The sequence below is a fragment of the Myotis myotis genome, unplaced genomic scaffold, assembly GCF_014108235.1.
Source record: "Myotis myotis isolate mMyoMyo1 unplaced genomic scaffold, mMyoMyo1.p scaffold_m19_p_3, whole genome shotgun sequence".
In the NCBI taxonomy this organism is placed as follows: domain Eukaryota; kingdom Metazoa; phylum Chordata; class Mammalia; order Chiroptera; family Vespertilionidae; genus Myotis; species Myotis myotis.
In genome coordinates this window covers 11,876,221-11,948,309 of record NW_023416335.1, presented here as the reverse complement: position 1 = coordinate 11,948,309, position 72,089 = coordinate 11,876,221, and positions in this window count along the sequence as shown.

Sequence of the window (72,089 nt, the reverse complement as noted above, 5' to 3'; positions counted from 1 at the left end):
TGGAGAAATTTGTTTGCTTCTATCACATATAATATTACTTAAATGCAAATATTTTACTGACTGGCATAATTGATGCATATGCTCTTGCTGTGCTATACTAAGAAAATATTTACAAAGGAGTTCTGAGGGCACAATTTGCAATTAAAATCACAGAGCAACTACATTATTACTTACTAGAAAGGCTTGCAAATGGGTGGAAATTTACTGTATGTTATTAATGTTTTCGTGTGTGAGAACAATTCCTGCCAGCTAAGCTGTATAAAGGCTATTCAAATGGACTATGAAGGCTTTTTGGTACAGCCCATCTTTGAGGACAAAGTTGTTTTTTAAAAAAATAATTGTTTCTAACGAAGTGCTACTTTTTAATATTGTACGTTAGCAGAGCCGTTTGCTAAGCTGTTGACAGCCCTTCTTGAAGGAAATCTATTACAAAGAAATTGGAGGTCAGAGAAATTAAGTAAATTGTCCAACATCACGTTACTGTAAAGTGGGGAATCTGATATTAAACTATCATGTTTGTCTGATTTTGAAGCAAGGTCTCTGAATGATATTGGCAGGTTTCAAACTGTGCTTCACCTTACCACCACTAGGGGTCTCTGTGAGCCCCACAGGGAACCAAACCGGAGCTGTTTCACCCTTCCTTGTGTGGTAATACATTCTTCAGGTATAGATTCCTCTGGAGGGAAGGGTCAGAGCCTGTACAAATTTGAAAATGGCCCCCGACACTGCATTTACTTGTTTTGGGAGATGGAGAAAGTAAATATGTTCCCAAATGCTTTTCAGTTACTGGAAAACGGGACAGCAGAATTACGGTCACCAAAGAAGGAACGGGAAGAGTCCTCCCTCAACCTTAAAGACTTTCGTTGCCATCTTTACACAAAATTTCCTTGTCTGTTTTGTCATTAAAGATCTTTAGATAAATTTTCCAGCAAATTTTTCCACCTAGAAAGCTGACTCTTAATACCCCAGTATAAAATAATGTCCTATGAAATTAAGAACATTTTTAAACCAACTGCATTTAGCACCTTCTATGCTTCCAGATTATTTTTAACTTCTGTCAGGTGGTGGGTGTGTAAAAAATTAGTCTGTGAAAATTACATGTCCATAAATACCATAAAAGAAAATAATTTAGCAGTTTCTGCATTTTTAAATCAAAAAAGATGATTGCTTGAATAAGTACCTACTTTCATATTCTTCATATGGAAATACTCAATAAGTTACTGTAATTTTGTCAAATATACCTTTTATGGAAAGAAATGAGGATCTGCTTTTTGATAGATTTGGTGTTTTTACTAATAACTCAGGTTAACTGAATATGGACAAGAAGATTTAGAGACAGATTCTTTACTTGTGGTCTTTATTCATGAGAATAAAAATAACCAAAGAAAGAGCAACAAATTGGTGGTTTGGCAAATTTTTAGAATATGAATCATTGTAGCACTATAGAAAAAGAAATATTTTTTAATATTTAAGTAGATGACATTTATATGTGGGGAAGGAATTTTATTGTGCATAATAGAATTGGATATTAAAATAGCAAAACTGGGAAGAACATTATAATTATCTATTATCTTTCATTTTAATTTGGTGTAGATAATACCCCAAAACAAGTTCTTTGCATCAAGTATCACATCTCAGTTGGAAGAAATCCTAGAGAACATCTCAGGTCATCTCTTCATCACACCATGTGACTACATACCTTGGCATTCTCTCCCTGCATTTCCTTTGTTATTAAATAAACTTCAAACTAGCATGTCATAGTGGAAAGGAAGTTAAAACAGAACATAAGATAATTCAGGTGTATAGGGAGTCATACTTATCATAATCAAGCTGTAATAACTGACTTAACATGTTCAAGCCTAAGCTTAAGTGGGGGTACTATGTCATTTAGCTAAATGCTGTCACGTTTTAGAACTTTTTTCTATTCTCTAAAAAATGATAGAACACTATAATTTTGCCCCTAGGCCTGTCAATGCATCCAAATTCTGATTTGAAGACTTTAAAAATAACAAATGAATTGAGTTGAGTAGGTTTGAAATAATGTTCATTTCATTAGAGTGCGCCTAGCAACCTGTATGTAGGATATTAGCAACAGAAATTATGCTTAGATTAATGTCTTAGATTTATTCTTTTCACATGCTTTCACATATATTATTTTCATCAGCTTACCTGTTAGATATTTCTACTTATTGCTTACGTCCATTTAGCAAGATTGTATTCAACATCATTTGCATGAGTCAACCTACATAAAGTGTTATATTAAACTCCCCCAAATTTTAAGAAAATTATCTTTCCTTCTATAACTTTATGCCTGATGAAATCAGGATGTGCAAATAAATACCTAACATAATTTGAAAATAAATATAATTTTCATTGAGCCTAAGAGGAGGAAAAAAAGTTCTTATTAGTAACATATCACTCATAAGATGCGAATGCGCACATGACAGATATCAGATGTTCTACTTGTCAAGTTACCTGTTTTCCTGATTTCTCTTTTATTTCATAATAAAAAGGAAAATGTTTGTTCTTCGTGGGTAGCGTTTCAAAGACAATCGAATAATCTCCAGCTCCTTGTCTGGAGCTCTTCAAAATGCTATTTCGACGGTGCTCTCAGCATATAGCACTGGCTCAGTTTTTATTTCATGTATTTATTAATTCAACAACAACTGATTGCATGGCATGTACAAATAAGCATTAAGATACAACCCTTACCCTTGATACACTCACCATTGATCTGTCAGGAGGAAAAATAAATTATTTCTCTACTGGCCACAAGTAGAACAAACACAGTTCTTACTGCTTCTTGCATGGATGTCATAATTCATATCAATGGAAAAATAAAGCTCTATGTTTCTACCTTTCACTTAGATGGGCATGGGAGTGGTCAAGGAAAACCTGAAATTCAGAGCCTTACTGCTGCTAAAAAGTCTGAAATGATTGTTTCCTCCCCCACCCCTTTTATTAAGGAGATCACATTAGTAAAACTGAACCCTTAGCCAGGTAAGTGATAGGAGCAACTTTGTATGAAATGAAAGGGCAAGAGTTTCGTTTCAATCATTGGCAGATGAGATGGTTCAATCTTCCATAATGAGAGAAACTAGAAAACCAGGACAAACTGAAACACAGCAGACAGGAGAGAAGAGAACCCAGAGAAGTTAACCCGGCATTTAGGGCAACATTTCCTCTAGAGATGTTTCTACTGAATCAGAAGCAGATACTGAGACTGGGAAACTGACCATAGGTTTCAAAAGACCCACGGAATACAAGGAGGAAAAATGTGTTTAGAGCCACGAGAAAGAACTGGTTTGATAAACACAAGGTGGACGTGTAAGGAAGGCTGATCTGGAATTCCGTAAGCAAAAACGAAAAGCCAGCTCGAATCACCTCAAGTACTGATTGGATTAAGATTAGCTCATACTACAGCTGTGCCTCATTGAAGCAAACATCATTGTTCCCTAGAGAAAGAGGAGATCACCCGGGCCTTCCAATTAGCTCTCGGTTTTTTCCTACTCCATGTTCAGTACCCATCAAAAACACCAGGCATAGAAGAAAATAAGGCCACGTTAGTGAAAACCAACAGGAGCAACATGACATATAAACACAACCACAGGAGATACAGAAGAAAGAAGATATCACTTAATATGCCAAAGGGATTAAAATATGAGAGTAAGCATTTGACAGAACACTGAAAAAACTGTGGAGCTATAAACAGGAGCTGGTGCAAACTCAAAACTGAAAAGTATAAACACAAATTAAAAAGTCAGGGGTGGGTTTAATAGATTACACAACTGAAGAGAGATTTCCTTAACTGGAAACTTGATAAGATCAAAATATCCAGAGTGGAACAGAGAGCTAGAATACAAAATATAGAAAATACTTTGGAGTCATATGTTAATATGGATAAATAAAAAAGGTTGAGGAATTTGGGCATAATGCAAGTTTTCAGGGACTGATAATGCTTTAATTTTTTTACTTAAGTGGTGGCCACACGTGTTCATTTCATGGTAATTCATTGAGCTGTACTTTAAAGCAGTGGTTCTCAACCTGTGGGTCGAGACCCCTTTGGGGGTTGAACGACCCTTTCACAGGGGTCGCCTAAATACATCCTGCATATCAGACATTTACATTACGATTCATAACAGTAGCAAAATTACAGTTATGAAGTAGCAACGAAAATAATTTTACGGCTGGGGGTCACCACAACATGAGGAACCGTATTAAAGGGTCGCGGCGTTAGGAAGGTTGAGAACCACTGCGTTGATGCTTTGTGCACTTTTCTACATGTATATTGTACTTTCGCGTTTTGAAATGATTGGGCATTGCAAAAAAATTTCAAAAAAAGGGGGGAGGAAATGCTTGTAGGATTTAGACTGAAGGTGTGGGGACCTGATAAATGAGGAGGAGAGACCAGAGGAGGAAACATATGTGAGGAGCAGGGACCGCCTCCTGCCAGGACAGAAAGGCTGGAGGAAATGTTCACAGGAATAAATTCCATTGAGCAGGAACTGCCAAAGGAGTGTTTAAAAGAGCAACAATGAACCTTCACTTCAGAGCAGATGGGGTGACTTCTAAGTTAGCAGTAAAATCTGCTGCGTGGAATTGCTTTCTAACCACGATTTTGTGAAAATCAAGGTGAGTACAGCCTTGGTCACCTGCCTCCATTCAGAGCAGAGAACGCAGAGCAGGAGGTGACACAGGCCACAGATCGAGAACTCGGCATTACCAGGAAGCCAGAGTAAAATGGGGCTGGGAAAAACAATGTCATGAGTGTTATGCCCAGAATTCAAGATCCCCAAGAAACCATGCCAGGGAGTCAGTCCGATGCAAAAGCAGAAGGTCCTTTATTGAGTTAGCTAACCCGACCCGGGCCTCCAGTCGCCGCAGCAACCGGAAACCGAGTGCCACCCGTGAGAATAGTGAGGGGAGGGGAGCTGGCTGTGGGCCTTGCCGATTGGCCAGGCGCAAGTCGGGTCTTGTTAAATCCTGGGCGTGGCCAGCAGGGGCCTGGGCTCGGGAAGAAGGCACTTTTCTGAGCACATGGCCTCTGCCCCATCAATGAGACTCCTCATTGTTGTCGCAAAAATGCTGGGCTTTCAACTCTGTGTGTAAGGAGGAATCAGGATTCTTTTCATTTAAATATGAAAGTGAAAATGATCTAAATAAAGCTAAAGGGCCTAGCAATAGTCATGCACATAACATTTAATCACACACAGAGGAAAACTTTCCAGCATTTAAATTCAAATATTTTGAGTGACTAGTGAGTGATAAAGATAAACAAAAAGAGGTAAGCTAGAGTAAAACACTTGCTATTTAAAGTTGAGATATGTATGTCAGTTTGGTTAAGTATAATGAATAAAGGAAAACAATCAGAATGTAAGAATTCCATAAGAAAAAGGTCAAGTTTGAATGGCCTTAAAAAAGTCACCAGTGTCTGAAAAACAATTACAGATTTCCAGGTGAAATAGAGATTCAAAAATTTGGAAACAAAGATATATTATATACCTTCAAGCCCTTGTGAAATAGCTTGTGACAATTATGAAGTATTGTTCAGGGTTTTTATAAATTGTAGTAAATTATTTAGAAGATATATAAATAATTTATTAGTTATTTCTGTTAGGTCAGAGAGAGCCCAGGATCGGATACATGCAGACATGTGTTGAGACAATGGACTTCCCCTGGAATTTCTCACAGATCAACGTGCCAGACACAGATACTGGCTTCTTCTCCCTTAATCCACATACCCCCACACAGATACTGACTTCTTTCTGAATACCCCCGCCCATCCCCTATGGCAGAGAATTCCTTAGTTGAATGCCCTGATGATCCCTGTGGCAGAGAATTCCTCAGCTCAGGGCGCCCCCCTCCAGCCCCCCCCCCCCACCAAACCGCAGTATAAAAAAAGCGCCCCCCTCCCTGTTGGCGTGAATCCACGTGCCCTGTCCTTGGGGGTACATGGGTCTCCCGGGGACGCAGAATAAACTTTCCTTCCTTCCTTCCTTTTCTGACCAACTCTCTTTATTTCCTTCACCGCCTCCTGAGCCACCTAACCTAACAATTTCTAACATACAGTTAAAAATAACTAATAAATGAATCTATACATCTTTATATTTTTTATTGTGGTAAATATATGTAACAAATTTACCATGTTGACCATTTTAAGTGTATAGTTCAATAGTGTTAAATATATACACATTGTTGTGCAGCAAATATTCAGAATTTTTCTTCTTGAAAACCCCCCACAAGATTATACAATATTGAACAATAAATCCCATTCCCCTCTCGAACCAGCATTATACTTTCTGTATCTGTGAATTTGACTACACTAGAAACCCCATATAAGTGAGGTTATATGATACATGTGTTTGTGTGACTGGCTTTTTAAACTTAGTATAATGTCCTCAAGGTTCATCCACGTTGTAGCATGTGTCAGAATTCCTTTCCTTTTTAAGGATGAATAATATTCTGTTGTATCAGTGAATACGTGGGTTGCTTTCACCCTTTGCATATTGTAAACAAGGCTGCAATGAGCATAGTTGTGCAAATATCCCTTTGAGACTCTGTTTTTAATTCTTTTGGGTATGTAAGGCCGCTGAAAACCCCCCCCCCCCTTCCCCCTGGACCAGCTTTTTCAGTAAGCTCTGGTTAATGTAAAGATTAAAGAGAACTTCCCCCTCCTGACCTTTCCCGTAAAGCTCTGGCGCCCTGATCTGGTCATAGCATAGTTATCTTATCACTCCTCGGGATCGGCCTGCGCATACCAGACCACCCTGGCCCCTTAGGAAATGAGTCAACTAATAACAAAGACCTGTCCCTGTAAAAGATGAGTTATGAGTTAACTGGTAACCCAGTTCCCTGTTTTCCGGCCACCTGCGTGTGGTTTTTGCCTTTATAAACCCGTGTTCTGCAATTGCTCGGGGCTCCAGTCAGCAGCACTTCCTTTGTGTTGTTGCCTGCCTGCCTGAGAGCCCCTGCGCTGCGCTTGTAATAAAAATCCTCTTGCTCTTGCATCAAGCCTCGGTCTCTGCGTTTGACTTGGGGTCGTCGCCTCCTCTGCTGGACTCTCCGGGGGTCTTAGGGCCCAACATTTGGGGGCTCGTCCGGGATTAGGCGACCCCCTTCAAGCGCTGGGATCGGTCTTGGAGGTAAGCAGACTCCGGAGTCATTCAGTGTTTGTCTTGTCCTTTGTTCGTTCTTAGTTTCGGTTTTTCAGGAAGACAGGGTGTCGGCTCCGTAAGGAGTCGGCTCCTCTGGTCGTAGGGGCTTCGGCCAGAAAAACTGTCACCCTGGGGGACGCCCCAGGATCGGGCGGTGACCAAGAGGTCTTGGTCACTTCAGGTTCTGGCTGTCCGGCAACGGGCACTCGCGTGTCCGGCCGGACTAGCATTAGGGAGGGATATCATCCCTCAGCGGCCGTTCTGTATCTGGGTAAATTCTTGTGGATCCGGTGTCTTGTCGCGTCATTGTTTGTTCTTTGTTTTTGTCTTTTACTCCTCTTCTCCCATCCAGGTAACATGGGCCACGGAAGCAGCACCCCTCTTTCTCTTACAGTAGCACACTGGACGGACGTCCGGAGTCGGGGACTCAATCTTTCCGTCAGTGTTAAGAAGGGTCCTTGGCAGACTTTCTGTTCATCCGACTGGCCAGCCCTAGGCGTGGGATGGCCAGCGGACGGGACTTTTGACCTGTCTATTATTTTTGCAGTAAAGAATAAGGTGTTCCAATCAGGCCCGGCGGGCCATCCAGACCAGCAGCCGTATATTGTCGTCTGGCAGGACCTGGTCCAGAACCCTCCCTCTTGGCTGAAACCCTGGCTGCCATCCGGAACCTCCCGGGTTCTCGTGGCCCAGGCCCCTCCCGCCGCAGATCAGACGAAACGTCCCCTGGCAGATTCTCAAACCGATCTTCTCCTCTTGGACTCTCCACCCCCTTACCCCTCTCCTCTCCAGCCAGAGCCGCCGGGGAGACCGGAGCCTTCAGCACCTCCTCCCGCCCCTCCAACAGAGGGACCGGCCCAGGGAACCCGGAGTCAGAGGAGACATCCCGCGTCTCCAGATTCGACCGTAGCCTGCCCTCTCCGACCATACGGGCCTCCACCCCCCCGCGGAGACGATAATGAAACGGCTCCGCTCCAGCCACTCCAATACTGGCCCTTCTCCTCGGCAGACCTCTATAACTGGAAAACTAACCACCCTCCCTTTTCAGAGGATCCCCAGCGTCTAACGGGGCTGGTTGAGTCCCTTATGTTCTCTCACCAGCCCACTTGGGACGATTGTCAACAGCTTCTTCAGACTCTCTTTACTACAGAGGAAAGGGAGCGGATCCTCTTGGAGGCCCGGAAGAACGCCCCTGGCCCCGACGGCCGGCCGACTCTACTCCCTCATTTGGTGGATGCGGCCTTTCCTCTGGCCAGGCCGGACTGGGACTTCAACACGGCAGAAGGTAGGGAGCACCTGAAGGTCTACCGCCAGACACTAGTGGCCGGCCTCAGAGGGGCAGCTCGGCGCCCCACGAATTTGGCTAAGGTAAGAGAGGTCATACAGGGGCCCACTGAACCGCCTTCTGTTTTTCTCGAGCGATTAATGGAGGCGTTCAGACGGTACACCCCGTTTGACCCCACCTCGGAGGGGCAGAGGGCCTCAGTAGCTATGGCTTTCATAGGGCAGTCAGCATTAGATATTAAGAAAAAGCTGCAGAGACTTGAGGGATTGCAGGACTTTACCCTCCAAGATTTAGTTAAGGAAGCAGAGAAAGTGTACCATAAGAGGGAGACCGAGGAGGAAAAGGAGCAGCGGAAGGAGAGAGAGAGAGAGGAGAAGGAGGAGAAAAAGGAAAAAAGGGAAGAGCAGAGACTAACCCGTATCTTGGCCGCAGCAATAGAAGGGAGTAAGCCACAGGAGAGAGGAAAAGGAAGACAGGCAGGGGCCCTGGGCAACAGGCCACCGTTAAGGAAGAATCAATGTGCTTATTGCAAGGAAGAAGGACATTGGAAGCGGGAGTGCCCAAAGAGACTAGCAAAGAAGGCGCTGGCACTCCAGGAAGATAGTGATTGAAGAAGTCGGGGCTCGGATCCCCTCCCCGAGCCTAGGGTAACTCTTAAGGTGGAGGGGAAGCCTGTTAACTTTCTGGTAGACACAGGGGCCCAATATTCAGTTCTTAAGAAACCACTAGGACCAGTCTCCCAGAAGACCTCCTGGGTGATAGGGGCAACGGGAAATGAGCAATATTCCTGGACCACCACCCGGACAGTTGATCTAGGCACGGGAAGAGTGACTCATTCCTTCTTAGTAATACCCGAGTGTCCAGCCCCCCTTCTGGGAAGAGACTTGCTAACTAAAATGGGGGCTCAGATCACTTTCACCCCACGGGGGCCGACCCTGACCCAACATGGAGAGCCAATTACTCTCTTGACACTCCAGCTCGAAGACGAGCATCGGCTGTTTGAGAGTAATGTCCGAAAGGACGAGAGGATAGCGGGATGGTTACAGCAATACCCCAAAGCTTGGGCTGAAACCGCGGGGATGGGCTTAGCTACCGAACGGCCCCCCGTGATAGTAGAGCTTAAGTCCACTGCAACCCCGATTGCAGTATGACAGTACCCCATGGCAAAAGAAGCCTGGAGGGGGATCAAGGTTCATGTCCAACGCCTCCTACGCCTTGGAGTCCTCGTTAAGTGCCACTCCCCGTGGAACACCCCACTCCTCCCGGTAAAAAAGCCCGGAACTGATGACTACCGACCGGTGCAGGATTTAAGAGAAGTCAACAAGAGGGTACAGGATATTCATCCCACGGTCCCCAATCCTTACAATCTCTTAAGCTCTATCCCTCCGTCCCATGTGTGGTATTCAGTCCTAGACTTAAAAGATGCCTTCTTCTGCTTAAGACTGCATCCTGCCAGCCAGAATATTTTCGCCTTCGAGTGGAGAGACCCAGATTCGGGAATAACGGGGCAGCTGACTTGGACCCGACTTCCGCAAGGATTCAAAAATTCCCCCACTATCTTCGATGAGGCTCTTCATCAAGACCTGGCTGCTTTCCGTGCTGACCACCCGCAAGTCACCCTTCTCCAGTACGTGGATGACCTTCTCCTCGCCGGAGCTACTAAGGAGGACTGTGAAACAGGTACCGGGGCCTTGCTTTTAGAGCTCTCCCGCCTAGGATACCGGGTCTCGGCCAAGAAGGCCCAGATATGTCAGCGGAGAGTGACCTATTTAGGATACGCACTAGAAGGGGGAAAGAGGTGGCTCACTGAAGCCCGAAAAAGCACAGTCACCCAGATTCCCAGACCGCAGACCCCCCGGCAGGTACGCGAGTTCCTGGGAACAGCTGGATTCTGCCGCCTCTGGATTCCAGGTTTTGCAACCCTAGCGGAGCCCCTATACCCGCTGACAAAACAAGGGAACCCCTTCGAGTGGGGGGAGACTCATCAGAAAGCCTTTGACGACATTAAAAAGGCTCTTCTCTCGGCGCCGGCATTGGCCTTACCAGATGTGGCCAAGCCCTTCACTCTGTTCATAGATGAAAGAAAGGGAGTAGCCAGGGGGGTCCTAACTCAAACCTTAGGCCCCTGGAAGAGGCCGGTAGCCTATTTATCCAAGAGACTAGACCCAGTGGCTAGGGGGTGGCCAGGCTGTCTAAGAGCAATTGCAGCTACTGCCCTGCTTGTAAGAGATGCGGACAAACTTACCTTGGGGCAGAAACTAACTGTGGTGGCCCCACACACTCTCGAGAGTGTTATCCGGCAGCCACCGGACCGGTGGCTATCCAACGCCCGGATGACTCACTACCAGAGTCTCCTGCTAAGTGAAGATCGAATCCGCTTCGGGGCTCCGGTAGCTCTCAACCCAGCAACCTTACTACCGGAAGTAAATCCTGAGAGCAAAGAAGTCCTACACTCATGCCGTGACATTCTGGCAGAGGAAACAGGGCCGAGGAGAGACCTCAAAGATTCCCCCTTGCCAGAGCCTCAACTCACCTGGTACACGGATGGAAGCAGCTACCTCTATGAAGGTAAGAGGGTGGCGGGAGCGGCTGTGGTCAGCAAGGACCGGACTATCTGGGCTAGTAGCTTGCCCGAAGGGACTTCGGCCCAGAAGGCTGAATTAATTGCTCTGACACAGGCTCTCAGGCTGGCAGAGAACAGCCGGGCTAATATTTATACTGACAGTCGTTATGCTTTTGCCACTGCTCATGTGCACGGGGCTATATACCGTCAGAGAGGTCTCCTCACCTCAGCAGGAAGGGAAATTAAAAATAAAAAGGAAATCCTCGACCTCCTAGAAGCCATTCATGCCCCCCAGGAGGTAGCTATCATCCATTGTCCCGGCCACCAGAAAGGGACCTCGGAAACAGCTATAGGAAACAGGAAAGCGGATGCCGAGGCAAGGCAGGCCGCTCTAGGGCCCCGGCTACTCGCCCTCGCTGTTGGCCCCGCAGCACCACAGCCAGAGACCCTCCACTACACCCTAGAGGAGGAAAAAGACCTGCTTAAAAGGCCAGAAAAATACCATAAGGACAAACTAGGAGTGTGGAGAACTGCAGGGGAAAAAATGGTAGTACCAAGGGCGGCAGCCACTGCCTACCTCCAACAACTGCATCGCCTTACCCACCTGGGGGCCAAACACCTCAGCTCCACCAGCCGGGCAACGGGACACTATGTCAAAGGACTCGATCGCCTTTCAGAAGAAGTAGTTAAGCAATGCAAGGCGTGTCAGCTGGTAAATGTACATTCATCCCAGGTCGGGACCGGACACAGACTCAGGGGAGACCGGCCCGGGAGTTACTGGGAGGTGGATTTTACAGAAGTGAAGCCCGCCCGATACGGTTATAAATATCTTTTAGTTTTCATAGATACCTTCTCAGGTTGGGTAGAAGCCTTCCCTACCAAAAGAGAAACTGCAACTGTGGTCGCCAAGAAGATCTTAGAAGACATCTTTCCACGGTTTGGAATTCCTAAGGTAATTGGATCAGACAACGGTCCAGCTTTTGTTGCCCAGGTAAGTCAGGGAATGGCCAAGATACTAGGGGCGGATTGGAAATTGCATTGTGCTTACAGGCCCCAGAGTTCAGGTCAGGTAGAAAGAATGAATAGAACATTAAAAGAGGCTATGACTAAATTGTCCTTAGAGACTGGCGTGGCAGACTGGACGGTCCTCCTTCCCTTTGCCCTTTTCCGCGCGCGAAACACCCCAGGCCCCTTGGGGGTGACACCGTTCGAGGTTTTGTTTGGGGCCCCTCCGCCCCTAGCCGCTGACCCTTGGTCCGTGCCCACAGACACTCACACCCCTCCATCCCTGCTTGCCAGGCTGAAGGCCCTCGAGACTGTCCAGAAGGAGGTGTGGACTCCCCTGGCCGCCCTCTACCAACCAGGAGAACTGCAAGTCCCCCACCAGTTCCAGGTCGGAGACTTTGTGTACATCAGACGCCATCGGGCCGCTAATCTCGAGCCGAGGTGGAAGGGACCCCACCTGGTATTGCTGACAACCCCAACAGCGGTCAAGGTAGACGGTGTAGCTGCTTGGATCCACGCCTCCCACGTCAAGCGGGCACCCCCATCAGACGACACCGATCATGGATGGACTGTGGAGAAGACAGACAACCCTCTCAAGCTACGGATTTGCCGCCGCCCTCTTCCTGCTGAGCCTGCCGCTGATAAGTAGCAACCCCCATGCCCCAAAGAGACTAACTTGGAGGGTAATGTCCCCCCACACCGGACAGACGGCCTGGTCGGTCACCAATATAGCACCTAAAGGGACATGGTGGCCAGACTTAACGCCAGACCTCTGCGCTATGGCAGCAGGATACAGACTATGGGACCTCCCTGAGAGAACAGTAGAAGAGACTAAAGCAGGTATAGAGACCCGAGCTTACATAGGAAAAGGACGAGATTTGCAATTTGGAGTTCACTGTAGTTATCTGGGGGCCCGTGAGCGTCTTACGATGACCCAATTCTATGTATGCCCCAAAGACAGGCAGGGACATAGAAAGAATTGTGGATCTGAACGAGAGTATTTCTGTGCAGAATGGGGATGTGAGACAACTGGTACTGGATATTGGATCAGAGGGCCCCCCAAGTGGGACCTCATCCAGGTTCGGAGAAATGAGAGCCAAACCTCCGGACATAGGGGTTGGGTTAACGCCCTGAATATCTCCTTCACCTCAGCTGGGCGGTCATACGACCTAAACAAGTGGCGCTGGGGAGTGACATGGGGGATCCGGCTGTATAAGGACCAACATGATGATGGCCTCCTTTTTAAGATAAGATTAGATGTACAGGATTACAGGCCACCAGTTGCAGTAGGACCCAACACCGTCTTGTCCAGCCGGCAGCTCCCCACGAAAGAAAGGCCTCTTGCCACCACCACCGTGGCAGGAACTAGCCCAGCCTCCAGGGAGGAACAGGCCAACCCCATAGAACTAGAGACAAACTCAGGTCAGAGGCTATTAGGCTTGGTAGAGGGGGCCTTTAGTTCTTTAAACATGTCCAAGTCTAACCTAACTGAGTCTTGCTGGCTCTGCCTAACTACAGGGCCCCCCTACTATGAGGGCATAGCCTTCCAGGGAAACTATACCAACACCACCAGCCATGACCACTGTTCGTGGGGACAGCAGGGGAAGTTGACCCTTACTGAGGTCTCAGGGCAAGGCACATGTATAGGACAAGTGCCAAAGGACCGCCAGCATCTCTGCAAGGAGAACCTGGCATATCCCTCCTCTGCAAGCTATTACTTAGTGCCCCCAACAGGGGGATGGTGGGCCTGTAGTACGGGACTTACTCCATGTTTAGCAGCCCAGGCCTTTAACCGTTCTCAAGATTATTGTATCCTTGTCCAACTAGTCCCCAGGATCATGTATTATCAAGCTAATGCATTTGAAAAAGAATTTGACTCCTATTCTCCTTCCCATCGGGATAAACGGGAACTTGTTTCACTGACCTTGGCTGCTCTCCTAGGTCTAGGGGTCGCGGCAGGAGTAGGAACAGGGACAACAGCCCTCATTAAAGGCCCCACCTATACTGAGGAGCTCAGAGCTGCTATAGATGAAGACCTCAAACATATAGAGCACTCCATAACTAAACTTGAGGAGTCTCTAACCTCTTTGTCTGAAGTAGTCCTACAAAATAGGAGAGGACTAGATCTCCTATTCTTAAAGGAGGGAGGGCTGTGTGCAGCTCTCAGGGAACAATGCTGTTTCTACGCTGATCATTCAGGGGTGATAAAGGATTCCATGTCAAAACTTAGGGAGAGATTAGAAACTCGCAAAAGAGAGCGAGAGGCCAAGCAAGGCTGGTTTGAAAGTTGGTTTAACAGCTCACCGTGGTTCACAACCCTGATATCCTCTCTCGTGGGACCCCTGATCATTTTACTCCTCCTTTTGACATTCGGGCCATGCATAGTAAACCGCTTAATCGCCTTCATCCAGGACCGGATTAGTGCAGTTCAGGTAATGGTCCTCCAACAGCGGTATCAGCCTGTACCCTCAAACATTAGCCTGTAGTTCCATGATTGGAACTTCCCACAAAAAAAGGGGGGAATGTAAGGCCGCTGAAAACCCCCCCCCCCTTCCCCCTGGACCAGCTTTTTCAGTAAGCTCTGGTTAATGTAAAGATTAAAGAGAACTTCCCCCTCCTGACCTTTCCCGTAAAGCTCTGGCGCCCTGATCTGGTCATAGCATAGTTATCTTATCACTCCTCGGGATCGGCCTGCGCATACCAGACCACCCTGGCCCCTTAGGAAATGAGTCAACTAATAACAAAGACCTGTCCCTGTAAAAGATGAGTTATGAGTTAACTGGTAACCCAGTTCCCTGTTTTCCGGCCACCTGCGTGTGGTTTTTGCCTTTATAAACCCGTGTTCTGCAATTGCTCGGGGCTCCAGTCAGCAGCACTTCCTTTGTGTTGTTGCCTGCCTGCCTGAGAGCCCCTGCGCTGCGCTTGTAATAAAAATCCTCTTGCTCTTGCATCAAGCCTCGGTCTCTGCGTTTGACTTGGGGTCGTCGCCTCCTCTGCTGGACTCTCCGGGGGTCTTAGGGCCCAACAGGTATAACCCAGAAGTGGAATTGCTGAGCTACATGGGAATTCTATTTTTTTAAGCATTACCATACTGTTTTCCACAGCAGCTGTGTCATGTTACATTTCCAACAGCAGTGCAAAGGGCTTCAGTTTTTCTACATTCTCATCAACATTTGTTCTTTATGCTCCTCTAACTTGTTCATTTCAAATGACTGAATTCAAGTTTGCTGATTCTGTCATCTGTCTGTTTAAGTTTGTGGTTGAACCTTCCAGTGAATTTTTCAATTCAGTTATTGTATTTTTCCAGCTCTAGAATTTTTGTTTGGTTGAGTTTGTTTTGATTTTTTTTTTAATAACTTCTATTCCTTGGTTTATACTCTCGTTTTGTTCATGGCTTCATTTAGCTGTCTGTCCGTGTTCTCTTTTAGTTCATTGAGCATAGTTAAGGCAATTGTTTTAAATCCTTTGCAAGCAAGTCAAAATCTTTCTGGAGACTTATTTTGTTCCTTTGAATGCTTCCCTGTTTCTTTCTACACTTTGTGACCTTTCCTTAAGCTTACGATATTTGAAAACCAGTCACCTCTCCCAAGTCTTGACAGACTGACTGTGTACAGAGAAAGAACTCTACTATTCAGTTTGGCTTAAAGACTCATGGCTCTCTGAAACCGTGTTTGATAATGCATTATCCCTGACCCTATGTATTTAGCTTTAATTCCAGTTCTGTGTAAGGTTGCATAAATATATTAATTTTCCCAGGAGCCTTGCCCTGCTCTTTTTTTTTTTTTATCTTTTTAAGCCTTGTATTTCTAGTGTATTCTTTTGCCTATAATCTCTGTCTCCAGGTGCCCAAATGTCTACAGATCAGCCTCTTGGAGCCTCATCTTTCTGGTTTGTAAGACTGTATCATAATCTAGACACATCAAAGGAATAAATGAGATTGCACATGCAAATCCCTTGGAAAGCCTGGAATATACTAGGCACAGTTAAAGGATGGTTCCTGCCCTACCCAGTTTGCTCAGAGGTTAGTGTCAGCCAGTGGACTGAAGGGTCCCGGATTTGATTCCAGTCAAGGGCACATGCCTGGGTTGCAGACTCAGTAGGGGGTATGCAGGAGACAGCTAATCAATAATTCTCTCTCATTATTGATGTTTCTCTCTCTCTCTCTCTCTCTCTCTCTCTCTCTCTCTCTCTCTCTCTCTCTCTTCCTCCCTCCCTCCCTCCCTCAAATGTATAATCCATGTATAATGCCTTTTTGTGACTTCTATGTACTTAGTTACCACCATGGTAAATATGTTAGGATTCAATTGTCAATTACTTTATGGAATTTCACACCCTTTTGTTTTACAACTACTGTGATTTTATAGAAAAACAATTTTTAACTGATTTTTAGAGAGGGAGGGCGGGGGAGATAGAGAGAGAGTAAAACATTGATGTAAGAGAGACACATCCATCAGTTGCCTCCTGTGATTGAACCGCAGCCTGAGTATGTGCCCTGACTGGAATCAAACCTGCAACCTTCCAGTGCATAGGAGGACACTCTAACCAACTGAGCTGCGCCAGCCAGGGCCTATAGGAAAACAATTTTTAAACATTCAACATAAAATGCAAATACATCTTTAAGAAATAACATAGGAAGATTATAGAGAGCTTTGCAAGAAACTGAATCTTCGGAAACAAAAACATTATTTTAGCAATACCAGCAATAACATCTCTAATTGTCACTACTAAAAAGATAGGAAGATTTATAAGTTACAATTTCTATCCAGATTATACATTAATGATATATGTTATGCTTGTATTCTGAAATCATATTGCATGCTGATAATATGATTATAGTCTTCTAACAACCTCTCGTAGTTTATACATAAAATATTCTTTTGGATATATTTGCCAGGAATTTAGTATTATGTAATCAACAAATGATGTTGTTAAACAAATAAAAAGCTAAATCTCATGCTCTAGAAATACGTGCTATCCTAAACCTTTCATTTATTTGTTCTATGTAGAATGACCTGAATTTTGTCTTCATTTGCTCAAAATCAGAAGTTTCAGTACATTTAAGCTTTCTGTCTAGACTTTTCAAACTTTATATAATATATTTTTCAATGTTTTATCTTTGTGTTTTGGCCTACAACCATATAAGAAACAAGTTATAAATATTTTATGTATAGAGCCTATATCACTAAATGTAGTAAATAATAACTATTCCATTTAATCCAGTCTCTATGGTGGTCTCACTAAGACCCAATCAAAAGACTGTTTTTTTAAAGAAAAGGAAAACAAATTCAATAAGAAAAAATATATAGTATCACATTAAAAGATTTTTTATAAGATAGAAAAAACGTTTATAAAACTTCAAAGAATTCTGGTTAAAATGATGAGCTGAGAAGAGGCCTCTAAATTCTTTCCATTCTTATCCCAGGTCCCAATATAAAGTTAAAAACATGATGCGTTACAATTGGAACCTAGGGAAATCTACCCCTTATGTGCCTAATAGTTAGAAGAATTTCTACTAGACTGTGGTACAAATAAAACTTAGAAATTAGGAGATATACACAAGTCCATGTTAATTCCAAACTCTATTTTCTGAAAAAAAGAAAAGAAAAAGAAAAAAAAAACCAGGTACATCCGTAAGAAGTGATGATATGAGGTGTTGGCTTGATTTAATTCTAAGGATGAAGGCTGGAGGGGAAAGGGGATCACGGTACTGATATCCTTCCAGGATGCGTTTAGCCACAATATATTATCAGACTCCAAAAGCTACTTTTCTTGAGGCTTAAGGTGTTAAACAGGCATATGAAGCGGACGCTCAGGAGGATAGCAGGGCTTAGTTGGGAACAGCCGGGACGAGACCTGATGGAACAGGATCGGTGCGAGGGAGGAGTCCAGAGGAAGCGCCCTGTGTACTCGGGTGTAAATCGGCTCCTGTCCGGAGACAGTTCTCTATGGATTTCCCGTGCTTCCCGCATGCTCAGGGCCCGCTGAAGAAAAGATGTGTTAAGTAGAAACCTTAGGAGACAGAAACAGTGTCTTCCTCTGGAAAGCTTTGAGATGCGCTTTCCTGAGATGCACCGGAGTAGTAGAGAGAGAGCCTTCTTTCTCGCCCAGACACGTTTGCTTATGTTCCAGGCAGTAAAGCCGGAGACGCCTCTCCCCTCCCATCCCTGGAGGAGATTTGCCTGTATCCCCAGGTACTGGGTAATACCTTCTCCAGCAGTTCCATAAAAACTCAGTTCCCCAATTTCAGGGTTGTTCTCCTAAACCTGGTCTATCCAGTCCTCATCACATCACCCTGGTGGGTATTGGGAACAGGGGGATTCGATGAAAAATGCTGCTCTGGGTAGCATTTTTTGCTGTGAGTAATCATGCCCTCTTTTCTTGAGGGGTGTCAAGAGATAGAGACAGAGATGGCGGTGGGGGTGGAGATGGAAATTCTATGCCTTTTATGCATCTACAGAGTTATGGCAGGCTAGCTTGTTAGCTTGCACGTAGGGTAAAACTCTCAGTCTTTCCACACAATTTCTGACTTAACAGTTCCAAAAGAAACTGCCTTTAGCAGAACAATTTTGTCAGAGAAGTTAGATAAAGTTGAAATTTCTACCGGGAACACTCACAGTTCTGGGATTAACCTTTCTTCTGTTGGGTGTCTGATTCACTAAGCTCATAATATAAATTTTGGGGAAGAAAATTCTAAAACTACTCAGTATATATTTTGAAAATCCATGGCGAGCCATGCTCTCTGCTTTACATAAAATGCCAGACCTGCACAGACCCACAGCAATTAGACACGCGGGCCATCAAAAGCTTCTCAAAAGTAAAGGGAAACTTTAGCATTTTAGAGCATAATTTCATAAATGTGTAAGAGGAAATAAATTATGTGCATTCATGCAAAATTATATAAGAATTGAATTTGTATACAAGACAGGATAAATATGGAATGACATGACAAAGTACTGAAATAAAGGATGTCCAAAAGTCCAGCAGAAATTAGAAGGAAAATTAGGAAAGACAGAATGAAAGAAATGTGGTGGAAGAATATACATGAGAATTTTTAAAAGAAAAGTGTGTTATTACAGACGAGATTTTTCCCCGGAATGCAGAGGGAAAGATTTTTTTTTTTTCATGAGAAAGAGAATAAAAGATAAGAAACAGACTATAGCTATTTGACAACATGGGTGATAGGAATTCCTGAGAAAGGGATACTAAAAATTGGAATTGAAGAAAAATTACTTAATAAATGAAAGTATTTCTAAGCTGAACAAAGTCCAATTTTATTCTATGATTTTATTGATTTTAGAGAGAGAGGAAGGGAGAGAGAAAGAGAAACTTTGATTGGCTCCCTCCTGCACCCCCTACTGGGGACCCAGCCTGCAACCAGGGCATGTGCCCTGACCAGGAGTGGAACCTGCGACCTTTTGGTACTTAGCACTATGCTTTAACAACTGAGACATTCCAGCCAGGGCCAAAGTCCAATCTTAGTAGATCCAGAGAAATCGCCATGATAGGGTCAGATCCACTTCGGAACATATGTAATGTCTTCAACATCACGTAGAGTTAAAAAAAAAAAAAATTGAAGAAACACATCCAGAGAATATATTCTAGAAATGAAACAAGACTCCAGTGACACAGGACTGAAAGATAACAATAAGTCAACTTCTTTTCATAGGCATTGATATGATAAAGAGAAAAGAAAGTTTAGTATGATTCACTGCCAACAGCGTTAAAAACAATAATACAGGAGAAGAAAAAGACAGTAGGTAATACCTGTTAAACCATTTTATATCTGTTGCATTGTGTAAATATTTTGTAATTAAGAAGTACTTGTCAAACAACTAAGCTAAGATACATTAAAAAATATGGCTATACTATACTAGTATATTGAACATAAATATACAAAGAAGATAAATTTTAACAAAAATTTTAACATATTGGCAGAAGTTCCAAAAACAGAAACTGCAACTGGCCATACGTAGATACAAACTATTCCCTTTTTAGAAAAAAAAAATGTTTTAATGTAATTTAAAAATATTAGAGGCTTTCTACTACATGTCATTCCTTACTTCATTCCTTTATTGCACTGCAATATGTTTTTTATTTTTTCTTTGACACTGGCACAATTATATATACAATTTAAAATTGGGAAATTTTCCTTGTCTACACTTGCCTTTTGGCCATTATTCTTTCTTGTTTTTTTTCATCATTATTACTAAAAGTAATTTTGTCAGATGTAAGAAGGGTATACATAATTATTTATTGCTGCATCACAAATTGCCCCCACAACTTAGCAACTTAAAAAGCAGGATTTATTAACTCACGAAGTTTCTGAGAGTCGGGAATGCCGGCCCAGTTTCACTAGATGGTTCTGCTTCATGGTCTTGCATGAGATTGCAGTGAAGCTGTTGGACCGGGTGGCATCCCTGATGACTTGACTGGCTCTGGAGAATCTGATTCCAAGCTCATTCACGTAGCTCTGGGCAGAAGGTTCCAGTTTCCTGCCATGTTAGCTTCTCCTTGGAGTGCCCACCACACAGCTTTCCCAGAGCAAGTGATCTACATCAGAGAGATTGACCAAAACAGAAGCCATGTTTATCTGTTTAATAATCTAAACTTGCAAGTACACAGCATCACGTCTTCCATGTCCTGTTGGTCATACACACCAACCCTGGTACAGTGTGGAAGGAGCTTACGCAGCGGTATGAATACCAAGAGGGAGGAATCATCGGGCTCCATCTTGGAGGCTGTCTTTCATGACAGATGTTGACAGGTTATTTGCTCTGGGTTTCAAATATCCTACATATGTCACTAATTCCTATTATCTGGAATAACTACCAATATTCGTTAATTTCATTCTCCTCTCACATTCCATTTGTCCTTAGTCAGCAATTCATCTGGTTAGTATGCTTTTGCAGAGTAATGCAAAGTTGTTGTTAATCCTCACCCCAGGATATTTTTCCATTGATTTTTAGAGAGAGTAGGAGGAAGGGGAGAGACAGAGAGAGAGAAACATAAGTGTAAGAGAGACACATCGATTGGTTTCCTCCCACACACGTCTGGATCAGGGTTGGGATGGAGCCTGCAACCCAGGTACGTGCCATTGACTGGGATGAACCTGGGACCCTTCAGCCTGTGGGCTGACACAGCATCCACTGAGCCAAATGGACTAGGGTGCAAATTTTAATTTCTAAGAGATGTGAGCTTTAGGTGGACTTGCTGGCTTGTGATTGCTTTAGTTCCTCATACCCTGAGCGTGGCAAAATTAGAAAGTGCCCCAGAGGAAACATTGGACCTGGACGACATCTTTCTTCTCTGTCACTTATAAGCACACCTATTTCTTTCTGCTAATTAAGATTACACTGTAACTCTCTTAATTGTTCACTCCATTAGCACATGAGTAGTAATCCATGGCTTGGGGCGAGTCAGCATCCCATGCCCTGGATCATGGTTCGGTAGCCTGATGAAAGTATTCCTTTCTTGGGAATAAGGACATACAATCCAGAAGGATGTTGAATTTCAGGGAGAGAAAACAAAGAATTTCCTATTAGATCATTTACAAAATGATAGATGCCATTCACATTGACATCCCTTGCATGGTGTAGTTAACATGGCTGCTCATTCTCCTAGGACACTTTCAAAAGTGGGTTAAAGAGAAACCTTCAGTGTTAGCAGAGATGGTACAGAGAGCTACTCTTGACAACAACCAAAAGCCAACACAGGAAAACGAATCTTCTGAACTCTCTAACGAATAGCCACAAATGCACCCCTATGGCTCAAAAGAGAAACTGCTTATTGCATAGGTTATGATTAATTTCCCAATTTAGATACACAGGGAAAAAATAAGTATGTTCCTGTACTAAGAGAAAATTATTCCCATGGGTCAAAAATAAGTCAAGAATACTGGCCCCTTTTTCCATTATCATTTTTCTTAGGTTATTGAGGACAAGTAAGGATAACATTAAAGATTCTTTTAAAAAATTTTTCCTATTTGGTTCTCCAATATAGGATAGGCTACCCTTTTTCCTTCAATAGGTGAGAATAATTCCAGAAATGTGGTGAGTGAGTTAAAAGGCCTTCTAAGCCAGCATAGTTCCAGAATGAACCTGGAATAGCTGCATTATCAGTACTTGTTAGTCTTGGCTTTATTATGTCTCTTCCATATTAGCTCAGTAATGATATGTTTTTAAAAATGTCATATGTCCTTTTTATTCTTTTCTTCAACCAGTTTTCTCCTGTTACGTGATTTCAGCCTTAATGAGCATACAGCAGACACTCTCAGTTAATAACAATAGCTACAGGGTGATCAGGGTCAGGCCTTGTAAAATATAGTGATAAAATCACATTCCTATTGGGTTTCCTGTTCTCCAAGAAGGGCTACATTTACTTTAAAGTTTAAACCACCGATTAAACCCAGTTACATAAGATGAAATTGCTAGTTAATTGTTCTTAAAGAATTTGGCAGACAGAAAAAAAAAAGGCTGTTGCCTCTAACAGGAGACCTGAATCTGCAGAAAACAGAAACAAGCAGAAGTGTGCCTGGGAGTGGTAATTATGCAAAAGTACTTGTTGACTAAATGAATTATTTATTTAATTAAGCCACCTAGTTCCTGAGAAAGGAGAGGAGCCTCCATGTGCCTGGGAATCTAAGCACTTGGCAAGTATGTTGAGATGCGATGCCAATCCTTCTCAGCCTCTGCTCCCAGCCGTGCTCACTTGCTCCAGGAAAATGCCCAAGGCCGGGGCTCAGCACAGCCTGAGCAGGAAAACAATCTAGGGAACTGAAGGAAGTGTTTACAAAATGAAGGAAGCATAGGACCTGGCTCATATACAGCAACAGGATGCTTGAGAATGCATGTGAGATGGCTTTGGACTGGGTGGGCGTAGAATGTAGGATGGTTAAGGGATAATTTAATGAAATAATTCAGTGTTCAACATTATGGCAAGAATACTTACAACATGGGCAATTACCCTGCTGCTATGAGCTCTTGTTTGTTGTTGTTATTGTTGTTGTTTTGTTTTGAAGCTGGACATGACAATGGGCTATGGTAAATGAGGTGGAAATTAGAGAACTGCTTTGATAGAACTCTGTAAAACAGGTCAAAAGTCTTGGAGATGGGGGATTGTGAGAATGGATTTACTATATGAGAATGGAGTATTCTTTCCTTCCCTCTCTATGTTCATGGGGTGGCCCAGTGTACACTTATGTTGTACTGGTGACATAGACTGTAGGGAGCAGCTCTAGAGTTAAAGCCTCGGATTGACCTGTGGCAGAACCACAACTATCAGCTTAGAGGGCAGAGGCCCCTTGGCATAATTAAGCTTCATTTTATAGGCTCTCTAGATCCTTCTTGGATAGCTAATGGGCTGTGGGAGGTGCAGCAAGTGCTGCCAAAACAAGTGAAAATCACAAGAACATTGTAACTATGTTGACCACTACCTTGTTTTTCTCAGACTATAAAATAAAGCCTCATCCAGGCACAGGAGATACACCAAGCCCCAGCTATATTCTCTTTGTCTGTCTTTTCTTTAATCCTTTGCCACTCCCCCTCAGGCTCACCAAACCCTTGGCTGTGCTGGCACCTCACAGTAGACACTAGCATCTTTGAGAAGCTTGATGAGGGTAGCCTTTTATAATTGCCAACATTACGTACTCTCATGACATTGTGCTCCCCAGAATCACTGGGGAGATCAGATTGCAGAGTCAGAGACAAGAGGTAGTGCTAAAAGTAATAAAACTATTTATCTTTATTTAAAAAACATTTTTATTGATTTCAGAGAAGAAGGGAGAGGGAGAGAGAGATAGAAGCACCAATGATGAGAGATAATCATTGATCATCTGTCTCCTTCATGCCCCCCTCTGGAGACCCAGGTATGTGCTCAGATTGGGAATTGAACCATGATTTCCTGGTTCATAAGTTGATACTCAACCACTTAGCCAGGCCAGCTGGTCAAAAATTATTTATCTTTTATTTCTAATTTTTATTTTGAAATTGTTTCACACAGAAAAATTGCAAAAATATAGATCTTTTTTTAAAGATGGCATTGGGACTACTGGATATCCACTTGCAAAAGAGTGAAGTTGAGCCCCCACTTCACACAGAATGTACAAGAATTAACTCAAAATGCACCACTGGTCTAGATGTTATATCTAAAATTATAAAACAATTAAAAGAAAACATAGAAGTAAAGAAATTGTTTCTTAGATATGACCCAAAAATCTCAGGTGAGAAAGAAAAACCTAGATAAATTGGACAGCATCAAAATCACAAACTTCTGTGCTTCAAAGCACACCATCAAAAACTGAAAGAAAAAAAAACCTCACAGAAGATAAAATATTTGCAAATAATATATTAGGTAAGGGACTTGTGCCTTTAATATTCAAAGAATTCTTGAAATTCAAAAATAGAAAAGTAATTTAACAAAATTGAGCAAAGGATTTGAATAGCCATTACTTCAAAAAAATGCAAGTGTTCAATATACACATGAAAAGACGCTCAATATTATTAGACATTAAGGAAATGCAAGTCAAACCCACAGAGATATAACTTCCTACCCACTAGGATGGCAAAAATTAAAAAAGACAAAAAATAACAAGTGTTTGGGAGGCTATGTAGAAATTGGAACCTCCATATTGCTGGTGGAAATGTAAAATGGTGCAGTAATTTTGGAAGAGTTTGACAGGTCTTCAAATTATTAAAAATAGTGTTACCACATGGACTTGTATTTTTACTTCTCGTTATATAACCAAAAGAAGGGGAAACATATTTCTACACAAAAACATTTATATAAATGTTCATAGTAGCATTATCCTTCCAAGAAATGAAAATATTCCAACGCTCATCAACTGATGAATGGATAAAAATCATGTGATCTATCCATACAATGGAGTACTATTCAACCATAAAAAGAAGTGAAGTATTGACACATTACATTGATTAATCTTAAAAACATTACACTAAGTGAAAGGGACCAGTCACAAAAAGATATATGTGAATGTCAAGTACAGGCAAATCCATAAAGACAGAAAGTAAGTCAGTAGTTGTCAGGGGATGAATTTGGGGGAGGGGAGGAGGAGTGATTGCTAATGGATATGGGATCTCTTTTTGGGGTGATGAAAATGTTCTGAAATTATATAGTGGTGATGGCTGAACACTTCTGAATTGTACACTGTAAGAGAATGCAGTTTGTGGTATGTGAATTATATCTCAATAAAGCTATTATCTTTAAAAAATCTAATAGAAAGTTTGAAAAGTCCCATGTCTATCACGGAAGGGTTGGGGGGTGGTTAGAGATCAACCAAAGGACTTATAGGCATGCATATAAGCATAACCAATGGACACAGACACTGGGAGTGGTGAGGGCATGTGCTGGGGGGTAGAGGAGGCCGGGGGGAGGCCAATGGAGGGAAAAAGGAGACATATGTACTACTATTTGTAATACTTTAAACAATAAAAAATAAATTTAAAAACTAGTACAGAGGTTTTATATACACATACTCTTCTCTCAGCTTTCTCTAATGTTAAAAACTTATATAACTTTAGTAAAGTGATCAAATTCAGGAAATTAACATTAATATGATATTAGAAACTAAACCACAGAGCATATTCAAATGTCATGAGTTTTGCCACTTGTGTCCTTTTTCTGTGCCAGGATTCAATCCAGTCAGGAAAAGTATGTCTGGAACCAAGGTATACCCTGGGATATCTCTTCAATCTATGAAAATAATTTTTTACTTAAATTCTTTATTATTTAAAGTATTACATAAGTCTCCTTTTCCCCTCATTGACCTCTCCCTGGCCACTCCCACCCCCCAGCACATGCCCTCACCCCCCCCCCCCGCCTTACTGTCTGTGTCCATTGGTTATGCTTATATGCATGCATACAAGTCCTTTGGTTGATCTCTTAACATCACCCTCCCATCCTCCCCTGCCTTCCCTCTGAGATTTGACGGTCTGTTTGATGCTTCTGTGTCTCTGGATCTACTTTTGTTCATCAGTTTGTGTTGTTCATTATATTCCACAAATGAGTGAGATCATGTGATATTTATCTTTCTCCGGTAGGCTTATTTCGCTTAGCATAATGCTCTCCAGGTCCATCCATGCTGTTGCAAATAGTAAGAATGCTTTCTTTTTTACAGAAACATATTATTCCTTGTGTAGATGTACCACAGGTTTTTAATCCACTCATAAGGCTGATGGGCACTTAGGCTGTTTCCAAATTTTAGCTATTGTAAATTGTGCTGCAATGAACATAGGGGTGCATATATCCTTTCTGATTGTTGTTTCTGATTTCTTGGGATATATTCTTAGAAGTGGGATTACTGAATCAAATGGGAGTTCCATTTTTATTTTTTTGAGGAAATTCCATATTGTTTATCTCGGAGATTAAGAATTGTAGGATTCTTTGAAATGGACAGAAAGGAATAGAAGGAGTGCAAGAAATACCCTTAAAGTAGAGGAGCAGATGCTAAGCGAAATAAGTCACACAGAGAAAAACAAATACTGTGTGATCTCACTTACATGTAGAACCTTTAAAAACCTTATAAATAAAGAGAACAGATTGATGGTTGCCAAAGGCAAGGGTCGAGGATGGGCAAAGTGGGTAAAGGTTGTCAAAAGGTACAAATTTCCAGTTAAAAGATAAATAAATCATCAGAGGTAATGTAAAGCATAGTTCCATTACATACATGATTATAGTTAACATTTCTGTACTGTAGACAGTCATGCTCTGTATAACAATGTTTTGATCAATGAGATACAACATATACAACAGTGACCCCATAACATTATAATGGAGATAAAAAATTCTTTTTTTTTCTAAATGTATTTTTATTGATTTCAGAGAGGAAAGGAAAGGGAGATAGAAACATCAATGATGAGAGAGAATCATTGATCAGCTACCTCCTGCAACCTGGGCATATGCCCTGACCTAAAATCAAACTGTGATGCTCAACCACTGAGCCACACTGGCAAGGCTGAAAAATTCTTATTTCTGTGGTAATGTTGCAGTTCAGTGCATTACTCACATGTTTGTGGTGATGCTAGTGTAAACAAACCTACTGCACTGCCAGCCATATGAAAGTATATATATAGCACATACAATTATGTACAGTACATAATACTTGATAATGATGATAAATGACTATGTTATTGGTTTATATATTTACTATACTGTACTTTTATCCTGATTTTAGTATGTATTCTTTTTATTTAAAAAAAAAAGGTTTACTATAAAACAATATGCCATATTATTCCGCCAGCAGCCTCATAAGTCTCATGTTTACCACATCCTTGATTGCATCATTTTCTCTTATGCTTGATTTAATCTCCTATTTATAAATTTAGCGTAGCCCACATTTACAGTGTTTTTAAAATCTAGCGTGGTATATAGTAATATTCTAGGCCTTCACATTTACTCACCACTGACTCACATAGAGCAACTTCAGTCCTGCAAGGTCCATTCATATTGAATATACCTTTTACCTTTTCTATGTTTAGATACACAGGTACTTACCATTGTATCACAGTTGCCTATAGTATTCAGTACAGTACCATGATGTATAGGTTTGTAGCCTGGGAACAATAGGATGTCCCTATAGCCATGTGTGCATAGGCTATCCCATCTAGGTTTGTGTAAGTGCACCCTCTGATGTTTGCAAAACGCAACTAAATCACCCAATGATGCATTTCTCAGAATGTTTTCCCATCATCAAATGATGCATGACTGTATTTAAAGTTACTAAGAGAATAGATCTTAAAAGTTCTCATCACAAGTAAAAAAATGTAACTGTGTGGTGATAGATAGTAATTAAACTTATTGTGGTGATTATTTATAATATGTACATATATCAAATGATTATATTATACATGTGAAAGTTATACAGTGGTATATGTCAATGATGTCTCCCTTAAAAATATCTGTAGTTGCCAGGAACTCGGATGGGGGTTGGGGAGGAGGCTGAAAGAGATGAACAGGTGAAATGCAGGAAACTTCTGAGGGAGTAAAACTAATTTGTATGAAACAATAAGGTTGGATGCATGTCATTTAACATTTCTCAAAAACCATAAGAGTTATAACAGAAAAAAATAAGCCATAATGTAAATAGTGGACTTTGGTTGATAATGACACATCAATGATAGTTCAGTGATTGTAACAAATGTACCACAGTGTAAAGATATATTGGTGGAGGGGAAGGCTGTGAGCATGTAGGAACTCTGTACTTTTTGCTCCATTTTGCTGTGAAATTACTAAAACTTCTCTAAAACTTAAAAATTAATTTAAAAATACACTAATGACATTAACAGAAGATTAACATCGCAGAAGAATTAGAAGTTTAACAATTAAACTTTATATATGTGACAATGTAAATGGCCCAAAATGAGACACAGAGAGGAAAAAAAGACTGAAAAAAACATGAACAGAGCTTCAGTGAGCTATACACTATCTTGACCTACTCAATGTCCACAAATTTGACAACCTAGAAGGACACAACCTGCCAAGAGTCACACAAGAAGAAATAGGTTCTCTGGATAAGCCTATGCCTCTGAAAGGGATTGAATCCATAATTGTAACCTCTCAAACCATAAAGCACTGGGCCCTGCTGGGTTCACTGGTGGAATGCTAGCAAAACATGTAGGAAGAAATTATACCAATTCTTCACAGTGTCTTTCAGAGACTAGAAACAAAGGGAATACCTCCTAACTCACGCCACATGGCCAGCATTACCCTAACACCAAAGCAAAACAAACACAGAAAATTGCAGACAATATTTCTCTTAAAAATAGGTGCAAAAAATCTTCAACAAAATACTGGCAAGTCCAATCCAAAACAGTATAAATAGATTTTTATAAACCAAGAACAAGTGAAATTTATCCCAGGTATAGAAATGCTGACTCAGCACTCTGAAATCAACTAAATGTTATCTGCCACATCAACAGACTAAAAAAAAGAAAAATCACAGGTTCATATCAACAGAGTCAGGAAAAGCATTGAATAAATAATTAAATAATGAAAAACAACAGGAAAAAACAGCAGAAAATAAATGCCCTGAGAAAGTGATGGAGGACACAGATATTTTTAGATTGAATCTCAGTCCACAAACCTGACCACGGAGGAGATATAGCATTTCTTAATTTTCTTTAATCAGCCTAACTCTTGTTTTGTAGACTTCACCTTACCCCTCTGTCAAAAAGCTCCCTCTCAGGGGTAGGGGAGGCCAGGGGATTGTTGGGGCGGGAAGGACACATATGTAATACTCTTTGTAATGCTTTAAGCAATAAAAAACAACAACAACAACAAAAAAACAGAAAAAAAAGCTCCCTGTCAAATGTAACTCTCATCCAGCTCCCACCCTACTTCTAGAGATATCCCTCTTGTCTTTATGTGGCCACAGGCATTAGGTCCTACCTGCTCATCCATGAGGTCCCTCATCTCATGTCATCCACTTGATGCAACTGTACCTAGCATCCTTAGGGCCTAGAGTTTCAGATAAGCTTGGGACCCATGTGTAAGATTCAACCTTCTAGGAAGCAACTTCCCTAAGTGTAAGATTTCAACCTTCTCAAATTTTGATACTTTTCTAAGATGCTTTGAGAAAATAAGGAGCAAGTCCCAACTTCTTGCAGCATCTACAGAGGGAAATCATCATTTCCAAACTTATCCTAAAGTCATTTTTATCTTAATCTCTTCAATGAGTTTAGGTTTTAGAAAAGATTAAGTTCTTTTAGCCTTGGAAAAAGGCCTAAGGCAAAGAATATGCAAAGACTCTAGCTTCTTAGCGGGAGAAGGGAAATGAAGCAGAGAAAATACAAATCATTGTAATAAAGATACAATTTATCCTATTCTACAGACAAATAGGCAATTCAAACAGAGGTAAATGCTGGACAGAGAATTATAAAATGTTATAGAAGACGTGTGTTTAACCCAGACCTGGGGCGGTCAGGGGAATTTCATGGAATAACTAATGCCTAAACTGAAACCTGAGAGTTGAATAAGAGATCAACCAAAGGACTTATATGCAAGCATATAGACCTAACCAGTGGACACAGACAACAGGGGGGTGAGGGCATGAGTGGGGGGAATGGGGGGATGTGGGGATAAAGACACATATGTAATAACTTAATCAATAAAGAATTTTAAAAAAGAGGTACCCAGGGAAAGGGGAATGGAAGGGAAGCTATTGTGTGAAGTCTCTGAGGAACGAGAAAGGCTTGAAACACCGGCATGAATTCAGTGAGTCTACAGATCACACAATGAGATATAAGTGCTGAGTGTGAGCTTGAGAGTCATGCATAGGTTGAATTGATGCAGATGCTTGTGAGCTATAAGGAGTCTGGTTTTTATTTTGTGAACAACAGAAAGTCATTAAAATGTTTGGAGTCTGGGAAAGACAAAATATTTTTACTTTAAAAGATCATGTTGCCTGGCTGGGGTTGCTCAGTAGTTGAGCGCCGACCTATGAACCAGGAAGTCACGGTTTGATTCCTGGTCAGGGCACATGCCTGGGTTGCGTGCTCGATCTCCAGTGCGGGGAGTACAGGAGGCAGCCAATCAATGATTTTCTCTCATCATTGATGTTTCTATTTCTCCCCCTCTTTTCCCCTCTGAAATCAATGATACACACACACATACACACACACACACACACACACACACATCATGTTAATGCTGTTGCCAGAGCAGAGTGGCTTGGCTTAGTTAGGGTTGCTGGTTTGGTTCCTGATCAGGGCATATCACAATCTAGTACGTGGGTAGGCGGGTTGGATCCCCAGGTCGGGGCACATACAAAATGCAATCAGTTGATTGATTGATGTTTCTCTCTCACGTGGATGTTTCTCTCATTCTCTCCTCCTCCTCCTCCTCCTCCTCCTCCTCCTCCTCCTCCTCCTCCTCCTCCTCCTCCTCCTCCTCCTCCTCCTCCTCCTCCTCCTCCTTCTTCTTCTTCTTCTTCTTCTTCTTCTTCTTCTTCTTCTTCTTCTTCTTCTTCTCTTTAAGCATGTCCTTGAGTAAGGATTAAAAACAAATGAAAGGATCATGTTAGTTTCAAAGTAGACAACTGAGGTGGCAGGCAGCCCTGATGGTTAATGAACTACACCAGAAGCGGAAGGACTCTTACAATAATCCTCAGGAAAAAGGATAGTAGTGTGACCTTGAGAAGTAGCAGAGGAAATGGCAAAAAGTGGGGATATTTCAAAGATATGAGGTTGTATAATCTACTAGATGTGACAGTGTTATATTTCATAGCATATAAAACTCCTCTGATTTAAAACATATCATTTTATATCACACTAGGAAGGAAAAATCTGCTAGTTAATAAATTATGGTCCACCATTGGTTGTTAGAAGTTCCACAATGTTAGGATGTAAAATGTGGGGGAAATGTACTTTGAAGACTGATAAAACACAGTCGATTGGATGTAGGAAGAGAGGAGGGAGTCAAACATGTGACTGGGCAACTGAATGAGAAATGAATGAGTAGGCAACTGAGACAGAAATGTGAGCATTGGGTAGGGAAGGCATGAAGAAATGATGATATTGATTTTGAATATGCTGCATTTGAACTGTCTGTGTGATATCCAAGTGGACATGTCTGGTAGTCAATTTGTTATGTGTGTCTGGAATTAGGTAGAGGTTCGAACTGGAGATAAAGAGATTTGGGAAATTTTCAAAATGTGTATGAAACTGATACAAGAATGAGAGAATGGTCAACAGTGTCAAATGGTGCTAAATGTTTAGGTAAAATAAAAATTTATTCATTTCAACCGGATTGTTTTAAAAATGGGCAGGTACTGATTATAGAGGCTGGGAGAGAGTTAGGTCCTCAATAGGGAAGGCAAGACAGTTGAGGCTATAAAAAGAATAAGGAATTGGAAGAAGAACCAGTTTACTAGAGAAACCAATTGTCCCAAATAGATCCCAGGAAAGGATCTGGAGCGTTTATCTAAGGAGTTCCTTGAGATAAACTTTAATCGTGCAGGTGTGGGACATTCAAGTAGTTGCTAGCAAAGAGGCTCCTCTACGCAAGCAGGACCAAGGGTAGGCCTAGGCCTGAAAAGACCAGAAACTTTAATTTCAATTTTAAGCATACACAAAATGATTCAATTAACTGCCAGAGGAATTACACCACATGAAACATATGCAGTTGCAAATCACACAGCACTTCATTACTCACAAAAGTTCCTGATGCTGCGGGCACAGGCTTGGTGGGATCCCAGTGGTGCTGTCCTCTGGGGTCCGGCAGCAGGGCTGGTCCAGTCCGGATGCAGGGAGCTGGCGTTCCTCACCAGAGAGCTCAGTCGCATCTCGATCAGGAGGTACTAGCCGTCCTGTCATCTGGCAGAGAGAGGAGTGTGGAGCGGCGTCGCTTGCTGGACTGACAAACGGACATGCCTTTGTGACTGTCTCGACAGGCAAGCACCATTAGCTGGCCAACACCCACTTTTAAAGCCTGTTCGTACCCGCAGCAGTTCAGGTGGCTATCAGTGAATTACGTCAATGCACATATGTTAATCTCAAACAGGGTGAAGGGTTACATGTGGTTATCTGGGGAGAGTACTTCACTCACACAAATGGTTATCTTAGCAAGTCACTCTGAGTCAGTAACTGAAGTTCAAATCCTTATCTATGGGGTACACACACTTCAGGGCAGTGGGGAATGTGTCCTTAATATCATGCTTTAAGTTTCAAGAAAGTTAACGCAAGCATTTTAAAAACTTTTAAACATTTTTAGACACTTTTAAAGCATTTTTAAACATTTCTATACATTTCTACAACACCAATATTAACAGAAGTTACAAAGATGAATGAAGACAGAAATAACATTAGAAATAATCTTTAGCTAATTCACAAATTAGCCAAGATGGAACCTAATGAACATGGCAACATATGTAATCTAGGACATTAATTTTTTTCTTCAGTAAGAATTCTGTTGCATCAACTTCTTCAATGTTATAATTTGCTAAAGAAGATTATATACTAGTCATAAGGGAATAGGAAACCTTATCAATCAAATCCTGTTTGCATATATGTTACAGATTAAATTGTGCTCTTCCCGCCCCCCCCCCCCCCCCGATTCATAAGTTGAAGCCCTAACCTCCGATATGACTGTGTTTGGACATAGGGTCTTTAAGGAGGTAATTAAGGTTAATGAAGTCTTAGGGTGGGACCCTAAGTCAATAGGGCTGGTGTCCTTATAAGAAGAGGAAGAGACACTAGGAATGCACAAGCACAGAAGAAAGGCCATGTGAGAACACAGCCAGAAGGCAGCCATCTGCAAGCCATGGAGAGAGACCTTAGGAGAAGTCAACTCTGCCAACACCTTGATCTTAAACTTCCATCCTCCAGAACTGTTAGAAAATAATTTGCTGGTGTTTAAAGCACCCAGCAGGAGAGAGGGTGGGAAGGAGAGATGTAAGAGGCAGAGAAGGAAGCAGGAAAATTAATGCTGCTAAATTTCCATTCATATTTTAATAAAGGCCACATTTTACTGGCTCTTTCCCCTCAAGTTAGAATTTAATACTTAATTAAAACGAGTTTCAAATGTTCCTTTATGAGTTTCATTTAAAGAGCTTTTATCAATATTTTAAAATCTAGTGTTTAAGATAAGGACATCCTAATTATAATTATTCTAATTAGAACACCCCAAAATATTCAGTTTATTACCTGGAATACTTAGCTTAGATATTGCTAGGCATAACTTTTAGCAGGAAACTGGGATTGCTTTCCATAATATCAAAAGATGGCAATGTAGCCCTAGCCTATTTGGCTCAGTGGTTAGAGGGTTGGCCCATGGACTGAAGGGTCTCGGGTTCGATGTACCTCAGTTACAGGCTCAATCCCTGGCCTCAGTTGGGGCATGTGCTGAAAGCAACCAATCACCGAGTCTCTCTCACATCTATGTATCTCTCTCGATCTCTCACCCTCCTTTTCACTCTCTCTAAAAATTAATGGAAAAATATCCTCAGGTGAGGATTAACAAGAACAACAAAAAGATGGCAATGGATCTTGATGATTTTATTGATATGCACTTTTCTTACCCTGACATTCCTAAAACTATACTGTCATGGAGTTCAATGGATAACTAACCACTTATGAATTTTAGGGCTTGGTTTTTACTAACTCAGCACTTCTAGTTGGCATAACCTATTAACTCAAAACCAGTTTCTGACTTCCTCATTCAAGCTTTGAGTCAACAAATCCCTACAAGTGTACTGAACGGGTTGATAAAGTCAATCTGGAATCATTAAAAATTTCACACTACTTTTAGAGGCATTTGTTTTCGATGTGGCATATTTACAATAATTATGCTATAAGCACATCAGTTTTAAATGCATATATTGCCAATCAGTTCAGTTGCACAGAATTCCCCTTGAAAGAGATTTTTGTGTGTGTGTACAGCATAAATATGAGGCTTTTACACTTGGATATCTCACAAACCTAAAATGTATGTCATCTTCACTCCAAATTTCCATATTATGTAGTTACATAATGGAATTCTATTTTTGACTATTTGCTACAACATTGATGCTAATCCTTGACTTGAGAACAGTGACCATTTTAGAAAGACATCTGTGAATATAAAATAGACAGTATTTTTGTTGGGTACCAAGATACCTACAGAAAAAAAAATATAGTCTTTCTTTCCCCTAAACTGCACTGTTGGAAACTTTAACAAAAATATTAGTTTTACAAGTTCTGAAGCTTGATCCCTGCCTTAGTATGTAAACCAGAAAACACAGAGAGAATGGTACCAAACTTTTAGAATAGATCCTGTTTTTTTTGTTTTTGGAATTTGGGAATGATGTGAAGAATACCTGGGTGATAGAAAGCTTGAAATACAAATTCATTGGCTCAAACCCCATCAGGGCAAGAATATTAGAAGGATCTTAGAAGTTTAGAAGCTCCAGCCACTTTATAGAAAAGATGGGACACTCCATTTGTGTAAAGCCCACCACAAATGCTTCTAAGTTGATGGAAAGGTCAGTTGAAAAGACCTGGGAAAGTAAATGGTTCTTGCTTCACTCTCACTCACTTTAGATCATTTTCACTTTGGTGTGGGCACTACTTATCTTCAGAAAACTGAAGAAGCATGCAGATGGTAGAACACCTGAAGCAAGGTAGAGCCAGTATGTTCTGGAAACAGTAAGGAAACCAGTTTGGTTCTCCAGAGAATTTTGAGCATTAAGGTGGTGTCCTGACCCGGCTTCCCTATGAAAGTAGAGTCTGAGTCAAAGGTTTGCCTCATGGGGTTGTTTGGAAAGTGATTTCAAGGAGCAGTAATAAAGGTTAAGGTGAGTAAAACAGAGAAGAATGTGTCTGCACGACTACTGGGGACTAATAATCCTGAGAATTCTTCTGAGGAGCCTTTTGAAGAACATCTCATGAAGGAAATGAAGGGACAAGCACGTATCCATCAGCTTTCAATCCCTCTCTCAGAATGGGTATGACCTGTGATGAATGCCAGGTCAAGAATTGCCTCTGGTCCATTGACTCTCCTGCTCTTCCAGTTTGTAGACACTGTGCACTGTAAATCACTATGGACATTCTGAGCTATAGCATCAAAGAATCCCAGGGAGGTGTCATGCTATACTTGCATAAACCTATGTAAGACTGGTCTCCACAACAGTGCTTGGTGTAAGGGAGGGCCTAAGAGGATTTGATGTACAAGAGTGCACCCTTTTCACTTTCCAGGTCCACTTGTACCCACCAGTATGTTCAACTCTTGTGGTGGTGGCCAGTCACAATACCTGAAAGGACCTGAGATTATTAATGACAGACCCTCTTGCCTAGCTGACCTCAAAGCCATAGCCAATATTCATCACCTCCCTCCTCCATCAAACACTCTATATTTTCCTCATTCTAAGCCAATTCAGCTGGTCTAGGACTCTTGACTGTTGCATTAATCCTGGCCTTTACCTTCTAAGATCTTACATGTGTGATGGCTGGTTTTATGTGTGAACTTGACTGGGTCATGGAGTGCCTAGATATTTGATCGAACATAATCCTGGATGTTTCTGTGAGAGTGTTTTTAGATGTGTTTAACATTTACATTGGTAGACTGAATCAAGCAGATTGCCCTCCCTAATGTGCATGGGCCTCCTCCAATGAGGTGAAGGCCTCAATAGAACTCCCCTGAGTCAGACAGAATTTCTCCTGCCTGACCACTTTTCAGTCTGGGACACTGATGTTTTTTCCTGCCTTTGGAAAGGATCTTCCTGGGTCTCCAGCCTGCTAGCCCACTGACTGAGTTACATCATTGGCTCTCCTGGTCCTGCAGCTTGCTAAAGGAAGATCTTAGAATTTGTCCTCTGAAGAAGCCCGAATAATACAGTATCCATAGTGGACTTGTCCTTGTGAGTCATGATTGCCAAATTGCCCACTTACAGTGACCTCAGACACAGAGCATGCCTTTTTGTCCTCTGCCCTGTATTTCTCATACCTCTTCTCCTTTTTCTTTATGCCATTGTCTAACTACATAATGAGTGATTTCCTTCTTCAACATTCTCAGGGAGTTGTTTGGCTTCTGCCTAGAAAATTGCAGAGAAAAGCATCTCACTTGTAAGATAGCTAACCTATCTCCCAAAAGCTCTATTAGAGATTGCCTCCTTACAGTATTCCAAAAGCTGTTTCCTGTAACTTTGACCTATCACTACTCTGATCTATCTGGGGCAACATGAAATAAGTCTAATCCTTCTTCATAATAACAACTTCAAAAAAATTTGAAAATAGAAACCATGCCTTTCCTTCAAGCTAAAGATACCTCACGTTTCCTCATATAATGTATGGATCCCAGTTTTCTCATCTCTTCATTTGCTTTCCTTTAACACAGGTCAGGTATCTGTGGCCCTTTTAAGCAGTGTTACCCTGAAGCAAGCACAGAACTCAGCTATAGTCTGACTGTTTTAAAAGGAAAAGGGACTACTCTTGTGTCTAGAGAATGCAGTACCACTTTGATCGGCTCTGTGTGGGACACAGCTATTTATCATCTGACAATGACATTTCCTGCATGTGAACATCCTCAATCTCACTGTATATCCTCCACAGATACAGATTTAGCTAGAAGTTTTTCAGTCTTCACAGTCACATGCAATAATGGTAAACTCTGGCCACCTGTCTGAGGCATCCCCTCCCAAACTCCTAGCACTGGTTTGGGGAGATAGAATAACAATTGTGAAATGGAAAATTTGCATCTTATTTCAACTATCCACCACATAGCTACACAGAGCTACCTCTGTAAGTGAGAACAACTGGCTTTGGTCCAAATGGCTGAATACTGTCATTCAGAGGCCTTGGAGCCTATGTCAATATTTCCTGCCACCCAATGTTGCTCAGCCAATGAACAGAGACACTAAAACGACCCTATTTTTACTAATACTCCCAATTGCAGTATCGCAGGCAAATCCTCGAAGTCAGTCAATTCCCCTCTCAGAATGGGTATGGCCTGTGATAACTGTTATCAATCCCTTTTGACCATAATTTGACTGAACTGAGCTGTCTGATTTTGCTTACAAGGATGAGGAAGTATTATGTCCATTGAATGGTAATGAAGTTTCAATTGGACTTCACCAAAGACAATCAAATAATGTACAAATAAGGTCAGAACACCTCCTTGATTTGTAAGACATATCTAGTTATAGGCAATGCTCTCTGTGTAAGTACTAATTTGTTCAGATATTTAGGGGTGGGGGAATAAAACATGCCAATTTGTTTTAATTCCTGTTTTGATACAGTTTTAGATCTAGAGAAATATTGAAAAAAGAAAACACAGAGAGTTCACATAAACTCCACAGCCAGAGCTTCCCATTAAAATACCCACATTAGTAATGGCACATTTGTCACAATCAATAAACCAATGTTAATACAGTACTGTTAATTAAAGTCCATACTTTATGCAGATTTCATTAGTTTTCTCCTAATTTCTTTTCCTGTTTCAGAATCTCATTCAGGACATCACATGCCATTTATTCATCGTCTCTTCTTAGACTGTTGGCTGTGTGTTTCTCAGACTTTTCTTGCTCTTTTTATGGCCTTGACGTTTTTACTACTGATAAGCTATTTGTAGACGATCCATCAGTGTGATTTTTTTGTCATTATTAGACTGGGCTTGTGAGTTTGGGGGAGGAAGAATATAGGGATAAAGTACCATTCTCATTACGTCATATCTAGAGTACATACTATCCACATGAGTTATCACTGTTGATGTTGAACTTGATTGCCATGCTGAGGGACCAAATTCATTACTATTTTGAAAGAACCAAATTTAGGAACTACGTCTTATATAAATAATATCTTAAAACATGTGTGTGCAGCACTGAAGGAGCGGGGAGCTATGCTGATCCCCCTTGAGGGTGAATATCTGCAAAAATGATGGTAATTTATGTGGGCTATTTGTCCATTCTCCCCCATTTGTTTATTCATCCAATCATTAATTATTATCAGCATGCATTGTGCATATTTAGTTTATAACCATGGTTATAACTGAATACTACTTTATTTATTTTGCTGCTCAGATTATATCCTATTTGGCAATTGGAAACTATTTCAGTTGGCCCCTATGTCCCTTTAACTTACCCATCATTGTGTGTGTGTGTGTGTGTGTGTGTGTGTGTGTGTTTATGTGTACATGCATGTGTGTTTGTGCATTTCTGTACATTCTGACACTACAAGGTACTCCAGGCTCATCTTGTGTATTTCCTGCTTTGGTCCTATAATCATCCATTCCTGCTAAGTACCCTGGTTCTTGTTATTGGAGAATGATATCAGAGACCATTATCGTTGTGCTAGAAATTGTCATTGCTAATGGGGTATCATTGCTTCTAGATCTTCTCAGCTACATAGCAAGGAAATATATGTGTACACAACAAATCCATGTATATCTACATGTTATTATTTATTTACCTCTCTGTATAGATACAAATATATTAAATAATATGATTTTTAATTAATGAAATATAACTTTTCAGGTCAAACCATATGAGATTGCTATTTTATGACAAAACATGCTCAATTTTAAATAATCAATTTAATACATATATTTTTAAAAGCATAAAACAAAAAAATGTTCAGGTTAGCAAATACCCATGTACTCAGTTAAAAAGGAAAAAAAAAATGCATTGCCAAAACATATCTCACCATGGATTTTCTCCCTAGAGGTAACTACTCTCCGAATGTTTGTAGTGATTATTTTTCACTCACTTTATCTATAAAGTAAGCTTCAACACCTAAGTATGCACTTCAGAAATATACAGTTTTTTTCTGTTTTTACTTTTATGACAATGGAATTATAATACATGTAGTATTTTGTGTCTTGTGAGATTCCTTGTGTGTTATATGTAGCTGTAGTTCATTTTTATTGTGTGTAACAATTTATGTTGTGAATGTGCAATAATTTGTTTATCCATTTTACTACTGAGTGATATTCAGTAATATTGTCTTGACCAGAGAATGAAGGTGTAGCATAATTATTTTTTGACTGATCTGATTTCTTGGTATTGTAGAACTTCAAATTCACCGATATTTTAAAAGAAATGAAATTAGGACTGCCTCTGATTTAAACAATGTCTTACAACACATAAACACCAGGAAAACTTCTGATTATAATTTGGCCTCTCTAGTAATACTGCCTACAGAGAAAAACTTATGTAATCCATGATAAGTATTCCAGTTTTGTGACAATTGGATTCACTGTGAGTGAAATAAATTGGTAGTGTGTTTTCATATGTCTATCTCAGGGGTTTGGTTAATGAGTCCAGCTCAAAGAAACAAATCTCTGTTGACATGTTGATAAAGTCCAACTCCTGAGGCCTCTTGAGAGGCAAGCAGACCATCTTCCATGGGCAGGCGTATCCTGCTCTCCTTCAACTGTGAACATACTCAAGCAAGAGCCTAATTTCCCACTTGAACTCATACAATATCTCACTTCTATGATTCCAACTATAGGAAAATTGAATAAGCCGATTCAACAAAAGTTCTGCCAGAAGTTTACTGTGTCTTATTTATAAGGATTTTTATATCTTTCAACCAATCTATTCTTTTCATAATTTACTCATTCTTTTACCTGTCCTAATTTTGTTATTGTCTGTAATAGAGGTTTTTTTAGCACAAAATTCAAAATACAGCATTAAGAAAAACTGCATTAATGATTTAAAAGAAGAAATAGACAACTATATTTCTAAAAGTCCTGCATGTGTTCAAAATACCTCCAGGGGGTTGCATTTAATTCAGAGAAGATTAGATGAAACCTTCTAAAATCAATTTCTAATCATATAGCTACTCTCTACTCTTACAGTATTTGTTATATAGCTCTTTTGTTAATGTCATTCTATATTTCTCTCCCAAGCAAAATTACATGATGTTTATGCTAACCACCCTAACATATTTCATTTCATACGGATTTGTGTTAGAAAAAAAGCAAAAAACAATTCACCCTTAAAATAAATTGTATGGGCTTTTATTTTAGTTCTCGCTAAATACACTTTGATTATTTTTATAACAAATTTTGGGAAATGGAAGACTAGAAATCTATTTTTTAAACTCTTCTTCCTCATATTAGGCTCTTCCAATGCATGGATTTTACAGATGTAAACAAAGTTTATGAACCTTATCAGAAAAGTTTAATATACTTTAAGTGTTTAGTCCATTTCTGGGGTAATTTTATAGTCTTCTTAGAAAGAATCCAAGTTGGAATGAAAGCTGAGAAATGAATGACTTGGTTCAGTGTAACTGTCAATCACCATATATTGCCATCTTCTGGGAAGATTGAGCACTGCACTTATGTACAGGACTACAAGCAAATAGTGTAGATTGAAGGGGCTTGGGGGTTGGGAGGGGGGAGAAGCAAGGATTAAATTAATTTGAAAATACCAATTCTATTAAATAAATTATGTCATTTGATTACTTTAGGTTAAACTATTATTATCTTTCAATAGTTATATTCAATGGTCCTTTAAAAACAAACAAAAAATATACTTCCCATAAAAGCAGATACCAATCTCTACTGTGCCAATTTTCAGTCACCAGAAATTATGCCTAGCATATTTTCCAGTAAAATAATAAGTAGTATTCAAGTGTAGAATGATTGAATGAATTAATGGTAACCACTTTATCCAAGAAGTCAACATATTTCCTATGGCAATTTGAATGAAAAGCATTAGCTAATTGTAAGTACTCTTAATTTCTACTATAGTGCTCCATAGACTAATTTACAGGAAGATCCATATAAAATAATATTACCAGAAATGCAATGGGATTTGATAGCTATCTTAACACTATAAAATATTTTGAAATGATTAAAGATGTTTATGAAATAAAAAAGGACACACATTTGTGAAATTATGTGATTAAAGTGTCAATTTGCATTATGTCCAAGCCCAAAGAACTTTAGACCCAGAATATTATTAATGACTTTTTTATAAGTTTATGGCTTTAAGACTACTATAGACTAGGATATAAATAGAGAATAAACTATCAAACATATATGAGTTTAGAATTTTTCTTTTAATTTATACTGCTAATGCTTTGAATAAGAACAAGGCCAATAATTCGTCTCCAAGTTCTGCAGTCTTTGCAACCCAGCTCCTAACATAGGGCTTAACATAGAATAGACACTCAAGTGTTTATTGTTATTTGAATTTAACTTAGGTACTGTATGTAAATATTCAATGCAAGTAATATGTGCAAAATTATTTACATGCCCTTTCCATCAAAAGAATATTCAAGCTAATTGAGAACAGAAAGAATACATTTGTTTGTTTTATATACCCAACACTCTGCTTAGTGCTGGTAAACAGTAAAAAAAGTGCTTATAATTCACACTTCATGAAAGGAGATTATAAAATATGTTAAGAAGTAAACACAGACTGCCCTTATGATGGGGCTAGATAGAGGATTCCGCTCCCTTTTGGTTATCGAATACTGTTATTTCTTTTAGAAATTTATCATTTCACATATTGGTGAGTACAATACAGACTGAAACTTAGTTTGATCAAGCTCATGTAACCAGGAAATATAAGACTCAGATCCAAGTTCGCTTAGAGTCGCCCCCCCCCCCTCCTCTACCCCTATCCCATCCTCACCGCCCCCCCCACCCCACCCCCGCCACTGCTGCATCCCACAACACCTCAGGGCCCAATCACACTGCTGCCCAATGGTTTTAGCAGACACTAAACCACACAAGTTCTACTGCTCAGCCAAACTCCTTCCTATCTTCATAGCGTCTCCCCTTAGAAAGCAAGTATGTGCCAGAAACAGCTAGTGAGCATTAGAATAGGTGTATGGGCAAGTTGTACAGCTCTGAGGCACAGTGAACTTTCCTCCGTATCCTAGAAATTAAAAAATCCAACCTCCTTTTATGCAAAACATTCATTGGCCACTATAGAAAGAGATCATGCATTTCAAGGGGATCAATCATTCACCTTCGCACTGTGGCATGAAAGACAAATAAGGCTTTGTTAAAATGCAATGAAATCCTGTATTATGGGAAACGTGCATGTATAATGTCTTAGATATTTAGAAGATCCAGACCAAATTCTGTCTAATGGCGATGCTCCCAAAATTTACCTCCCCCTGCCCAGCGCAGCTTCTGAAATCCTATGATCAAAATTGTATGTTTGTTAATAATGTTCCCCACCTCTTCTTTCTGTCAGTAGGCTTGTGGTGAGCTCAGGTCTCTGGGCAAAGGTAAGGGACTGTCATTTCTCAATCCCAAGCCACCCCTTCCCCAACCACATAATATAATTCTGTGCATCCTGAAGGCACTCAATACATAGCAGACAAATTAACGTGATGCAAGTGTTTCAAACTTGAGCTTTAGTTACCTAGACACGTCCTATGAATGTAGATAGTGAACTGAGAAAATTAAGCATTTTGAAATAAAATGATAAAGAGAGTATGGCAAGGAGTGGTGGATGAGAGAAATGAAGTTTTCTAGAAAAAGAAGACTCTTGGAACTTTAGTTAGCTAAATGTCCCCTTGATTCCAGTGCATATATAAACCTTAAAACTGAAAATTTACACTCGATTGATTCTTTTTGTGTATTGACAGAAGTTTGTCCATTCCTGTATTCCTAAGGCTGTGAAGTGCTAGGTTGTACCTGTAATTATTGTCATTGATTGGGAGAGTATTAGATGAATTACTTACAAGCAAGTGACATACCATTAACCAAAGAGTGTGGAGGTATTTTAGCTTGAACCCCAAGAAAAAAAAGTGAATCTGATTCAAAAGGAGCTAAATAAAACCTTTTTTGAGATTAAAGAAAAAGCTAGAATGAGCAGTGAACCATCAGAGTGTAGCTGACGGGATAGAAACAGGATTGAGTATTCAGATTAGAACAAGGGCTGCAGAGCCAAACAAACAAACAAAATTCCCAAGGGCAAAGCGGAACAGGCAGCAAGCATTGCTGAGCGCTACTGGAGGGGAACTAGCCGATTAGAACTCAGAACCTGCTTGTCCCTGCATCCAGGGATGGCTGTATTCCTGGGTGAAACCACACGCGGAAATAGAGTGCCTTATTAACAGTGCGGTGAGCTGCAATAGCACTTAAATACTGTGGCTCTGGCAAAAGGTTGTGCAAACGCTAACTTGAGGCACATCTCCTGTTGTGATGTTATCTTGATCTGTGTGTCTTTTTAAGTTGGGTAATATTCTCTGATGAAGGCTTGCCTGCCCTGGCTTCTCTGACACACTCATTAACGGCTGGCTCTTAATAATATCCCATGAGAGTTCTATACTTCCGGGGCCTTTATCCTAACCACCCACCTGAGAAATAGTTACAAGTTCACAAATGCCCGTAGTCAGGTTCTATACTGGCATTTAATCACAGCCAGGCCTTTTTTTCCCGTCATCTGGGACAGACTGGAGGTGTCACGCTTCTGAAGCAGACCTCCATGATGTGTTTTGTCCTGCAGGAGTGGCCCTCTCTCTGAGATCTCTCTGATAGACATGACAAGTCAGAGTCCGTTTCACTTTTGATCTGCTAACACTGGTGAGAGCCACGGTGAGTGTTTCTCGGAGCTGCCCTTTATTATGTCAGAGATCTTTGATTGAGTGCATTCTGTGTGGCTGGTGTCAAATCAGCCGTTCATTCAACTGCTATTTTGAGAGCTTACTATCTGCTAACCACCACACGGGGGCATGCACATAGATGACACGAGGCTATGTGTGCTTCACACAAAGAATTCAGAATGTAAAATTTAAAATGCAGAATTTAGAGACACATGAACGAGGGAAAGGATGAAGGTTTGCTCTGCCCAAGGGAGCCAGGTAAAGTTTTATGGAGAGCTGGGCTCTTATTCTGGGTCCTAAAGGATGTTTTAAAAAGCGAATTCTGCCATTTAAGCTAATTAGATACAGTAACGTGAGGGAGAAAATGGTGCAAGGGGGAGTAAAAGGCTCGCAGTGTATCAATTAGAAGCAGACTGAGCCCGGCCTGCATAGCTCAGTGGTTGAGCGTTGACCTATGAACCAGGAGGTCACGGTTCGATTCCCGGTCAGGGCACCTGCCTGGGTTGTGGGCTCCATCCCCAGTGTGGGTGGGTGCAGAAGACAGCCAATGAATGATTCTCTCTCATCATTGATGTCCTGTCTCTCTCCCTCGCCTTTCCTCTCTGAAATCAATAGAAGTATAGTTTTAAAAAAGAATCAGACTGAGCTGTGAGTGACAGGCATCAACAAAGTAACTGAGATGAGCGTGCAGAGGCAGGCAGTCCAAGTCATCTGGTAAACAGATTCTGCACCTCAAAGTCCTCAGGGCCTTCCACTTCTGCTTGGCTGCTTTGCTTTACATGGATGCCATTACTGAGGTCCAACCAAGACGGATGGCTTCCAGGGGTGGGCAAACTTTTTGACTCGAGGGCCACAATGGGTTCCTAAACTGGACCGGAGGGCGGGAACAAAAGCATGGATGGAGTGTTTGTGTGAACTAATATAAATTCAAAGTAAACATCATTACATAAAAGGGTACGGTCTCTTTTTTTTTTAGTTTTATTCATTTCAAACGGGCCGGATCTGGCCCGCGGGCCGTAGTTTGCCCACGGCTGGCTTAGACCCAACAATATGTTCTCACTCCAGCCAGAATAAGGGCAAGCAAGTTCAATAGATGCCTCTCACTATCTTGAACTCTCTTCCAATGATCCCATCTCTCATTCATCCCCAGACACCCACTCACATTCTGATGGTCATATTCAAGATCATTCATTGTAAATTCCTGCATACACCCCATAACTTCCATTATATTCCACTCACTGGTTTCCACAACTTAACTGGTCCATGTACTTCTTTTAAGGCATCCCCAACATTTTTACTCAAGTTTCCAGTAGACTCCTTACTTAACTCAAAATCTGCTGTAAAACAATATAGTCATCCCTTGCCTCCACCCCCAATCCCCCCCTCCTCTGAAATTGTTATGTTCCCTTAGCAAAACCACAGTCTTGGTTAAATTCAACTTTCTGCTGTCCCCTAACCTGTTCCTATTTAGCTGAATATAGTTGGAGAAAAACAACTACACACATTATTCTCACTGTTAATAAATAACAAACAGTAAGCAGGCCTTTGCAAAGCCCAGCAGTTACACTGTAGTGCCTTTAGCCCATTCATTCTTTCCATCTCCTAGAGCCTATGTTACATCTAACCCTGTATCTTCAAACCTCCAACCCTTCCTCTTCCACCCTCTCTCTCAGCTGATGGCCTCTGACTCCCATCATGTGGTCTCACCTGTCTGCATCAGCACCCATCTTCTCTGCCTTGCTGAGCATTCCATCTCCTGTCCACATGTGGTCCTTCTTGATAGTGAGACCTGTCCCTCTCTTCCCGGTAAACATCTCTGCCCTCTCTCTCAACAGTGTTTTTCCTTCTACCCTGGTTCATTCCCCAAAGTGATTTCTTGATCCCAACTTCACCATGAGCTACTGACCCCATCTCTCTGCCGCTCTTTATATAAAAACCTCATCTCCTCACTGCTCTTTGGATGCAGTAGACAAATTCTATAGTGACATTGGTTTTTTGCTTTGTCTGGAATTCTCTTACTCTGAGTATCTCCCTGCCTAACTCCCTCATCTCTTTCAGGGCCCTGGTTAATCACCCTCTCAATGAGGCACACTCAAACTACCCCATTTCAAATTATCGTAACTCATTCCCATGTCTGCCTCCTCACTTCCTTATCCTGCTCAGACTTTTTCGATGGAATTTATCATCTTATCAGATATATTAGAATTTACCAACTTGTAATTATGTTTTATCTCCCCCAACTAAAAAAATGTAGGTTTGAAAAGGACAGAAATTGTTTAAAAATCCCATGTGCCTGGAATAGTTTCTGGAACATATTGTAAACTCAATAAATATTAGTTAAATACATCGAGTTTACTTTCAATTTCAAAGTCTTAATGTTCAGATGGAATAATGTGCTTACTGGTATGAGGCAAGACTCTTGCTTTCAAGTGGCAGAAGTCTAACCAGCCAAGTCAAGAAGAATGGTCTGTTTGATTGTTTTGGTTTGGTTTGGTTTGGTTTGGTTAGGTTCCTGTAACAAGGTGGGTCAGGATGTGTGGTAGTCTGTCTCATCTGATAACAGGTCCTTAAGGAAGACCAGCAAGTTGAGATCTTCATCTCTTTACTCTTCCCTTTTTGCTTCATTCTCTGGGAAGAGTTCCCTCTTAGAGAAGTGGTCTCAAGAAGCTTTAGATTGACATGATCTTCAGATCCCCCTAATCACAAAGACACCTCAAAAGTCCCAGGTAGGACACTGTCTGGGTCAATAAATGAGCAAGTCACCCTGTGGCAGTGATCTCTTGGGCCAGGCCACTCCCTAAGTGCCTGGGTGGCGGTGAGGCACAATCAGAGTCAACTCTTCAGGGTCATGTGAATCTCTCAGGCTAGGTAGAAAGAAAGAGCTGATCTCCCTAAAATACAATGCTGGACAGACAATTATCTACTCCAGAACCAAAGGAGATCTGAGAAACATTTATTTTTGTTTCTTTGTTATTTTTTCACATGAATTTCAGCCTCTAGAAAAATCTAACATTAAAAAACAGACAACAACAACAAAACTATCCTTATTTGAGTAATACCCTTTTCAAATTGGGACCATGCCCCATCAGATAGGATTCCAAAAATTTTTAAATCAAAAAATAAACAATATTTTAAGTACATTTTCATAATTTCAGGGGAAAAAGTTAAGTATAGAAAAATATTAAGGAAAAGATGTAGCATTTTTCCTTAGCAAAAAAAGAAAAAATTGTCTTCCAAACTTTTAATAAAATTTTATTATAAAAAGTAATTAGGTTGCACAGGAATTAGCTTGCTATCAAGTCCTTTATGCTCTTGGGTTTTTTCCTCTTGTATATGTCTCTATGCCTATATGTAAGTTGATAAACTTTAGGTAATCATATTATTAAGGCAAAGTTTTAGAATGTTCAAAAAGTAATAATTAGGTGTAAAGTGACTTTAAGAACATACGTCTGAATTTCAACAAGATTTAAAAAATAACTTTTCTTTGTATTTAACTATTATATAATGTGAAGAATACTATTATAATTTATTAAAGTAGCATTTTATCTAGTTTATTTGCTTACTATTAATATGTATAAGAGAATTTGTTTACAATTAGTACATTATTAGCATTCTCTGATCAACAAAAACACATTGAAATAGAAGGCATTTATTTCTATATACATGAATATTTTATCTTTAAAATTAATCAAGGTATTTATTTTTAAATATTTTTAAATTAATTCTTCCATGAAATATATAACCATATATTTCAGGTTGTAATTTAGACTATAGAGGGTTATCCCATTCATTAAAATTCTATTTATACACAAAATAATTATAACTTTAAAATAGTCTAAATAAGTTTCTGTGCCTTAAAGGCTAAATATAAATTATAATTTAATATGTAAAAAGTAATTATGGAGAAAACCTAATATTATCTTCATGTACCTCACTCTAAGTAACAAATACTTATAATTTGGAACCTTTAACCCTGCTCCATTTTTGGAATTTTTTTCTTTACCTTCATAACATTGAATATAATAGTATCTGGTATTATACAATGATATGTGATAAAGAGATATGTATTTAGTGAATAACCAGAGTTTGAGTCTCAACTCAACTACTCTCTATCCATGTAGTCTTAAATACTTTGTCTAATCTCTTTAAACATCAGATTATTTACACATAAAATGGAAATTAAAACAGTATGGTAAAGTTTTCTAGGGCTGCCATAAAAAACATAATGCAGACTGGAGTGGGGTGGAGCTTAAACAAAAATTAATTTTCTCACAATTCTGGAGGCTAGAAGTCTAAGATCAAGGATTGATTTAACTCTGAGACTTTTGTTGGCTCATGGATGGCCATCTTCTCATTTGTCTTCACATGGTCATTTGTCTGTGTCCTAAATATATATATGTGATTATAGCCTGCCATATAACCTCATTTTATCTTAATTACCTCTTTAAAGCCCTATCTCCAAATGCAGTCACATTCTAAGGTACTGGGAGTTTGGACTTCAACATATGATCTGTAGAGGCCACATTTACAAGTACCTACCTCATTGGGTTGCCATATAGCTTAAATAAAATAACATTTATATAAAACTTAGCACAGGTCTGGAATGTAACAAGAACATATTTATTTCTATTGGCCTGAACCATCTTCATTTGAAAATGTAATGTTCTAAGATTTTCAAATGCAACTAAAATATTTCTTTTTAAATAAGGTAACATAAACTGTAGGAAAATATGATAAATTATTTATTTTTGACCATAAATAAATAGATTTCGAGGGTAAAATGTCATAAGTTTACCAAATGTGGAAATCCTGAACTCATGTTGAAAATAGTCTACATTTTAACTATATTTATCTACCTTACTAAAAGTAAATTATGAAATGTGCAACTCCTTAAAAAAAAGTTGTGTATATAATCTATACACACAAGTAATTCTCTTAGAATTGTATGGCCATATTGGGCCAGATTCTTCCAATTATCAACCTTCTATTATAATAACTAGAAATCAGAATCTTTGAAAGGTAACTATTGGCTTTATTTTCTGAAAGTTACACATGGCTTAAATATTACCTCTGTGGCTAGGTATAAATATCAGCTAATGAAGAGATTTTTTTTTTAAGTTTTCAAAGAAAGTTAAAGTAGGTCCAGTACCAAGAGGTGAATAGTAGATGAGCTTGAACTGAAGATTTTCACCTAATAATTTTTTATTCTACTTATGAATGGGGCTACATCATATTTTAAGTTTTGCCAACTTAAAACTCTTTTATGTTTTCATGACTTCCAATTTCCTAACAACTGGTGACTACCTAACTTGAACATTTGGCTAGAGAGGAAGAAATGTTTGTTACCAAGCAGAACAGCAAGTCAACCAAGAGCAAGGAGAAGAGCTGCCATCATAAACAGGTTTTGTTAATAGCAACAATAGCTGATAACCAGACTAATTAATTATTATAATGTGTTTGAAAGCAATGTCACACCTATCCTCGGATGAGTAACATAGACTCTATACTTTTGATTTGAAACAAACAATTACACATGGCTGTAATCAAGCCTGTAAACTAGAGCCAGGGTCCTCTGCCTGATATACATTCTACTAATCAGGACTCAGAGGCTGTAGCTCAAGTCTGTACTTTCTGGTCATTCAAGCCAGAAGTCCATTCCCCCACTACCTCCTTGCCCACTGTTTTCTGTCCACCATGTCTCGGTCCTCTTGTATATCCTCTGGTTCTAAGGTGTTTCCAAGCTCTCATCTTTATGTTTCCCATACTCTTTGCTGTCCATGGCTCTACAATTCTCCCACTAAGGATGGCATGATCAAGCAGAACCAGTGATCGGCTGGTAGAAGATTAACAGCCAACTCTCCAGGAGAAGTGCTGGTTCATAGCGTTGCTGATTTCTCTAGTGTCACCTGGCTGACTTCTTGCTACCAACACGATGTCAACTGGCTCCCTAAATTCCTGGAAATGTAACAATCCTCTTTCACCAGCCAGTGAGAGTTGGCTCTTCCATTCCACCAATAAGGGCAATATTAGACTGGCTCCCGTTTCTCCAGCAAAAATGGTTTAGGAGCTGAAGGATTCTGGAAACAAACTTAGAATGAGAAGGGTCTTTGAAGGCCACCACTACATCTCTCCTATTTTACAGGTGAAGAAATTGCCATCCAGAGAGGTTAATTGTTACTGCTCCCTGCACTGTATCTTATGACTGCTGTCTTCGTGCCATTGTGGCTTAGCAGACCAGAGTGTGCACAAATGTTCTTTTTTCACGGCACTGGATTAAAGATCAGCCTTTGATTTGCAGCTACTGTCCCTATTTGTCAAGCTTTTGCTGTTAATCATTTAAAATAATAAAATTATGAACTCTGTAAGTTTTCTGTGACTCCAGAGGTTATCTTTTGTCCAGTACAATCCTTTCTATATCCTCTCAGGCATATGGTCATCCATCTCTTAGTTAAAGTACTCTACCTTTTTTTATTAACTGTGAGAAAAATTATTTGAAATAAAAGACAGGTAGTAATAACCCAATTTTACAATTGAGGTAGCAGAGGAGAATCCAGTAAGCCTAATAGAAAGCCAGTAATATAACTGGAATTAGAACCCTCAATATAAATTGAAGCCAGTAATACTTCTCCTATTCTATGCAAAAACTCACTTGTTCCTGCATATGATTTGAAGGGGGTCAGGCAGGGATTCTGCTTTGTTGATTGATTCTACAAAATTAATAACTTTTCAAAAGTACAAGGCACTTTTCTATCCACACACATTATTTGGTTTATAATACTATGCCAAAAATGTAGCTAGGTGCCATACAGCTTTGCCAAACAAAGATAAGAGGGGCTCTCTTCCTTAAAAAGTCTTACAATCTAGTTGGAGAAATGACAAATATATGAAAAAGATAACTGATGGTCAAAGACTGTCCTATATAATAAAAGACTAATATGCTAAGTGTCCAATCATTCGTTCGACCGTGCAACCAGTTGCTACGATGCGCACTGACCACCAGGGTGCAGATGCTCCGACTGGTAGTTTAGCTTGCTGCTAGGGTCTGGCCGATCAGGACTGGGTGAGACGGGTTGGACACACCCTGGAGCCAATCTCCCCTGGTCCCTCCCCAGCCTCTAAAATATTTCTTCTAATTAATTTCCTTTCAATGTGCACGAATATGTGCACTGGGCCTCTAGTAAATAATAAATGCCTATGAATGAGATAGATGCAAAGTGTTACTAGATGTCAAAGGAAAAAATGCTCTTAATTTTAGTGGATAACAAAAGAGCACAGAAGATTTGGAGTTAGACTATTTATGTCATGATCTCAAACTAATTTTTCAAAATTATGTTCCTTATTTTTCTATACAAATAACTCAAAGCAAACTTATGACCATATTGGAGTTCCTGGCTTTTTCCTTCCTCTGGGTGTGTACTTACTGTGCTTCTAACTCTAAGAATGCATTCCCCACTCTTTTCCTCTGTCCCTACCAAGCAATTTTCAAAGTTCAGGTCTAATTGTATCTTCTTATATTTACCATTCTTATTTAACCAGGCCAGAGGAAGTCACCTCTAAATTTCTGAAAAGCTATTACACTCCTTTATAACCTTTTAAGATCATTTTCTTTTAAACAAAATATCACATTTGCATATGCATATGGACACTTTCTTCTAAATAAAACTTAGAGAGTAGCTACATATTTTATTAAAATGAATTTATAATGAATTGTGTTTCTTTTTAATTTTACTTTACAATTGACCTTAAAGCTAATTAAGATGGCACCATCTGGAAAAAAATAATTTTTAAGAAGAAAAAGAAAAGTTAAAAAAGATAAATAAGAGGGAAAGAAAGATGGCACCAGTCAGGTTTAGCACAGCAGAGGGAGAGAGTGCAGAAGATGGATCCTGCCAGCTGGAGCATAAAAATGGCACCTGCTAGAAAGGATAAAAGAAACAGGAGGAACCCAACCAGCATGGCTCAGTGGTTGAGAGTCGACCTAACAAACAGGAGGTCATGGTTCAATTCCCAGTCAAGGAACATGCCCAGGTTGCAGGCACAATCCCCAGTGTGGGGTGTGCGGGAAGCAGCCAATCAGTGATTCTCTCTCATCATTGATGTTTCTCTCTCTCTTCCTATCCCTTCCTCTCTAAAATCAATAAAAATATATTTAAAAAGAAAATAAGAAGGAATAATAATGTGCCCACGGGAGAGTAGGAAGATGTTTCCACCACCTCTGATCCCAGAGTATCCCAGCAGGCCTCCACCCCTCAGACCAATGCTGTAAAGCTAACAAGTGAGACTGTTTCATATGACGTCTGGGTACTTTTCAAAGGGCTGCTTCAGCACTGGGCAGGGTAGGTGAGTCTGCACTCAGGGCCTTAAGAGCTGTTCCTCATTTTGCCACAGCCCCCTGTGTCTCATGAGCCCAGTAGGTTTTTGAAGCAAGTGTTTGGGGGGGCTCGTTCCTTAGGTGCTGGACTTATAAGTTGGGGTGCCCTAGGTAAGCTACAAGCTTCATATTTTGTTTCCTCCTAGTTTTGAACTATTGTAAGGGGCAGGGTTTGTGGTACAATTGACTTAGCATTTTCTACCCACTTCAATTTGGTTTTCCTCTCATGTGCCCAATGTGAAAGGGTTGCTCTGCCAGTTTTAAGTGTGTTTTTTTTTTTTTAAAGGAAATTGTTCCATATAGAGCTGTAAATTTGGTGTGTCTATGAAAGGAGGATAGTTTAGGACAGTGGTTCTCAATGTGGGGCACATGTCCCACAGGGGGGCAATTTGATTTTTAAGGGGAGAGCAATTCGAGAGTGAAATTTTTTTGCATTTCTTATGGTTCTAGGGCAGGGGTGGGCAACCTTTTTGTGAGTGTGTGCCAAAATCAGCAAAATCTCTGACTCAAAATTCTTCTGCGTGCCAGGCCTAATTTTTTGAGAGCATGTTACGCCTACTTGATATCTCTTAAGGTGTACATATGTGAAGAACCTTGAAGAAATAATAAAATTCATTCGAGCGACAAAAACACAGTATATGATGATGAAAAATGTGGGGCGCGGCTACAGTGTTTTGGCCAGGTTCAAGCCTCGGACTAATGAAAGGACAGGGTCCTCTCATTGCCACGTGCAAGTCCCAGCTGGAGGGCAGGGCCCTCCCAGCACAATTATAACCAACGGCTGTGGTTGTAAGCTTGAACCTATGGTCCGAACACGTGGCCCCACGTGCCTTGTGATAGAGTTCGGGTGCATGTAGTTGAGTGGGGATGAAGCTCACAAGAATGCTGTAAACAACGTGATCATGCCCCTACTTTGCCTCTTGGCATCTGCTATAAAATAAAGACACGACTTGTGGGCGCTGGCGCTGTCTCCTCATCAGGGAGCAGCATCCCACCGAGACCCAGCTTTCATTCTCTTGTCTGTCTTTTCTCAATCGTTTCAACCACCCCCCCCCCCGCCCCCACTCAGGGTCATTGAACCAGGCTGAGCTGGCATGGCACATAAGGCACCCTGGGGCTGAGTATGCCATGGCCGTGCCGGCTCTCCACAGAAAAATACATTTATTTTTTAATGTATACATGTACACTGAGAGTCCGACAGAAAACTTTATGACTCCGTTTGATATTATCAGTGGGACTTTTGCTGCTGCATCACTGATGACAGAGATTTTACATCAGGTTTATATTTCATGATCTTCAGAGATATGCACGAGCTACTACTTTCATCTGTCAGGCTACTCGTATTACGAGACTTAACAAAATTCATCACTGAGAACAAAGATTCATAAGCATATGTGGATGAAACCAACACACTGGTTGGATCTAGGAAGGCAGGGAGAGTTAAGGCAGAGGCATAGAATTGCTCTTCTCCTCTCCCGTCAATCCATGTCTATGGTCTTTAAGATAACTTGTTATGTAAAATTATTTATTTATCTAAGATGCACCTACACTAAATTTATCTGAAAAATAAAAAAGTTGATATTAAGAAAAAAATTGTAAATGGAAGATTATAAGAGAGGGTTTCGTGTGCCAGCAAAAGTTACTGGTATGCCATGTTTGGCACGCGTGCCAGGGGTTGCCCACACCTGTTCTAGGGGCCTCATATATAGCATATTAATATATATTGTGACACATTTATGCATTTTGGTTTTCTATTATATGTTTTGAAACTTTATTTGCTATTTTTTCATGTCATATCATATTGTTATTCTTTTTTAACAATTTCTTAGTGATTTCTTTCTTCAACTGTCCTTTTGTTCTTTTACCTTTCTTTCATGGATGCCATGTTCTTTGGAAGCTTGTTTAGAACAAATTATTGGCCTTTTAGGCTTCCTCTACATGACTAGGAGTTCACTTTTTGAATAATAAGAATTTTATGTCACAGGGGGGCATCAGGATTTTACAGAAGCTTAGCTGGGGCAGGGCCAAAAAAAGGTGGGGACCACTAGCTTAAGACCTTCTGAGATCACCCTCTTGAACTGGAACTCTTGTTGTTCCTTTCTTCACTGGTCATTATTTAGAGCCATATTATAGGCCTGATGCACGAAATTCATGTAAGAGTAGACCTTCCTTCTCCTGGCTGCCGGCACCAGCTTCCCTCTGGCACCCGGGACCTGGGCTTCCCTTGTAGCCCCAGCTTTGTCTGGAAGGTTGTCCAGAAGGACATCAGGAAGGATGTCTGGTCTAATTAGCATATTATGCTTTTACTAGAGGCTCAGTGCACAAAAATTTGTGCACTCAGGGGGGCCCTTCAGCCCCACCTATGCACTCTTGAAGTCTGGGACCCCTTAGAGGATGTCCACCTACTGGCTTAGGCCCTCCCCTGGGGGATCGGGCCCAAGCCAGCAGTCAGACATCCCTCAGGCAGCCCGTCAGCCCTTAGGGGATGTCCACTTACCAGTAGGGAGCAGACCTAAGCTGCAGACATCCTTAGTGCTGCTGAGGAGGCAGGAGAGGCTCCTGCCACCACCACTGTGCTGGTAGCCATCAGCCTGGCTTGTGGCTGAGCAGAGCTCCTCCATGTGGGAGCACACTGACCACCAGGGGGCAGCTCCTGCATTGAGCATCTGCTCCCTGGTGATCAGTGTGTGTCATAGTGACCTGTCATTCCAAGTCATTCTGCTGTTAGAGTCAATTTGCATATTACCCTTTTATTATATAGGAAAGAGGCCTGGTGCACGGGTGGGGGCCAAATGGTTTGCCCTGAAGGGTGTCCTGGATCAGAGTGGGGGTCCTGCTGGGGTGCCTGGCCAGCCTGGGTGAGGGGATGATGGGTGTTTGCAGGCTGGTCACACCCCCTTCAGGGTGGGGGTCCCCATTGGGGTGCCTGGCCAGTCTGGGTGAGGGGCTGAGGGCCATTTTCAGGCTGGCAAAGCCCCCTGGCAATGGAAGCTCCCAGCCTCTCCTTTTTTTTTTTTAATTCTGGGATTTATTTACCTTCTATAATTGAAACTTTGTAGCCTTGAGTGGAGCTCAGAGCCAGCCAGGGTGGGCGGGAAGCTTGGCTTCCTCCATCGCCAGGGGCAACCCAAGCCTCCTGCTCACTCTAGCTCCGTGGCCACAGCCGGCTGAAAGCAGGTCTCTGGGGTTTATTTATCTTCTATAATTGAAATCTTGTTGCCTTGAGTGAAGCTCAGAGCCGGCCACGGCAGGCAGGAAGCTTGGCTTCCTCCATCACTGGGGCAACCAAGCCTTCTGCTTGCCCCAGCTCCCTGGCTGCTGGCCGCCATCTTGGTTGGGTTAATTTGCATATAATCACTCTGATTGGCTGGTGGGTGTGGCTTAAGGCATAGCGAAGGTATGGTCAATTTGCATGTTTGTCTTTTATTAGATTTGACTATTATTAATGATACAGGGAAGTTGCAACTCATATGAGATGCAATTTGTCTTAGCCAAAAAATTGAGTAATATATGATATAAGATTGCTGTGTAGAAGTCAATGACTTAGCTAATGAGCAAAGTTACTTAATTGTCCAGCTTCCATACCTCAATGCAGGCCTTTTTTTTTTGTTTGATTGGTTGTTTTCTACCCATCACCCTTTGTACATAATCTCCTGTGAAGTGATTTTTTTAAAAAATAATTCTGAAAATACAGCCTACTGTTTGTGCTAGTTTAACCAGTGTATAGAACATCGAATTTCAAAAAAAAAAAATTAATGTTAAAATTGATAGTCATCAAAGAACAAACATGTAACACTTGCTCAGCTGATAAATGTTTTGAGAAAGTCCCTTCATGGCTTATTCAGAGAAAGTCTTCAGAGAGAAATTGACTCCTGTTTTAAAATCCACAGTAATTTGTTTTAATAGACTGATCGGAGTGTTAGCAATTATGCCCCTTGGTCATCTGAAACAGCTAAACTTATAGCACCACAGCACATCCAGGTCAAAAAGCCCGAATTTGGATTGAAATAAATTGGTAGAAACCACTTGGAGACCATGCAACACATTTACATTTCTCTCAAAATAGTCTGGAAGAGAATAATCGGAATTCACTGGAGAAGATTTTATCGCTAGCAAGCCCAGAGTACAAATGTATTTTTACACTGTAAATATTTCACTAGCTTGAGAATGGAGTAATCTTCCTTCTGAAAATAAAACAAATAAATAAAAACACAAGGCAACAGTGACCTAACCTTTCCTATAACTGCTTGTCCTAAGTCCCTTAATCAGTAATGAGATCCAGGTAGCATTCTTTTATCATTTCCATCTATATAGAGTAGATGTTTTAATTTGACATTAGGATGAATATATTTTAAAAAAATTAGAAGTGCTTAAAACTGTATTTATATTCTTATATAAGTTCACTCCAAAAGACCTGCACTTAGATAAGCCTCTCAACCCTTTCTTTTATTTGAAACAGGCAATCATTTGAGGTTTCTCCCTGTAGGTTTGATGATAACTTTTGCCTTGAAGAACTCATCTAAACTCACCGATCTTTTTGAAGACTGTTCTTCAGTTGCTGCTGCTCTTAGAATACAAAAGAAAAATAAGAACTCTGAGTTACAGACTTTCTATATAAAAATAAGAAACGATTCACCTCCAAAAATAGTATGCATATGCTTGATAAATATTTTACACCATTCTTATTTCAGTCATTGGAAAGAGATCAAAGGAAGCAAATTTTCCAAATTTGTAAATCGTGGGGTCCTCTGATACACCCTCCAACTAACAGCCACTATAGAGTAACGGACAGTAATTCATTTCTCAACCTGAAGCAGTGTTGCGATTAAGGGCTGAAGACAGATCAGCCTGTACATAAACCTTTCAGCTGAGATCCAGTTCAGTAGCTTCAAGTACACATTGAATCTTCATTCCTTTGACTATCCCACTATCAGCTCAATGTCATTATTTCCAAAAGTAAACCCAGCTGCTTTCAAGCCCTCCTTCTATTCCCCTTGCCAATTACTCAAGTTCATCATGGTCTCCAATTTCCTTTCAATATTTGGCTTAAAATATTAATTTTGCCCTGGCCTGTTTTTCTTAATGTTTAGAGTGTTGGCCTGTGGACCAAATTATCATGGGTTTGAATCTCAGTCAAGGGTACATACCTCGGTCACAAGGTTCTCCAGCCCTGTTACGGGCATGTGCAGGAGGCAACCAATCAATGTGTCTCTCTCACATTGATGTTTCTTTATTTCTCTCTTTCCTCCTCCTCCCTCCCTTCCACTCTCAGAAATCAATGGGAAAAATATGATCACATGAGGGCTTAAATATATAGAGATTTTTATCTTTCATCTCCCTTATAATCATCTCTAACTACACACAAAAAATTGTCAGTTCTTCTTTTGAAATATTTCTATCATTGGACTCCATTCCTATTGTTTATTACAATGATCATAGTCAAGACTTCAATGATAATCTCAATAGCCAGCTAACTGGTCTCCCTGAATATGCAGAGTGGAAAAGGGACAGTCTTCCAGGTTAAGTAATTTATGTGTGCAAAGATGTATGGGGGAAAGGATCAAGATGGGTATGCTGGAAGGTGGTCTGTGTGCCCGGATGGAGAGAAGAGCGGGGAATCACGGCTTTTATGGAATACCATCCGTTGCCATCTCTCCGAACTCGTAATTAGAAGCATTGCAAATCAGTAGATACAGGAGGCCAATAAGAAACAGGATGGAGACCCCCAGAGCCACCTTCTATTTATGTAAACCAGCAGCGCTTGGTCCGAGTTTCAGATCAAGGAAATAACATTCCAGCTGCAAGCTGAGGGAACCTAAGCGAGGAGGCCTTCCCCCAGTGTGCGATAGAGGAATCCTGCTCACTAATGATTCCACAGGAGAGAAAGAGCCAAGAGCAGTGCCTCGTGTAGAAACAGAGGACCATCTCTCTCAAGCTGGGCGTTTTAATTTCCCGTGCAGAGTAACGCATGCTGGGACCCTCTGCTAACATAGCCTGTTGGTCTCCAAAATGCATGAATTTAGTAAGAGTGCCCGGGCTCGGTTATCAGAAAACATTGTCAGCATTTTGCAGAATGAATGTAAATATTGCATGCCATCGGAAAGCAATTGAACCCCTTCTTTATTTAAAACAGGTTTAATGCATGTCAAGTGCTGTAACAAGTGGTAACCTCCCCTGCTTGGCTCTCTCCTCACCCTGTGTGCAAATGCTCCCTGCTGCCTCGTTTACCTGCAGGTTGAAAGTCTAAATGCACAAGTGAGGGTATACGCTTTACTTCTAAAGCATTCTCTTTCCTTTCCTTCAGAGATAACTCTTTCTGTCAGAGAAACTATTCCCAAAGCCTCTTGAAGATTCTTTTGTTGTAGGCAAGTTGTGGGCCCTGCACTCCTTGCAATGACCTGTGTAGATGGCTCCAGGTGCGTCGGCCTAACCTTTGGGAGCGGAATGTAGGTCATCTTTATTGGCCGCTGCCTAACAGCTGGACTCCTTTCTTCTCTCATTCTGCCTTCACATGGACTCCACGGGGATCCTTAACAAGACAAGAAACTGGTTGGGGTGTCAGCAGCAAATGTCAAGAAAACAGAAAGAATTGTATTAGATCTACAAAGCAGCCAGGAGGAATGCTTCTGGTGAGCCGCCTTCCTTGGGAGTGAAATGGCATGCCTGCGTAGCATCAGCTGTGTAACATTGGGTAAGGGGCCAAAGCCATTGAAGAATCCATCTCTCTGTCTGTTTCAGCATTTATATACCATTTTATAATTTTTAAGAAAGACACATCAATTTTCTTAGTGATCACCTGTACAATATTTTCAGACTTAGACCATTAAAGTTGTCTAAGAGGTCTTAAAGGTAGGTCTTCAAATAAAATTTCTTTTGTCGCTTGGCTGATAGTTGAATATTACCCTAAAAACAATGTCCAGTGTTATTTTCTAGTTGTAGCATCTAGGAAAAAAGTGAAGGTGGTTTCCAGGTAACAGGACATCAACAGGATAAAATGATTGGCTGTTGAAGGTCCTGTTACTCACCACAGTTAGTCCAAGGACTTGGAGTATCTTTCCTGCATGGGGTTTACAAATTGCAGGATTCTCTATATTGCTTAAGTAGTTTTGTTTCAAACCATCTATGCTAATAAAAGTGTATTTATTAGACCAGACAGACTGGATAGACCAGACATCTTCTGGACGTCCTTCCAGACAAAGCCTCAGTGGGGGGGGGAGGGGGGCGGGGGGGGGCAAGGCAGAGGCAGTTCAGGGTGATCAGGCAGGCAGGCAGAGAAGTTAGGGGCGATCAGGATGGCAGGGGAGAGCAATTAGGGGTGATCAGGCAGGCAGGCAGGCAGTGGTGATTAGGGGTGATCAGGCAGACAGGCAGAGCGGTAGGGTGATCAGGCAGGCAGGCAGGTGAGTGGTTAGGAGCCAGGGGTCCTGGATTGTGAAAGAGATGTCCGACTGCTGGCTTAGGCCCGAACCTTCTGGGGTCCTGGACTGGAGAGGATGCAGACCAGGCTGAGGAACACCCCTCCCCCCGCCAGCACCACCACCATGCACGAATTTCATGCACTAGGACTCTAGTAGTCTTTATAAAACAAAGAAACCCAGGCAAATACTAAAATCCCTTTAGATCAGAGGCCTTCAATTCCACGGTGCTTAACCTCATGAGATGATTCCTGAGCAATCCAAAAGTAAAGTGGCTGAATGTTGTCCTTGTCAAGCAGTGTTAGTACTTCAAGGGTTTCCTGCTGTTTCAAATATCCAATTGTCCTTCATATTTAAACACGAAGAAAAGCATTGGTACCAAAAAGTACTTTTTTATAGTAAAGCTTCATGTTGGTATAAAAATACTTTGATGTGCTGAAAAGTCATTTTATAATTCCCAGGCAGAATATATTTGTAATTTATAGGGGATTTTTTATTTTTAAAAAATGAAGCTAATCCTGGTTTATTCTAAATATCATTTGTGAACATTTAGACTTGAATGTGTATTTGTTGTGAAACTTGCTTGCTATTTTTATGGAAGACTCGAGTGTCAGATTTGAAATCAAAATATTGCAGAAGAGTGAATCAAAGCTGAAGATGTTTTTAATTGCGTCTGTGAAAGTCTCCCTGGGCTCTGTTTTTAAAAAAAGTGTTCAGAATATCTTTTCTGTAATGTAAAAGCTTTTACAAATGAAGCAGAAATCCAGACACACATCCTCCCATCAGAACTATGAGGACGCACAATGGGACAAGAAAATTGTCCTCATTATGAACACCCCAATTCTCCCACCACGCACAGGCCTTAAGAAATTGGCAAAAATTCTTATTCTTCATCTTATTCTACCTTTTGACTTTGGAAATCATCTGGCTGCTTAACCTTTCTCCCTTGACTGCTCCCAGTCAATCACAGGTCTACTGGAGCAAAGGGCGATTCCTTTCACCAGTCATCTACTTCCCCAAACCTGAAACGTCTCCCCCACTTCAACTCCCTGAGCTCTGGGTTCTACCCTTTAGGACTGGAACACAGTTAATACTGATGTCTCCTGTGCCAGGGTATTAGATCTCCCATTTACCAGTTAGATTCAGTTTCTGTCAAAAATCTTTGGGAAGGGAGTCTAATGGTCATAATTCCGGGCCCTGTGGTCCATGGCTGAGACAGATAGGAACCACAGCATAGACAGCTGCCTCGCTAGCTCTGTGTGATGCTTTTCCTCCCTTTTATTCTCACTCCCCACCCTCCCACCACCACCACCAATAAGCCTCCAGAGGGATTTATGACAACTACTTCTCTGATGAAAAGGTCAAGAATCAGTTAATCAGCAAGTTATCAGCGGTATGTTCCTTACAATGGGCTAGGCACTCTGGGAAAATAAAAAGAAGCGAGAGTTTACAGTGGTTGTAAGGCAGGAATCCTAATCCCCAGTGATAACAGGCCAGGCCAGCATCCTCTCATGTGGGTACTTTCAATAAAGGCTAAAGGAGTTAGAGAAGAGAAGCAATCCATAGAGCCGATAGTGCTTGAGGGAATGCAGGGGGACTTGGGACTTGCTCAAAGCCTCAAAAGGTAAAATTATTTGGATAGCTGGTAAGCAGACCTACCAGAGTGCTCAGAGATTAAAAGTGTGATTTTTAAAGCCAGAATAGTAATACCAAAATAGTCACAGCCAAAATAAGATGGGTAAAGTATAGCATAGTCAATAATATTGTGAGAACTATGTATGGTGCCAGGTGGGTACTGGAAATATTGGGGGGTAACTTTGTGAAGTATATGATTGTCTAATTACTATGCTATTCACCTGAAACTAATACAGAATAATATTAAATCTGAACTATAAATGAAAAAAAAAATTAAAAAGATTTTAAAAAGAAAAAAAAAGGGTAATCACCCTGCAATTGCTGGGGTTGGTACTCTTTTGAACACAGGTACACAGTGAGTTGCTCCAACAGTTCTGGGACAATGATCTAAGAAGATGTAAGTTTTGAGAATTTTTTTAAAAAAATCTATGCCATACCAAGAGAGTTGGTCACAGGAGAGGAAGAGCAAATAGTGGTTCTAGTTCTGAGAGCTGCAGACACTAGTACCATGCCCTGAACAGCTCTCCTGAGACTAGTCCTACCCACTACCCAAGTCCAAAGCCACTTCCACAAACTGGATGGCTTACAACAGAAATGTATTCTCTTCAAGTTCTGGGGGAGAGAAATGTGAAATCAGTGTGTCACCAGGCTTGGTTCCTTCGAAGATCTATGAGGGAAAATCTGATCCCTGCCTCTCTCTCTCTGCAAGTTTCTGGCAGTTATAGACAATCCTAGGTATTCCTTGGGTTGTAGATGCATCACTCTAATCTCTACCTCTCTCATCTCATAGCTTTTGTCTCCCTGTTTCTCTGTGTCTTCACATGGCGTTCTCTTTTCTGTGTCTCTCTCCTCTAAGGACACCAGTCATATTAAATTAAGGATCCATCCTACTGCAGAATGACATTAATTACGATGAGGCTATCTGCACTGTCCTTGTTTCCAAATAAGATCACATAACAAGGTACTGAGAGTTAGGACTTCTATCTTTTGGGAGACACATTTAACCCATAACTATCTGCTTTATTACCCCCCTCCCCAAATTCATGTCCTCATAAGCAAAAATACATTCAACCTATGCCAACATCTTCAAAAGCCTTAACCCACTCCATCAACTATAAGTCCAAGATTTCATTCGAATGTAACCAACTAAAAAAAGTACCAAATATCATCATCTAAATCAAGCAGGGGTCAGTTTCTGGCTGTTAGATCCTCAGACAAAATGCCTCTCCATCTGTCGACTTGTGAAACCAGATAAGCTATGTTTCAAAAATACAGTGGTGAAACATTCTCATCCTAAAATAAAAAAGAAAAAATTGGAAGGAAGAAGGAGCTACTGGTCTAAAGTCAGTTTGCAACTGAACAGAGCAAATCCCATTGCGTTTCAAAATCTGAGAATGATTCTCTATGGCTTGATGTTTGCTCTCTCTGGGGCCACTGGGTGGCTCTACACCTTAGCCCTGGGTGGTACCTCTGCCCACTCTGACCTCTACACTTGTGGCTTTGCCCTCTGCACCTTTCTTCCTTTATTTCATCTCACTTCCTTCCCTTTCCGTCCGGCTGGCAATGTTTGAACTGGTATAACATTCCCAAAAACTTGGTTAGTGTTTTGTGGATGTTGGTCTTCTAAAGGGATCCACACCATTAGATACAAGGGCTCTGCACAGATTTTTTCTGGATAACAACATCTCTGTTCCTGGCTTCTGCTGAGATAGTTGATTGGTTCCAGGAGTCACAATCCTAATTTCTTTAGCAAAAGGTTGTTCAGCCCACACCCTTAGCCCTATTACCAGAACACTCTTATCTGGATAGGATGACATTTTTCCAAATTATCAAGTTCTGATTCCTTTCTACCTAACAGTGTGTTCCTCAATTTGTCTCTGTCCTCTCACATTTTACTGTAAACAGACAGGAGAAACCAAGCTGCACTTCCCACATCTTGCTTGGAAATCTCTGCAGCTACATACATGTTCAAGTTCATTACTTACAAATTCTACTTTCCACCACTGAACAGCAGAACATGATCCTGCCAAGTTCTCTGCCACTTTATAACAAGATCATCTTTCCTCCATTTTCCAATAACATCTTCCTCCCTTCTACCTGCAGCCTCACCAGAAGCATCTTTACCCTCCATATTTCTAATAATATTCTGTTCTTGGAATAAGTCTTCTTTAAGTTGATAGAATATTTCTGTGCAGCTAATTTCTCATCAAGGCAAACTAGACTTTTTCTATCATGAACCTCAAAATACTTCCATCCTCTACCCATTATCCAATTTCATAGCCACTTCCACATTTTTATGTATTTGTTAAACCAACTCCCAGACCCAAAATCTGTATTAGTTTACAATGGCTACCATAACAAAGAACATCAAGGTGAATGTTTTAAAAATCACAGAAATGGCCCTAGCCGGTTTGGTTCAGTGGATAGAGCATCAGCCTGCAGACCAAAGGGCCCCAGGTTTGATTCCATTCAAGGGGATATAAGGGCTCGTGCAGGAGGCAACCAATTGATGTGTTTGTTTCTGTCTTTCCCTCTCTCCTCCACTCTCTCTACAAATCAGTGGAAAAATATCCTCAGATGAGGATTGAAAAAAAATGTTTTAATTAAAATGACAGAAATGTATCCCCTCACAGTTTTGGAGTCTAGAAATTTGTATTCAGGATGTCAGCAGAATGGTTTGGTTTTCTTCTGAGAGTTCTGAGGGAGAATCTGTTTCACACTCCTCTCTTAGCTTCTGGCAGTAACTGGCAGTCTTCAGTATTCTTAAGCTTGTAGATGCATCGCTTCCATCTCTGCTTCCATCATCCCTTGGTCATTTTCTCCCTGTGTTTCTCTGTTTTTTTGTTGTTGTTTTTTCATGTGGCATTCTCATCTCTGTGTTTCTTTTTCCTCTTCTTATAAGGACACCAGTCATTTCGAATTAAGGGTTACTCTACTATAGTGTGACTTAATCTTAAGTAATTGCATCTGCAATGACCCTGTTTCCAGATGAGGCCACATTCTGAAGTACTTAGGGTGAAGACTTCAACATCTCTTTTGGGAGGACACAATTCAACCCACAACAGTATGCAATTTGAAAAATTCCAATAACTCAGGCCTTCTAGGTATGATGACATCTCAATTAAGTGTGATAATGGGAAGTCACTCTTCCAAATTCACTTAAAGGTAGCAGCTGGAGCAGAGAAATATTGTTATTGCTGTCGTGTAGACATGAACCTGGAGGTACTTTTTGGTATGGGTGGTTTCTTCATATTCCCCTAGCTTCCCTCTTTGCCCTGAAAAGCTCAAGCTTATATGTGAGTAGTTACAAGCTTATATGTGAGTAGTGATTCTGTGGTCAGGTACATCAGATCACCCCCTGTTTAATTACAGTCAGCCCAACCTCCCCTACCTCCTGCATTTGAAATGGCAGAGGATTGAAAAATCTTTAACATAAGGGTTCTAGTCACTTTGGCCTGGAATCCACTTTTTAATGATTAGCTATTCTTGTGCAGCAGTTTGATTGTACTGGTGGCCAGTCTTTTTTCGTGTCTTTCTCTATCTCTGCTCTTTACTATATATTTTAACTCAGTTTAGCCAAGTTACTTGTTTTGGCCATTTGACAGTAGCAAATTTGATTCAAGTAAAAGGTGTTTGGTTTTTTTAATCCATGAACATTTCTGCTTTCTTTCTCCATTTTGCACCCTAGTAATGTCCAGTCAATTGACTCAGTCACCTTAGTCAATTGACTCAAGCGATACCTTAGACAAGTGAGAGAGCCCAGTCAGTATCAGCACAGTCATTCAGCCCACCCACCTTTAACTAAAGACACATGAATAAGCCTTGCTGAGCCCAGCCTAGCAGAACCAACTTACCCATAAATTTGAGAGAAATAACAAATGGTTTATTTATTTAATCTACTACACTTTGGAGGGTTTCTTATATAATGTTATTGTGGCAATAGATAGCTGATACTTACAAAAATTAATGCTACTCTAACACCCATGACTTCTACTGTAGCCACAGAATATAGTCAGTATCCATGCTTCAAACAAAACTCATGACACTTTGGTACAAGTGTTTATGATAGGAAGGGTGTATTTTCAGAGAGGATAAGCTTTATTTTGCATTCCTTATGATGATCGAGTCTTTTTCTCATATCTCTAATCCTTTACTCAGTCCCTAGAACAAATTAAATCTCAGTAAATGCTTTTAGACTAATGAATGAATGGTTTTTCCATGAAGCATCTCACAAATAACTGGAAACTGCAGAAGGACAACCATGATGTCTGAAACATCTTATGTTTGCCAGTTCTGTAATTACAGTGATGACCATGTAGCAAGAATTCAATAAATAACATTTGCTGATTTGTTAACTGATTGATGAGACGCAGCCACTATTAATTACCCTTGCGGAATGAACCAAGAGGCAATATTAAACTTCATTAAGAAAGATTTTACTTGGCCCATAAGAAGAATATTGTGACTTTCAACGTTCCTAACCACTAGAAAAGGATATTATATTGCTTCTCTAGAGAACTTATGCCTGGTAGGACTCTTCTACACAGGATGTATATCATCAATAGTCACAGAATAGGCTACTTATTGTTCATCACCCTTTCTCTTCTTTTAATTCTATGTCCACATGGCATCTTCAAGTTCTTGAGACAAAATAGAGCATCCCAAATTATATGTTATTTTATTTAATAAAACATTTTAAGGAAAGTGCCCCAGATATGAGAGTAGTATTTTATGAACTAATACCAAACACAATATTAACAAGAGCTATCCATTTATTAAGTATTGAGGAGCCTTCCCAATATACAGGCTGCGGTTGGGGCTAGACAAAGGTAAAGCTCTTATTTCTAATTTGGAGGAGGTAGAAACAGGGAAGTGAGTAATTATGATAATGTGATGCTGCAAGGGGCATGTACATGGTGATATAAAAGAAGAAGTGAGTAATTCTGCATGGAGAGAAAGGAAAGGCTTCACAGTGAGGTCAACATTTGAGCTGAAAGAAGCAAAAATTCACCACATAGAAAAGGAGAAGGGAAAAAAATCTAGGCAAAGAGAACAGACTGTGCAGAGTCAAAGTGATTAAGCTCAGTCTGATGCTACCTGGACTAGGTCAAGTGTCTGGGGGTGAAGCTAGAACATAGACTTGGACCCTTACCTGCAAAATCAGATGTGTCCGGCTCAGAAGACATGTGATCAGGACATGTGTACATCACTGCATGATTTTTACTTAATTAGGAGTTAAAATGCTTATGCCAGGGAATAATGTAAAGAATGAGCTAGAGTCCATTTGCACTAGAGAGGAACTAGCACTCCTCGTTCACATGCTGTACTGAGCCTCCACCTCTGAAGGTGGGGCTCCAGATCTTTAAAGGGATGGCCTGCCCCCTCGGTGAGACACTCTGGGAGGCAGCCAGCGGTACTATTTTACAAGCAATGTTTCTAATTTAGCGCTGGCTTATGGTTAAGTTACCGTGCTGGTAAATAAGACCGTGGTCTTTCTCTTCCACTCACAGTGTGGAGCTATCCTAATTAAATCGAGGAAAGGGAAGAAGGTGCTGAAACCTGCCAGTATTAATGAGCTGCGGGAAAGTTCTTAGCAACATTACAGAACCAATTATTAAAACTCCAGGAGCCTGAGAAACAGTGACATTTTATAACTCTTGAAAATTTTTTTAAAAAACTTTCCAATAGATGGCCAGTTATGAGAATTTTATACTCAATAAAAAAGGGAGAAAGCAATGTACTCTTGATGTTGAAGAAAAAGAAACCGAGAACAGTAACAAATAAGCACAGTAAGTCAACTAGTCAACAACAGTCACTGAGCACTGACTGTGAAGTTCACGTATGCTCGGGCTCCTGTGGTTTGGTCAGTTCCTGTGATGGCCTGTTAGCAATGTGCACAGAGGTTGTCTCTCCTGTTATGCACATGGGTGGTAATCGTATCTGGACAGGCTGAGGGATGTCAATGAAAAACACTTTTTGAATAGACATTTTCTAACTTAGCTTATACAGTTTTCCAAACAAAATCTTTACATCTACCAGAGTCCTAAAAGTTTTAGGTCTTTACGAGTAGTATTTCTGCAACTGCTGATGCATGTGAAATGTTGATTTTGCAAAGCTGTCGTTAATCCCACAGGGCTGTCAAGGAAAAGTATTTATAGATAGGAAAGGGAGAAATTAAGAATCAGAAGGCTTTATGTCAGAAATAAAAATTAATAAAATTGGTACTAAAAAGGCAATGAGAAGAACGTGAAATAGCAGAAAAGGAATGGGTATAGTGACATTGAAGTCAATAAGGGTAGAATTAAGAGCACAATGCTGTGTTTGTCAATATCTAAGAGTTAAAATTAAGAACTAAACAATAAAAGTATCTGGCAGCTAAATTTCCTCTGGGCATCATAAAATGATTATACACTTCCCTTCTTCCAAATAATTTTGTCCTAGACAAAATTAAGAGATGGATGATAACTGTGAGAAAGGAGAAAAAGGATTCTGTCCCAGGATAAAAGATATGGTATAAAAATTAAAAATGCTTTCAGGGTTTGTCAAATGTCACTGTTTTAATTATAACAGAGGGAAAAGCAGCTGATTGGGAGGATGGGGCTGTTGCATTATCTTAGCTTGTTGTAGATCCTGCTGCACTAAATGTCTAGGAAGACAGTTTGAGTTTTATAGATCTCAAAACTCAATTCCTTTTGAGTTTTTGCTTTTATGATGAGAAAGCAATCATAAGAGTTTAGTATGTTTTTTCATAAATTTAGCCAAAACTTATTGAGTACATATAGTACCAAATTTGGTACGGTGAACATATGAAAGAGAAATATTAACACAATTTTCCTCCTCTCAAAAATGTTTCAGTCTAGGCATATATGTGCATGAAAAAATGCAAAGCAGTGAGTGAAATAAACCAATGTAAGCATAAATGCCAAAAGTGTCAGCCGTTACATTTAGAAATTCACTTGGAGTATTAGAGTATTATACAGGTTGTATAAGATTATATTGGAGTAGCTGTCTAATCACAACTTGCTTTTCTATATGCCAAGCAACTATTTCCTCATCTTTAAAATAAGGATATGTTTTTAATATCATGTATTTCTCAGCCCATTTGTGGAAAGTACAAAGGATGAAAAGATCATTTAGTGCAATTTGTGGTAAATATTTTGGAGAACATCAATATTTTGCAGAGTATTTGTGTTGTCCTTTATAAGTACATATTCTTGGATTTCTCAAAGTGTTTCACATATACCATTAAAATAATCAGGTAAAAATCAACCTATTTCAAATGATTCATCTAAAATATACACTTTAAGTATTATTTTTAATCAAGTACTTAAATGTAGCTGGGGTAGCATGTAATCATATTATTTTTTAATGTAATGTTGCAAAAGATAACATTTTAAATGAGCTTATACACACTTAGTGGAGTATTGTGCTGGCCTTTGAAAATTCACCTTTGGAAAGTTATATTTTTATGATAAAACATTGGCTTTTATAAAGGTCACATTAAGCAAAAGCCATGTGGAATCTGTTTCTGTACCAAATGAAACCTCCTCTGACCTCATTTTTCCTACCAGCTACCATCCCATTCATCTGCTTTCCTTTCCTACAAAACTCTTCAAAAGATTATAACTTCTCTCTTTACATCACTTCTTCCAGTCTCCCTCAAACCATGTCTAATTAGGCTGCTTTTCCCTACTTCCAACCAGTGCCTCCAGTGACTACCTCATTTATCAGCAGAGTTGAACAAGGTGTCCACTCTCTCTCCTCACTGATACGCTTTCTTCACTGGGCCTTGCAGCCACACTTCTTTCTCTTGCCTTACAGGTTACTGGCTCTCAGTCTCTTATGTGATGCTTACTTACTTCCCTGGTGTCTTATCTTTGGAGTGACTGAGGGCTCAGTCTTTTATCTTCTACTCTTCTTTAACAACATGCCAACTCTTGGTGATGTCATCCAGTTTCTTTGATTTAATACTTTTTATTATGCAACTAGAGGCCCGGTGCATGAATTCGTGCACAAGTGGGGTCCAGCTGGCCCACCCCCATTTGGCTGGTTGGCTGGCCCCAGTGCGTGTCATAGCAACTGGTCATTCCAGTCGTTCTGGTCACTTGGGTTTTTCATATATAGATTGACTTTCTTTTTTTTTATCTCCTGCCAAGACTTCCGTCCTGAACTCTAGCCTTGTATTTCTGGCTGTCATCTGAGCATCTCTGCCAGAATGTGGCATAGTCATGTCCATCTGAGTACATCCAGAACCGAACTATTGGTTCCAGATCACTTCTCCAAAGTATCCTATCTAATAAAAGAGAAACATGGTAATTGGCATACCACCGCTACCCTTCCCATTCGCTAATCAGGACAATATGCAAATTAACTGCCAGCCAAGATGGCGGCTGGCAGCCAGGCAGCTTGAAACTAACATGAGGCTTGCTTGTTTCAGTGACGGAGGACTCCAACGTTCCCTGCCTGCCGCTGCAGGCCTCTGAGCTGAAACTCTAAGCAACTATGTATCAAATATAGAAGCTAAACAAAACCCCAGAAACCTGCTTTAGTCCGCCGGGCTTCAGCCAGCAGGATCGCAACATTGTAGGCAAAGGCCAGAAACCTACTTTCAGCAGCGGAGGCCTAAGAGCTGGAGCCAAGCCTCAAAGCTAAAGCTGACCCAGAATAAATTTTTTAAAAAAAGAAAAAAAGGAGCAGTTGGGAGCTTCAGTCACCCCCAGCCTGAAAACAGCCCTCAGCCCCTCACCCAAACTGGCCAGGCACCCCAGTGGGGACCCCCACCCTGAAGGGTGTGTGACCAGCCTGCAAACAGCCATCATCCCCTCACTCAGGCTGGCCAGGCACCCCAGTGGGGACCCCCACCCTGAAGGATGTGTGACCAGCTGCAAACAGCCATCATCCCCTCACCCAGGCTGGCCAGGCATCCCAGTGGGGACCCCCACCCTGATCCAGGACACCCTTCAGGGCAAACCAGCCGGCACCCACCCGTGCACCAGGCCTCTACCCTATATAGTAAAAGGGTAATATGCCTCCCGGCACCAGGATCAGCGTGATAGGGGGCAGCGCCCAAACCCCCTGATCGCCCTGCGGCTGTGTGTGTGACAGGGGGTGGGGCCACAACCTCCCTATCCGCCCTGCTCTGTTTGTGACAGGGGAAGGCACCCCAACCCCCTGATCAGCCCTATTCTGTGCCTGATAGGGGGGAGCTCCCCTACCCCCTGATCGCCCTGGGGCTCTGTGTGTGATAGGGTGCGGCACCCCAACCCTCCCCCCTCCCCCACTGGCCCTGCTCTGTGTGTGACGGGGTAGAGTCATAACCTTCCCATCAGCCCTGCCCTGAGTGTGAGAGTGGCGGTGCCCCAACCCCCTGATCGGCCCTACTCTGTGGGTGATAGAGGGCGGCGCCCCAACCCCCTGATTGGCCCTGCTCTGTGCATGACAGGGTACAGAGCCCCAACCCCCCTGATGGGCCCTGCTCTGTGAATGACAGGGGGCAGCACCCCAACCCCCTGATTGGCCCTGCTCTGTGCATGACAGGGGGTGGTGCCACAACCTCCCCATCGACCCTGCCTTGAGTGTGACAGGGGACTGTGCCCCAACCCCCCAATCGGCCCTACCCTGAGTGTGACTGAGGGTGGCATCACAACCTCCCAATCCACCCTGCTCTGTGCATGACAGGGGGCGGCGCCCCAACTCCCCAATCGGCCCTGCTCTGAGCCCGACCAGGGGCTGCACCTAGGGATTGGGCCTGCCCTCTGCCACCCGGGAGCAGGCCTAAGCCAGCAGGTCGTTATCTCCCGAGGGGTCCCAGACTGCGAGAGGGCACAGGCCGGGCTGAGGGACCTCTCTCTCCGCCGAGTGCACAAATTTTTGTGCACCGGGCCTTTATTTATAATCTTCCCTATCATATTGATGGCAATTCTGTTCTTCTAGTTGTTCAAGCTAAAATTCTTAGAGTCATCCTCAGTTTTTTAAAGATTTAACTATCCAATCAATCATAACATCCTGATGGCCTTCAAAAGATATGTAGAATAAATTACTCTTGTCACTGTTATCATTTAAGTACATTACCCCCAATAACCTTCAAAGTAGTCTCACTGTTTTCAACATGGACTCCTCTACAGCCTATTTTCAACAGCAGCTAGGGTGATCCTTCTAAAACAAAAGTTAGTCCTGGCTTGGTGTCTCGCTTGGTTGGAGCATCATCAGTACACCCAAGGGTTGTGGTTGCAGATTCAATTCCCTGTCAAGGAGCATGCCTGGGTTGTAGGTTCGATCCTTGGTCAGGGCATGTATAGGAGGAAGCCAATCAATGTTTTTCTCTTACATCAATATTTTTCTCTCTCCCTCCGTTCTTCTCTCTAAAATCAATAAAATAAAATTTTAAAAAATAACCCACACAATCAATAGAAAATGAAATAAATGTGATTTCCCAAATGAGGTTCTGGGCAAATAAAAGTGCCATCCGCTCACAGCTCTTTGTTTACCCAACAGTACTATGTTCAGCCTTAGAAATGCAAAGCTGAATAAAAAGTAGTCAGCACCCTTTTCTGTTACTAGCTTTAGCACATGATGAGAGATACAAAAAAATGATATCAATGAAAATGCAATAAGAAAGGTACTAAAGCCATGCTATTTCTTTTGGCATAGAAGTGCTCAGTTTCACTTGT